This window comes from Myotis daubentonii, chromosome 2 (assembly GCF_963259705.1).
Source record: "Myotis daubentonii chromosome 2, mMyoDau2.1, whole genome shotgun sequence".
Lineage (NCBI taxonomy): Eukaryota > Metazoa > Chordata > Mammalia > Chiroptera > Vespertilionidae > Myotis > Myotis daubentonii.
Window position 1 is genome coordinate 102,202,290 of NC_081841.1, and position 71,733 is coordinate 102,274,022.

The following is a 71,733-nucleotide window of genomic DNA, read 5'->3' on the forward strand; positions in this document are numbered from 1 at the left end:
TTCTTTAAATTCACTTCTTTAAATTTGTATTTTCAGATAAGTGCTTATAACTGCACTATTATATATTTTCTATTATACCATTTAGAATTAAGATATTTTTTAATTGAACCCTGGTAAATTTTAGCACAATTTAATAAATTATGCTAGAAGCAATTAGGAGATTTTTCATGTAATGCAGGTACATTTCAATTAATATTTTATTAATTTTTAATTTTTTAATTTGAAATAATCTCATACATCTAAAAAAACTATAAGATACTACAGCATATTATATGTACCCTTCACCCAATTTCTTAGGTGTTAATAATTTAAACATAACCATTATACAACTAACAGAATTTGGAATATATTTTCTTATAATCTCTTTAATGTTACTTAATCCATTTACTTTGTTTTTGTTAATCTTCACCCAAGGATATTTTTCCATTGAATTTTAGAGAGAGTGAAGGGAAAGGGAGAGACACATTGATTGGTTGCCTCCTGCACATGCTTTGATAGGGACTGGGGATCAAGCTAGCAACTGAGGTACATGCCCTTGACTGGAATCGAACCTGGGACCCTTCAGTCCACGGGCTAATGCTCTATCCACTGAGCAAAACAGGCTGCAGCTTAATTCATTCACTTTTAATCTATATGTGTCTTTCTATTTAAAGTGGGTTTTGTTTTTGATTCACCCTCATAATCTGTCCTTTAATTGGTGCATTTATGCCACTGACTTTCAGAGTGCTTACTGATAGAGTTACTACCATATCAGGCAGCTTCTGGGTCTTCTGGGTCCCGCCCTGACTTGCCTTTTTTTTTTCTTCTTTTTTTCTAAGACATTTCAATTTATTTAAAAGAAGCCAATATACAGGATATAAAGGGTATGATATTTACAACAGTACAGTAAGTAGGTTGGTTTCCTGGTAGGATCAGTAGTCTTTCAGTGAGTATTAACCCCTTTTCCCCTTGATGCTCAACCCAGCTGGCAGACAAACAGCAACAGTGGGGTGGGATGGGACTGCAGGTTAGAAAGTCTCCCTGAAGGGATTAAAAATCACGTAGATGCTAAAATGTCCACGAAGGGGTCTTGGGGGTGAGGGGTGCCTCTGCCTCATTCCTTTGAGGGCTTGGCAGAGGAATGCTGAGGGATTTGCCCCAAACTAACACACGGCCCACCCTGAGCCTGTAATCTTTCACACATGGAATATTCCCTTCCTGAGAGAATCAGCCCTAATCCCTCAGCCAGGGCCTGGAGGAGCCGCCCAGGCCGTGGGCACAGCCAGGACTGTGGACATTTCATGGCCTTTCCACTCCCACTCGAGCTGCCTCACAACTCTGCACTGCTCCCCTCGCCCACCTCCCCCGTCACCCCATCAGGACGCTGTGCACAGGAGGGGACACTGGTTTTCCCATGCACATTGGGAACTGGCTGTTTCTGTTTTCTGGAGTAAAAAGGTTCCTGTGGGTCAGGTAAGGTCTCTGCTTGGCAAGAAGTTCTGAAACAGAGCCACTAACCACCCCCACCTCCTCTGGGCATGGAGCAGCTCCGGCCCTCAGAGCTCATCTCTCCAGCAGAACTGAAGGGAAGACTGTGTGTACCCTTCTGTCCCTCACTCTTCACATGCCCAGCACCATCAGTGTCGCACTTCCTAATTCCTATCACTGTATTTCATTAGTTCCATACTGTTTTACTAATCCTGAATCTAAACAGATTGGTTCAAAGGGAGATCCTTCTATTTTTAAAGTAGCTGGGGCTTCTGGGGGCGGGTCTTGCCTTGCAACCCTGACCAGCTGATGGGCGGATCTCAGGCCCCAAGGCAATCCGATGCTGGGGCTTCTGGGGGAGGACCTTTCCTTGCAGCCCGGACCCACTGATGGGCGGTTCCCAGGCCTCAAGGCAAGACTGGCGGCTGGAGGAGGGCCTTGCCTTGCAACCCCGGACCTGCTGATGGGCGGTTCCTGGGCCTCAAGGCAAGACCCGCTGCTGGGGCTTCTGGGGGCGGGCCTTGCCTTGGAGCCTGGACTGCTGATGGGCGGTTCCCAGAGTGCAAGTCAAGACTGGCTGCTGAGGCTTCTGGGGGCGGGCCTTGCAGGGGGGGGGGTGGGGGGGGGGCGGGGGGAGCGCTTAGCTAAGAAGCCCCCCCCCCATGGCGTGTGGGCCCCCCTCTTTGCTCTTTGCTAGCCTCACCTGCCTTCGCTTGCTGCTCCTGTCCTGGGCCAGCCGGCTTCGCTCCATTGCTTGGTGCCTATGTATGCAAATTAACTGCCATCTTCATTGACGGTTAACCACCATCTTGGTTGGCAGTTAATTTGCATATTGCCCTGATTAGCCAATGGAAAGCGTGTGGGAGGTACGGTTAATTACCCTATTTGTCTATTATTAGATAGGATAGATATGGCCAGAGGGGTGGAATCTCTTGCTCAATCCTGAGGCAAAGTGGAGGGAACTTTTCTTAACTGTGGTCTTCTAGCTCATTTGGGGCTGACCTTGACCAATGTAACAGAGCTCATTCAGCCACTCTTTGTTTGAGCCAATATTTGAGAACTTAGTGTCAGTAACAATTTACAAATAGATGTACAGCACTTCATGACTGACAAGGTGTCTGCACAGATCATAGTAACAATGGTGACAAGAGCTGGCATCCACTGAGCAATTCCTCTGAGTCACCCATTTTGCTACGTGCTTTACATGTTTTCTTTTTTTTTAAGATTTTTTTTTTTTTATTGATTTTTAGACAGAGAGAAAGGGAAAAGTAGAATGAGAAACATTGATGTGAGAACCAAACATCAATTGGCTGCCTCCTGCACACCCCCTACTGGGGATCGAGCCCACAGTGCAGGCATGTACCTTGATTAGATGGGAATCGAACCTGCAACCTTTCAGTGCATGGGGATGAGGCCCAACCAACTGAGCCACACCAGGCAGGGCTACATGTATTTTCTTGTTTAATCCTCACAACCTGTGAGGTAGGTACTGTTGTCTTCAGTTGACTGATGAAGAAACTGAGGCACAGAGAAGTTAACTGCTGAGTTCTTATGTAGCAACTCTGTGAGGGAGGTAGGAAGGTTCTCCTCTGTTTTACAGACGAGGCAAAGCAGGTTGGGAAGAGTTGCCCAAAGTCATACTCAGGTAGTTAGTGGCAATTGGGACCCAATCGAAAGGTCTTCCTACTGCACACCTATAAAAGAAGAGCATGTTGTTCTGCTTAAGTTATGGGTGTGTTTCATGGATGATGCCCAGGTCCTTGCCAAGCACAAGGACAATGGTCTTATATAACCACCTTGGCTGTGCTGGACCCATCTGGGAGAAGTAAACATTAGAAGATTAGAGTAAAATTGGAATTAAAGGAACTATACATTGAGATCTGCCAGAGCAGTCCACATTTGAGCTGTTTGCTAGTATGTGTCCCATTATCACCATAACTACGCTCATTCTGGTCTCACCATGAATCTGGTTTTTTATTAGAAAGAAGCTTGTATAATGGCTGGATGCTGAGTCAGAGGCCCACTCCTGTCAGAACCCTCTTTGTTCAGATGTTCTCTCTTTAGTGTGAATTTAGGACCACCAGGTCAGGCGTTATTTTATGTAATAAAAGACTGACTTTATGTATTGGTTATACTACATAACAAATTACCAAACTTAGTGGCTTAAACCAACATGTATTTAATATCCTATCTAATAATAGATAAACATGGTAATTGACCATACCTTCGCTACTCCTCCCATTGGCTAATCAGCGCAATATGCAAATTAACCGCCAACAAATATGGCGGCTAATTTGCATACTGCAGGCAGGGCGGGACAGTGCCATCCCGCCTGCCCTGCCACCATCCGGGCCTGCTATTTGCGACCTGGGGCGGCGGGCGTTCATGTGCGACCCAACCTGGGGTGGCTGGGTGGTGCAGCAGTGATCAGCCAGCCCGCCGGCCTCCATCCAGGCATCCCGTGTGCAACCCGACCGGGGCTGCCAGGCGGGGCAGCAGCAATCAGCCAGCCCACCCGGGCGTCCCGTGTGCAACCAGACCCGGAGCGGCCGGGTGGGGCAGCAGCAATCGGCTGGCCCACCCAAGCGTCCCGTGTGTGACCCGACCTGGGGCGGCTGGGTGGGGCAGCAGTGATAAGCCGGCCCGCCTGGGGCATCCCGTGTGCGACCCGACCCAGGGCAGCGCCCCAAGCTCCAATTCGGCCCTGCCGTGTGCGCAACCTGGGGAGGTGGGGCAGGCACCGAGCGATCAGGCCTGCCATCTGCTACCCGGGGAGCAGGCCTAGGCCAGCAGGTGGTTATCTCCCGAGGGGTCCCAGACTGTGAGAGGGCACAAGTGGGGCTGAGGGACACCCTCCACCTCCCCTCCCCCACCAGTGCACAAATTTTTGTGCACCGGGCCTCTAGTCTTATAATAATTTCTGTGGGTCAGGAATATGGGCATAGCTTAACTGGGTTCCCTGCTTCAGGGTCTCTCCCAGGCTGTAATGAAGGAGAAGGCCGGCCAGGGCTGGGATCTGATCTGAAGGCTCCACTGAAGAAAAATCTGCTTCTAAGCCACATGGTTGTGGCAGGATTCAGTCCCTATTCAGTCCTGCTGGACGGAGGACCTCAGGTCCTAGGTGGCTGTTGGACTGAGGCCACCCTCAATTCTTTGTCTGGTGGGCTTCACCAACCTGGTAGCTCATTTCATCGAAGTATACAAGCCAAGATGATAACAGAGGAGAGTCTACTAGGAAGATGGAAGTCCCAATACTCCACATTCCAGCACATCCCCTTACCTTGCCACATTCTGTTAGTTAGAAGCAGTTCACAAGGCCCAGTCCATACCCAAGGAAAGGGGTGATCACACAAGGACATGAATAGCAGGAAACAGTGATTACTGGGGGCCGTCCTTGAAGTCTGTCAGTCACAACTCTAGTTTAGGAATGAAAGCCAGAAGCAAGTGGGAGGGGAGTGGGGATAAAGGCCATCATTTTTAATTATTTATTATGTGCTATGCATCTCACATGAATTAATTGTCTCATATAATTCTCACAACAACCCTGTGGCATAGGTATCATTCCCATTACACAGAGAACACTAAGTTTAGAGGGACTAAATATTATTTCCTTGTCAAAAGGAAATGGTAGAGCCAGGATTCAAAGTAGATCTGCCAAATTATAGAGCCCATGCTTCTAACTATTCCATCACTGAATTACCTATTTACCTGTGCAGGTGAATGTCTCCTACCTGCCTCCTCTTTTCTGGTCTCATGGTTATCCTCTCAAACTCAGACCTCCCACTCTACTGACAGTAATGGTCTCTTAGTGTGCCTTCCTGACTCCAGGGCTCTCCCTTCTAATGCTACTATAAACACTTTTTTTCTTTAATACTATATTGGTTATTGTTAGAAGGTCTGGGGGAGAACTGGGGATCTCTGGGACAGTTTGGGGAAGGGTGGCCTCTGAGCAGAATTCTCTACATGGTTGGGGAGTAAACTGATTTGATCCCCAGACACCCCTTTTCTGAGGGGATCACAGACAACATGGAAACTTGAAGGTTCAGGGCCTTGGTTGGGTGTAACTGAAGATGGGGAGATAAAACCAACAGTGATGGGACATTTTATTAATGCAGCAGGTGAGAGAAGAAAAAAGCCATGGGGTCAGTCAGCTGGGTGGACAGTGAACACACTCATTGGAAAAAGAAGACCTTGGTGGAGGAGGAGGGGAAGAGGAGAGCAGTTTCAAATATGCTGAGTTTGAGGGTCTCTAGGTATTAGATGGTTTTAAGGAACGACTGTTTATTTTACTGGGTGTGAGAATAGAAAATGAAGATACTGCCCTGACTGGTTTGGCTCAGTGGATAGAGCGTTGGCCTGTGGACTCAAGGGTCCCAGGTTCGATTCCAGTCAAGGGCATGTACCTTGGTTGAGGGCACATACCCAGTAGGGAGTGTGCAGGAGGTAGCTGATCGATGTTTCTCTCTCATCGATGTTTCTAACTCTCTATCCCTCTCCCTTCCTCTCTGTGAAAAATCAATAAAATATATTTTAAAAAAAGAAAATGAAGATACTATAATACATTATATATATATATATACACTAGGGGCCCGGTGCACGAAATTCATGCACTGGGTGTGTGTGTGGGGAGGGGAGTGTTCCTCAGCCCAGCCTGCCCCCTCTCACATACTGGGAGCCCTCAGGCGTTGACCCCCATCACCCTCCAATCGCAGGATTGGCCCCTTGCCCAGGCCTGATGCCTTGGTCAGAGGCGTAGACCCCCATCACCCTTCGATCGCCTGATCGGCCCCTTGCCCAGGCCTGACGCCTCCGCCAGAGGTGTCAGGCTTGGACAGGGGACCCCCATCTCCCCCTGATCACTGGCTCTGGCCCCAGCCCAGGCCTGAGGCCTCTGGCCCAGGATTCATGCCTGGGCAGGGGACCCCCATCTCCCTCTGATCGCTTGCTCCACCCCCCGCCCAAGCCTGACGCCTCTGACCCAGGCTTCAGGCCTGGGCAAGGGGACCATCATATCCCCCCAGTCCCCGGCTCCGCCCCCCACCCAGGCCTGATGCCTCGGCCAGAGGAGTTGACCCTCATCACCCTCCGATCACCAATCACCGGATGGGCCCCTTGACCAGGCCTGAGGCCTCCGGCAGAGGTGTCAGGCCTGGGCAGGGGACCCCCAGCTCCCCGCGGTTGCAGGCTCCGCCCCTGCCCAGGCCTAACGCCTCTGGCTGAGGCGTCCAGCCTGGGCAGCGGGGACCCGCAGCTGCAGCGGCCCCGCGATCGTGGGCTCCGCTTTAGGCCCAAGCAAGGGACCCCTAGCTCCCGGGACTGCCAGCTTCGACCGTGCCCAGCTCCCATCGCTGGCTCCACCCCTACTTCCTGCTATCACTGGCCAGGGCGGCAAAGGCGCCTGATTCTCCGATCATGGCTGCGGGGCAGGGCAAAGGCGGCCCCAGGGCCGCCTTTGCCCTGCCCCCCAGCTCTTAGCTCCCCGCTGGGTTTCCAATCACTGTCAGTGGCAGGGGGCTTCTTCCTGCTTTCCCTTTCGCCTCCCTGCATTGTGCCTACATATGCAAATTAACCGCCATCTTGTTGGCAGTTAACTGTCAATCTTAGTTGGCAGTTAACTGCCAATCATAGTTGGCAGTTAATTTGCATATAGCCCTGATTAGCCAATGAAAAGGGTATCGTCGTACGCCAATTACCATTTTACTCTTTTATTAGATAGGATATATATAGGGTGGGGCAAAAGTAGGCTTACAGTTGTTCATATGGAAAATAATACAATGACAAATAATACAAGCATAAACTGTTTGCCTGGCCAAAGTAAGTCACACAGTTGAACTTAGAGTTAAGGAGAGAGAAAATATCTCCAGTCTCCTTTATGGGAGGAACAAAGTTACATGGAAAAGAGCAGGTGCAAAGCTGAGGCAAGTGGACACAATCTTCTAGCTGGAACAGGCATACCAGAGTTATGTCCAGGTTCACAAAAACCACAGTCTTATCACTTCCAGGCTGAAGCTGTTTGGGTTGTTTGGGGAAGAGCCTGAGCCCCAGGTGGGCCAAAGACTCTTTCAGGAGTCATTAGCCAGGGCGTGTGAAGGAGCCAGATTATGGAAGGTCCAGGCTGCTTGGGTTGACCCAAACCCTTGGCAAATCACAGTCACAAGGGCAGAAACTCTGTGTCTTATAGAAGAAGCTGATCTGGAGAGAAAGGCAGGGATGATCAGACTGTGAGGGCCTAAAGCCTGAAGGGAGAGGGGAAGGGCGGGCTGGAGAGAGAGAGAGAGAGAGAGAGAGAGAGAGAGAGAGAGAGAGAGAGAGAGAGAGGTGTAGCCAGACGGAGATGGTGAGATTGTTTGACTTACAAATTATGTGGTGTTTGAGGTCACTGCATGATGTTCAAATAAAAATAAAAATCTACTCATCATTTAGAAATGTGGGACACTGGGAAAACACATTGAGGAGTAAAAGAGGAAAGAGGTAGAGCAATGGATCAGTTCACAGGAAAGAAAAAGGAAAAAAAGGCCTGGCCTGGATCCTATAAGCAGCTTTATAAGCAGAGTTGTTGGGAAAACTAAAAGTTAGTGTTAAAAGTGCCAGCCCAGGGGGCAGAGGTTAAATATAATCTCATTCATTCAAAAATGACTGTAACAGGTGGGTATTAACAGTCCAGTATAAAGGTGAGGAAATATTCAACACAAGCGAAACTATGTAAGACTTCCGGAGCCGTAGGAGGAATGTGTGTGGACTTGTACCCTGGAGAGGGCTGGAGGGGCCAGTGAGGAGAGCAACAAGTGGACGCATGTCCCAGACACCCTCTCAGTCCTCATGTGACAGGTGTTATTAGCATCATCTCCACCTTAAAGATGTGAAGACTGAGGCTCAGGACTGAGCATGATGTAAGAGTCTCGGTCAGGGCTGACTGCTGGACACTGACTTGGTCTCTGTTGGAACCTGTTCATCGGACTCAGACAAGGGCTTGCATAATGATTTGGAATGATGCAGGCGGTGAAAAATACAGACCTGGCGGAACATCAGGCCATCCATCATGTTATTCTCACTCAAGGACAATAAACACGTGGTCTCCATAAATCAAGATATACAACATCATTTAAGCCTCTAGTGCAGCGGTTCTCAACCTGTGGGTCGCGACCCTTTGGGGGTGGAACGACCCTTTGGGGGTGGAACGACCCTTTCACAGGGATCGCCTAAGACCATCGGAAAACATATTATTACATATTGTTTTTGTGGTTAATCACTATGCTTTAATTATGTTCAATTTGTACAATGAAATTGGGGGTCACCACCACATGAGAAACTGTATTAAAGGGTCGCGGCATTAGGAAGGTTGAGAACCACTGCAGTCTAGTGCTTTTCAAATGTTAATGTCGTCAAACCACCGGCGATCTCTCTGATTCAAGTAGACGGGAGGTGTTCCTAATGATGCTGAGGGTCCACAGATCCCACGCTGAGCAGCAAGGCCCTAAGGAAGGGGTTCCCAAACCTTTCCGCAGTGGAGTCACCCAGGGAGTTTCTGAAGTGCTGGTGCTGGTTTCCCACCACCAGAAATTGTAATTTAATTGGTCCGGGGTTAGGAGTTTTAAAAGATCTCCATGTGCTTCTAGCCTGCAGCCAAGTTTAGGAGGCACTGTGCTGGGGCTTACCGAGGCAGCATGGTGATGGCAGGCAAGGCAATGAATCCTTAAAGAGGACAAACTGGTCACGTGGTAAGGACAGGATAGTTTACATTTTGCAAGGTTAGTGCTTTGAATAGGGTGGTGGCGGATGGGAAACACGTCGCATTTGATCCGTGCCGCACAGTCGGCTGAGAACAGATGGAGGAGGAAGCCTAGAACAGGAGGGACGCAGCCGGGCTTTCCGGGCGCGAACCTGGCGCCCGCGGGGGCGGAGCCTGCTGCACGCGCCTGCGCCCCGGTCCCGCCCCTCGGGGCTGGGAAGGTGCCGCCCTCCCGGAAGTGCGCCGAGGCCGGCGGAGGTTCTCCGGGAGCCGCGGGCGCTTGGCCGGGCGCGCGCCGCGCCCTCCGTTCCCGCACGTGGCTCGGCACGTGGCTGAGCGCCCGGCCCTGGGCGCCCTGGAGCCGCCGGCGTCGGTGGCCGCGGCCGTTTTATCGCTGACCGTCGCCGACGCGTTCGTCAGGGCCGGCGAGAGCCCCGCCCCGCCGCTCCCCGCGCTCCCTAGGAGGTTCATCTGCTCCTTCCCGGATTGCAGCGCCAGTTACAACAAGGCCTGGAAGTTAGACGCGCACCTGTGCAAGCACACGGGGGAGGTAAAGGTCCGAAGGCGGGGCCCGAGGGACCGGGCGTCAGGCCCGGGGACTGGTGACATGGCCCGCCGGGTGGACCCGCGCGCGTGGGCGCTGCCCTGGCTTTGCCGGACGTGTTCAGCGTTGGCATGTGGGCCGCAGAAGCTAGTCAACCTGCCCTAGGTTAGGGAAGGAGCTGAGGAGGTAGACAAGACGTTCCAGCACCCAGGTATCCTTTTCGTGGGCTCCGGGGTTTGCAGAGCAAACTTTCCCCTTCTTTCACCCTGAGTCTTGGCCAATCACCACCTCCCGGTCATCTGTAAAGACTGCACGACTCATTCCGCAGGCACCTGCTTTAAGCACCTCTCTCCCAGAACTTGTGAGGACGATAATCTGCAAGTACTGGAGGTTTAGCAAGCAGCGTGCAGTCATTCTTTCAAAACACAGTACCAGCCTAGCCTTGGAGAGAGAGGTCAGTGAACAAAACAGGCAAGGCTTCCGTGGTCACCGGCCTTATGCTTTAAGCAGGACAGACAGATAAAGGAATAGGTAGGCGTGAGACGCAGTATGTCGAGGGCTGCTGGAGGGTGCTTAGGAAAGGCCTCTTGTCCTGATTGGGAAGGAAAGGATCCAGCCATGCAGCCAGTTCAGGGGAAAACCGTCTGGGCCAAGAGAACTGCAGGGAGAGCGTGTGGTGCTGCGGGTGGGGGTGGGGAAGGCAGGCCAGTGTTCCTGGGTGGGACGCTACGAGAAGCCCGGAGAACCAGGATCATTTGTAGGCCAGCTACAGATGGGTTTGGAGTGTGGGTTTTACTTGGAGGGCAATGGGACTATTTTGGAGGAAGACAGCTGAAGGAAGTGGGGCTCACGGAGGCCAAGGAATCTGCCCAATTTCCTAGTTTTTGGCAGAGCCTGGCTTCGCACTGCCTCAGCTAAAGGCCCTTAATTTCTTTCTTTCTTTCTTTTTTTAAAATATATATTTTATTGATTTTTTACAGAGTGTAAGGGAGAGAGATAGAGAGTTAGAAACATCGATGAGAGAGAAACATTGATCAGCTGTCTCCTGCACATCTCCCACTGGGGATATGCCCGCAACCCAGGTACATGCCCTTGACCGGAATTGAACCTGGGACGTTTCAGTCCGCAGGCCAACGCTCCATCCACTGAGCCAAACCGGTTTTGGCAAGGCCCTTAATTTCTTAAGTTAGAGGCCTGCAGTCACTGCCTTTGCTTCTAGCACCTACCGAACTTAGGGGCCACTCCCCTAATGACACCCATTCTCCTTACCATCTCCAGCATTTAGAGGCTGACCATTTCCTTCTTGGGACCTTCTCCTCCAGTCCTCTTCCTCGGACCCTTTTCACTGGCTTATCTTCTGCCTCTACTCTTCTCTTGGCAGGCCTACCCAGTGACTGGGTTCACTCGTAACAGTCATGATCCTTTGCCTCCTGATCTTCCTCTTACCCATCCTATCCCTCCTAATCTGAGCTGTACAACCAGTATGTCCAAATTAAACTTTACCTTTAAGACGTGTGTCATATTTTGGCTATTGGGATCACCAGCTTCCTTCATACAGGAAAACTTGAAGTCATCTTTGTTGTCCCAAATCTCACACGTTAATTTGACAAATACTGGTTGAGCCTAATCCATGACAGTTTTGCAAAGTTCTGTGGATCTGTTCCTTAGCACAGACACTGGGCTTGTCCAGAATTAGCCAGAACCTGCACATTCTTCCCTAGCCTGTGGATGGGTATACACATGCTGTGGTGGAGATCTGTGTACATAGGCCATGCTTATAGGCAAGTAATCTTAAGAGGGGGTTGCACTTAAAGCCAGGTGTCAGGTTAGGAGCAGATTAACCAACTGAGGGCTGCCTGCTTATTGCATATGCTATTCATAGAGCAAGGTCTGCTGCAGTGACTTTGTTGAGAAGTGATGACATTGATGTGTAACTTCATGCAGGACAACCTTGTCTGACTTGGTGTAGCAGCTGCTCAATACTTAGTGAAAACCATCTGTGGAGACAGAGCCCATGGCCTTGCCTACTAGACATTTGAGGCTTTTAAATAATACTGGAGTTACTAATGTGGGCAGAATTGACACATTTTTTTTTTTCTTTCCTCCCTGCTAGAGACCATTTGTTTGTGACTATGAAGGGTGTGGCAAAGCCTTCGTCAGGGACTACCACCTGAGCCGCCATGCCCTGCTTCACACTGGAGAAAAGCCTTTTGTGTAAGTAGAGAACTGGGTTGAAGCTCTGAAATGGTTGTATGGTACATTGGCCTGGTAAGAAAACTGATTGTTACCTCAAGATCAAGAGAATGTGAAGCTTCATTTGCATCTCCTGACATAAGAGGAGACCAGGTTTTAAATGTGTGGAATGGAGTAGGGGTTTTGTCGGTAATTTGTGTTAATAACTTCAGGAACAAGTTAATCTGAAGTTCTCTTGCATTTGCATCCTCTCATCTCCTTTAAAGTGTCCACTAAATGGGAAATCAAACATGAAACACACCCAGTTTAGACCAGATGGAAAATGATTGCTTGGCAGGTTACTGACTCTCCATTGTCAGGGTCTTTCTGAATTGAGAAGCTGCTGGGATAAGAGGTAGAAGCATGAAGAAGTCAAGCTTTTAAGAGTTCATCTTGTATTTCTTTGGGTTAAGCCTCTGCACCTCTATCATACCAGTTTTAAATTTTATTCTTCTTGGAGTTGCTATTTATTTATCTGAAAGGATGAAGATACAGTTTTTCTTTTAAATCCATATTTCTTTAAGCAGTGGACCTCAAATTTAGGGTGCATCAGAATCACTTGGAGACTCTTAAAACAGCTTGCTAAACCCCACCCCAGAGCATCTCATTCAGTAGGTCTAGGGTGGGGCCTGAGAATTTGCATTTCTTGCAAGTTCCTGGGTGATATTGATGCTGCTGGTCAGGCAACCACACTTAGAACCATTACACATGTTCCAGGAAAACATTAAATTTTTCTTGGAAACAAAATAAAAAAATAAATCTAATAGCTGTTCAGAACTATGTGTTGGAGACTATATCAGGAAATAGCTATATGGCAGGTTTTGCAGATGTTAGGATTTAAGATCATAATTTTGTTCTATGAGACAGTTCTTGGAGCAGTGGAGTTTTCTAATGACCTGAGTTGATTTCTATTAGTTCTAAGCTGATGAATGCGAAGGGTCCCGTGTCACTAAGGTCCACACAGTCTGAAGAAAGTGAGCTGTGACACAGGACAGCCTTCACTGTTGTGTTCCTTATGGAAGGCCATCTCCTCTCCCTCTGACGGCGCACCAGCCAGAGGGAAAGAGGCAAAGTGCTGAGGACAGCAAATGCTGTTTTAGTCCCTGTTCAAGCACACAATGTCCTCAAAATCAGTGACACTAAGTGAAGCTTATTATTTCAAAATATAGTTCAACTATACCAGCAAAGAATAACTAAGGTGATTTGGAAAATAGGGCTGGAATATAGTCTTTGTCCTAGAAGTTTCACTTTGGGGAATTTATTCTACAAATACACTTGTTCCTATGTTGAAGGCATGTACACGGTCATGTGCAGCATTATTAATAGTAGTAAAGCATTGGAATCAACCCATGTGCCCATTAGGAGGGTTAAAGTGTGTCACCATAGTGGAATACTATACAGCTAGAAAAATTAATGCAGACGTTCTCTATGAAACTAGGGAAATCTCTAAGGCATATTAAGTGAAAAGCCAAGCAAATAAAGGGCTACCTTTTTGTGTATAAAAAGGGAGGGGAGTAGACAGGAAGAACCTATAGTTATATTTGCTTGTATATGTATAAGAAATGCTGAAAGTTACATAAAACTAAAAATGTCACTCGCCTTGGGAGTCCGTGGAGAATACTGGGTGAGTAGGGGCAGGGGTGGAAGGAAACATTATGTATCCGGGTCCCACTGTTACATACAATGAAAGGAAAAAGTGGGTCTGGGTGCAGATGCACAGGAAGAATGAGAAAAGTGAGGATTACTCCTGCTGGAACAATGTATCTCCCAGCTTTCCCTCTAGCCCAGACCACTCTCTCGTTAGCTCCAGGTCCCCATAGCCAGCTGCTGGCTGGACAGTGTTATTTAGCTGTCTTTGTGGTTTCTAAATTCACTAAGTCCATTCTGAGCTTGGCTTTCTCCTTGGCCTTCTCCTCCCTTGTTCTTGATAGGTGGGTGGCATCACTGTCTATCCAGTGATTCACAGCAAAGATAAGGCAACTCCTTTGGACGCCTCGTTCTGCTCTCCTCTCCAGCACATAGGTCATCAGGCCCTGTTCCCGATCCCTCAAGTCCCTCTCTCCTGCTCCAGCTGCCACTATCTTATTTTAGGCCCTACTCCTCACTGGCATCACTGGCCCTCTCCCACATCAGCCTCCAGGTTGCTTTCCTTCTTAAAATAGTGCAGTGGTTTTTAAGCACTGCCTACATAATGAAGTCCAGGTTCTTAGTATGTCATATAAATGGCCTTTGTGATTTGGCCATTTTGGGCTTATCTTGACTCATTTGCTTGAGTTTCAGACATGAAATTATGATCCAGCTATGCTTCACTGACCAGCAGCCTCCTCCTGTTTACCCTGCTAACATTGTCAGTGCCTTCAGTGGCCCTGTGCCTGCTGTTTGGCTCTAGTCAGAACTTTTCCTGGCCCTATCCTGCCCCACACCTGTGTGAGGTTAGATGCCTGGGTCAGGCTTAAAGTCAAGAATGACAGAAAACCCAGCACTATAGAGGCTTAAACAAAATAGTCTCTTTTTCTCTTGCATAACTGAAACACACAGTTAACAGTCCCTGGATGATCTGTAATCATTAGGATCTGAGCCCCTTCTAACTCTCCGCCATCCTCATCTTGTGGCTTCAGCGTCATTGTCCAAGATACCTGTTGGAGCTCCAGCTGTCACATAAGCATTGCCGCCACCAGGATGGAGGGAGGTGCAGAAGAGGTGTGCCCCTTTTTAGACACTTTGTGGGATTTAAACAACATGGACCAGAACTTAGCCTGGTGCCACCCCTAATTGCAAGGGATGCTGGAAAACGCTCTCTTTATGTTGGCCATTTACTCAGCTGAAACTCAGCATTCTGTTCCTGAGGTCAAGAACACTTGTTGGAACTTCAGGTGGTTTCTGCCACAATGCTCCCTCTGTGCGTTTCCAGTGGGCTTCTGGGCGTATCTCTCGTGGTCACTGCACAGTTAGTCTCTGTCCTTCTCCACCTGGCCCTGTGGATAGCACAGTGCTTCATATGAGTGTTAGTCATTGTTTATCAGTGAATGATAGCTATGATTAGGGCTTATAAAGGAAGTCCTGCCTCATCCATCAGGCTGATGAAAACTCATCACAAACAGATCACATATTTTAAAAATAGACTTCACAAAGAATTTAAGTAATTCAGGGCGAAGATACAGAAATGCTCATTAAGAGAACTTGAGCAGCCTGGTGCTATGCCACAGGGCATAACGGTGTATAGTTCTGTGTTATCTCTGAACTACAAGCTGAAATCAGTTTTTTGTTTTGGGGGGAAGTCTTTTTGGAAAGGCAGTTTACAGTGACACTTCAAGCAAAATTTAGGTTATCACACTCTAGACTGAGAACAATTTGACTTAAACATCATTTAAGCCTAAACAGGGTCTAGGCCTTTGGAATTAATGTTTTTCACCTCCCTCTGCCCAGTCTACACAGGAGTCTGATGCCGTGTGCTTAATTTCAGAAGCTTTGCATGAAGTACATCTTGTTACATGATAATCACATCAAAACAGAGAGGTCTACATGGTGTAGTTTACACTTTGGAATTTGTTAAAGACTATTTTATATGATACTTTGGAATAATTAGCTTTTATGAAATCTTAAAATTTTCTTCCCGTGGTTTGTTAATATTTGGGTTTGCAATTTCTCAGTTGTGCAGCTAGTGGCTGTGATCAAAAATTCAACACAAAATCAAACTTGAAGAAACATTTTGAACACAAACACGAAAATCAACAAAAACAATATGTGGTAAGTAAGAATGATATTCTATGCTTAAATTCTCTGAATATTTTTATGTTTATTGTCTGTTTCTAAAAATTTCATCATCCAAATTTTGTCTGTCAAATATCTGGATTTAGCCTGCATATGCTATCATAATAATTGTTTTATTTTGAAAGCAAGCATTGTGCTAATTAAAGTATATTATTGGTAGATTACCCCAAATGAAAAAATGTCTGTCTTTAAAGTTTCTTGACAAAGAATTTTACCGTAACTAAATGGGTGAAAGTAGCAAGTTTATAATCTCCACAATATTTTTATCTTGAATATTGTTATGAACTGTTCTTTGATTTTTTTCAAGACTAACAAACCTTTACTGAACAGTGTACTTTTGAAGGTTGTAAGAAGACCTTTAGGAAACATCAGCAGCTGAAAACCCATCAGTGCCAGCACACCAATGAGCCACTGTTCAAGTAGGTACTCTACCGGGGGAAATCCACATCGCACATTTCAGGTGGGAATAAGCTGAAATGTAAAGGTTGGGTACAAATGTTCTGAAACAGTTTATTAGTCAATATTTTTTGTACCATGTAGAGTGTACGTACGCCCCTTTATATTTTGGGCTATGCCAAAAGTTCAATTTTGCTTTTTTCTCTAAAAGAAATATTTAATATGCTTCAGAATACTTTGTGAGATTAGTACAATTGTGGTTAAGGTTGAAGAGAAGAAAGATTAATAAACGACTTATCTATTCAAATAGAGCCTGTTCAATAATATGACATGTCATTATGAAGACCCTAGCTATTCTTTTCCTAAAAAACAAAAGCAGTGTGGCTTAGCCTGCATTAGAGAGGGTTTCGTGGGGAAGAAGAAAGCGTGACAGGAAACAGTAGAATAGATGTGCCAAGGGCATTGAGGAATCCGCCTGCCTGCACAGATGGTCACTCTTGAAGAGCATGGACTCTGGGCACTGCTGTGCTGGCGGAGCCTTCCTCCGCTCACACAGGGCTGCCTTTTGCCTGGGGGCTGCTGCCGGCACAGTGCTTCAGGTCTGCTTCTTCTGGTGCTGCTGGTGGCAGTAACGCCAAAATGGCATGTCCTTTTCATTGCTCACCAGCGGCTGTGAAGCTACAGCTGTGTTTGCTTTTCACACCAATCCCATGCAGCATTGTTGGAAAAACTAGATAGAAATGATTTGGAATGGTTTAAATGTTGACCTAAACCATCTTTTTTGTAACCATGAAAACACAGAGTATATTTTCAGAAGTATAAAGATAAAAGTGTTTAATTTGAGCCCTAGCTGATTTGGCTTAGTGGATAAAGCATCGACCTGCGGACTGAAGGGTCCTGGGTTCGATTCCGCTCAAGGGCACATGCCCGGGTTGCAGGCTCGATGCCCAGTAAGGGGCGTGCAGGAGGCAGCCAATCAATGATTCTCATCATTGATGTTTCTAGCTCTCTCTCTTTCCCTTCCTCACTGAAATAAATAAAAAAGCATATTTTTTAAAAAGTGTTTAATTTGATCATATAAGCTAAAAAATGTAATGTAACGTTTTTCTCCGTTTTGCTCCAAGTTTGGTCAGGTAATTTGAATTTTAACTATGAGAGGGTCTCATTTATATGACTGGTTTGGTTGTGGGAAGAGGAGACTTTGGTTGGAGAAATAGGACAAAATACTATTTACCCTAGGTGGAGTTCTCTATGAAAACGGACTGGCTGATGCTTGCTGTCTTGTTAACCCAGGTGCACCCATGAAGGCTGCGGGAAACACTTTGCTTCACCCAGCAGGCTGAAGAGACACGGGAAGGTCCATGAGGGTGCGTACGTGGTCCTTTATAGTATTCACTTTACTAACACACCAACCATAGCGTGTATGTGTGTAAGTCTTTGAGTACTTGCTGCTTTCTACTCTATTCCATGATCCTACTGAGGAACTTAGAACTAGGCGGGGCACCATTCTGCTTGTTCAGGTTTTATACTCTTGACCAAAGAGGTGCTGTGTGCTGTGTCCATTCTTCCACTCCGCTGTCACTGTTCTAAGTCCATATTGTATTGTTCAGAACAAGTGCCTGGTTGTGCTGTCTTGTGATAGGCAGGTGCTCCAGCCAAGATGTTGCTTCTTCATAGTAGTTTTTAACCCCATCTACTTACTTCCTGTGTCACTCTTCTCCTAGGAGCGCTCAAAAGGTTTAGAAAATGGTTTGGAGTTTTCAGAGCAATCAGATTGGAACTTTTTTGAAAAAGACTTGATTAAACTGACTACTTGTCTCTATTATGTTTCCATATAGGATTTTTGATATCTATATTCCAACTTCCCAAGCCCTAGACTTTATGGGATTTTTTTTTTTTTTTTTTTTTAACAAGAGAGTGATAGCCCCATTCGTTTCTGTTATTTAGTTGGGTAAAATTCAGGGTGGCTGTTACATTGACTGATTAATCCAATTCTAGTGCTTTACAAAATGTCAGTTTTTGTTCATAGTCTTTTTCTCTGGTTATTCTAGTTTATTTTCTTCCTTAGCTGTACCCTGCTTCTTTTTTGCCATATGAAACTTACAAGATGGTAAGACTAGAGGAAGCAGGGGTGGGCATATAACTGCTGAGATCTAGTGTTGGTGTTTTGCCAAGGACAAAGGACCACCTTTTTTGCTGAGGAAAAAGAGAGGCTAGCATAAGGCAGGGAGGGTGGAAGGGCCATGAGCCATGGAGGTGGGGGAACTAAAGCAGTTGGGCATCCATGTGCAGTAGAGTCCGCCTACTGCAAACATCAGGAAAGGGAAAGAAGTCTGCTAAGCTCGTATCCTACATGAAGTACCCTGATGAAGTCTGCTAAGCTCATATGTCCATTCTTCCTTATGATAGTCTGCTAAGCTCATATCCTACATGAAGTACCCTGATATGCAACTGTTTGGTTTCACTGTAAAATACAACATCAGTTTTTACTGTCACCTCGTGAGACTAACAGAATAGAATACTATTGGGAGGTAGAAGAAACATTACTATACATGTAGGTTTCCTTTTTAATTTTGATTGATGTTTACACTGAATATTCATAAAAGGTAACACACCTATCTTTTTTTAATAGGCTATAAATGTCAAAAAGATTGTTCCTTTGTGGCAAAAACATGGACAGAGCTCCTGAAACATGTGAGAGAAACCCATAAAGGTAAGGCAGCCTGTCTGGTGTGGTTCAGCAGTTGAGCATCAGCCTATGCACCAGGAGGTCACTGGTTCCATTCCTGGTCAGGGCACATGCCCGGTTTCGAAGCAAGCTCAATCCCCAGTAGGGGGCATGCAGGAGGCATCCGATTGATGATGTTTCTCTCTTGTTGATGTTTCTATCTCTTTATCCCTCTTCCTTCCTCTCTTTAAAAATCAATAAAGGAAAAGAAAAAAAGGGGGGGGGGTAAGGTACACATGAATGGCTTGGTATAACCATTTACCCCTTTAGAACTGATTTAGTGCTTTTAAAGAGAGAAATATTAAATATGCACTTAAAATAATAGATGTTTTGTGAGGAGCTATGCCAGCCGTGGGCAAACTACGGCCCACGGGCCGGATCCGGCCCATTTGAAATGAATAAAACTAAAAAAAAAAAGACCGTATCCTTTTATGTAATGATGTTTACTTTGAATTTATATTAGTTCACACAAACACTCCATCCATGCTTTTGTTCCGACCCTCCGGTCCAGTTTAAGAACCCATTGTGGCCCTCCAGTCAAAAAGTTTGCCCACCCCTGAGCTATGCACTTCAGCTGTTTGACAAATGAGAATAGAGACCTATGGTCCCGGGTTAGGAAGAGCTATTCTGGGTCTCTCTGAGCTACTCTGCATATATAGCATTTTAAAGGCTATGGCAAGTAAAGAATCTGGGGATGTACCGGTGTTCTGTGGGACAGTTTGGGAACGAATGCCCAGTGTACTGAGGATAAGGAAGGAAACTGGTCTATTTAATTTTCTCCCTTTGCCCACAGTTACCTTGCAGAGACCCCTGCTCCTTGGCAAGAGTGACTTTATGTAATATAAGAACTTGGGAGACTTGAGACAAATATTTAAGCAATAAAAATGAGTTAGTTTCCTCTGAAATTTATGACTTACGTAAAATCATAAGGTTTTTAGGTATTGAATATGTTATATAATTGGATATTAATGTTTTCTATGTGATAATATCTGGGAAAATTGATTAAAATTTTTTGTTTACTTTGTCAGAGAAAATAATATGTGAAGTATGCCAGAAAACATTTAAACGCAAAGATTATCTGAAGCAACATATGAAAACACATAACCCAGAAAGGGATGTGTGTCGATGTCCAAGAGAAGGCTGTGGTAGAACCTATACAACTGTGTTCAATCTCCAGAGCCATATTCTCTCCTTTCATGAGGAAAGGCGTCCGTTTGTGTGTGAACATGCTGGCTGCGGCAAAACTTTTGCCATGAAAGTAAGTACTCACTCTCACAGGTGCAGTCCTTCCAGGGTGAGGCTTCTCGCCGGGTTCCTAGGAGCCCTGGGTTCCAGGATGGTGCCCCAGGGCCTGCAGTGGGAAGGCGGGTGAAGAGGCCTCTAAGACCTTCCATTCTTGCTTAACCGGAGTGGCTCTGAGCTAAAGTCTGCTGTACAGCCAGATATGCCTATGCCACGTGGTTCTCATAGTGTGGCCCTGGCCTGGGAGTACTAACGTCACCTGGAAACTTGCAAAAAATACCTATCCACATGCCCTACTCTAGACCTGCTGAATCAGAAACTTGGGGGTCAGGGGCCCAGGAATGCTTTTTCACAAACCCTCTAGGTCAGCAGTCGCCAACTGATGGTCCACAAACCACTGGTGGTCTTTGAGGTCCGAAAGGTTGGCGACTGCTGGTTTAAGGAAACCTTTGGAGCAGTGGTTGCCATCTGGTGATCTGTGGACCGCTGGTGGTTGGTGAGGTCTGAAAGGTTGGCGACCGCTGATCTAGGTGATTCTCATGTGGGCTATGTTTGTGAACCAGTGGCTTATGGTACCAAATGCTTATTCAAAAGAGTATGCTGATATTTTAGGTATCCTTTTAGGCTGCTAACACCTAGGAGCCACCCTTTTAGACCACAATCATGCAGGGATTGAGAAGGGAAGTGAGGGACTATAGAACTTGGGAATCTATCTAGTGTACATCATGGTATGATTCTAGTAGGTTGGGAACATGACACTAAATGGAGGGGCCTGTGTGGTTTTGCAGACTCTCACTCTGGTTGGTGCACTTACAAGCACTTAAACCATGAATTACAATGAAGACTGAAGTGAGAAATGAGGCTGGTTCAGCATAGCTCTGAACCGTTACAACACAACTTGGAGCTGCTGGTGGTTGGCATTATCATCAAGAACAGCAAGACTTTGGCCAGATATTCCATTGGTTTGGGGATGCTGTGGACATAGCTTCAGTTAAACCAACTTCCTTTAGTTTGGAACTGGTTTTCCCCAACCTCTTACTTATGAAGAGCTAAGAAGCTACAGGAGATCGAGATTATCAATTCCTAACCTGGGTTGTTAGAAGAGGCGGTGATCTCAGTCTAGGACTTGAGGAAGAAATCCTCTTGTGGCCTCCTTGTAGGTAGAGGCCACACCCCTCAACAGAACATAACAGAAAGAAGCTGTTTATTTAAATAATTCAGGAGTTTTTATGTTAATAGGTACCAAATGGCAATGTTTTAAAAATAGAACATTTTCTTTCTTTCATTGCAGCAGAGTCTCACTAGGCATGCTGTTGTGCATGACCCTGACAAAAAGAAAATGAAGCTCAAAGTAAGTTGAGACGACTTAGGCAAGCTGTTTTTAAAACATGAATTGCTGATTGAAGCCAGATGCAATCTATTTAGAATATTTTTGACTCTCATTACTGTGTGAGTCTGCACCACTATTGAAAGCAATTGGATGGATTTATTTTCTTATAAAGGAGTGTGTGTACCTATCAGGGTGTACAACTATTGTAAAATTCAGGTAATTTTTATTTTGAATTCTAATTGTTTTCCTTGTTTCCAAAGGTAAAACAAGCTCGTGGAAAACGGAGTTTGTCCTCCCGTCTCAGTGGATACATTCCTCCTAAAGGGAAACAAGAGCATGGCTTATCTTTGCCTAAAACTGGAGAGTTGCTGAATTGCACTGAGGACAAAGTGCTCTCAACAGTTGCGGTACTTACCCTCAGCTAAACATCCAATTCTTTTTCCACAGACCAGCCAGCTCAGTTACAGGCAGACCTTATTGGTGGTTCCAGACCACTGCAATAAAACATGTAGTGCAATAAAGCAAGTTGAAATGCCTTTACTTGTGGAGGAGGCTCTTGCCTTTGATTTTGGGGGGAAAATGCAACATCTGTAAAACACCGTAAAGTGAAGCACAATAAAACGAGGTATTCCTGTATTTTCTCTCAGAAGCACATTTTTCTTTAATCACTGATGCAGAATATCTGATTTTTTGTCGTTTCCATTTTCTTTGTTTAAAGGGTTTCTTTCCTGGGTCTCTTGACTTTGTCTATATGCAATTTCTTCCTTTTCGCTCAAATGACGAAGAACACATATTACAGCTTTTCCTCCTTTAACAGGTTGTGGCCTGGATGAGAATGTTGCTATTCCAGGCATAGTCTGGAGGATTTGATTAAATAGCTCCTCCTAAGAAGGGAAAACAGCCAAAGTTTAACTTAAAACCAGTGTTTTGATTTTCTAATACCCAATTCTTGAATTGCTATTCAAGTGATTAGTTAAATCATGTCCAGTTAAGCTGATTGAAACCTACCTGTACAGTAACCAGGAAGTTATACAAACTCCATGTAACTAAACTAAGGCACTAAAGAAATCCCTACTCTGTCAATGCTCTGAGGGGCTATGTTTGGCCCCAAGCTCTCTCTTCTTGCAAAACCAAGTATAAAGCAGTGGGTTTGGGTATTGGCAGAGTATCAACCTATCCCCCAGATTGTTAGCCCAGTGCAGTTTCCAACACTCACTCACAGTCACTTGGGGCATTAGAAAAATACACTGGTTCTAGAGATTCTGGGTCAGTTGGTCGGGGACCTAGCTTAAGTGATTCTAACGTGGAACTAGGGCTGACCACCACTGGGCTGATGCTGCCTTTTAGCTGATAACTAACTCTAACAGCGAAATAGAGCCCTAGCCGATTTTGCTTAGTGGCTAGAGCATCAGCCTGCAGACCAAAGGGTCCCGGGTTTGATTCCAGGTTCGTGCAGGAGGCAACCAATCAATGTGTTTCTCTCACGTCGATGTTTCTCTCCCACTCTCCCTAAAAATCAATGGAAAATTATCCTTGGGTGAGGATTAACTAAAAAAGAAAGCAAAATAGATATGCCATAAACTTATCCTGGATTGTAAACAGATACACACTTTCTTGAAGACAATTTGCCTTTAAATATGATGCTTCTTATAGGCATTTATAAAGAGGAAACAAACTTTAAAAAATGAATATAAAGTTTCTAGTTTTCCTATTTAAATGTTAGATATTCTACAATTCATAAAATAAGGTAATAAAGCCTTTAAATTATGATGCAGAATGTTTTCACATGGCAAAATATGCTACAATGGAAAATGTAATGTATATACAGTATGCTTGCATTTTGAAAAACAAACTGGAAAGCTATTATCACTAATAGAATTACTGTTACTTTGTTTTTACATTTAGATCAGCAAACAAAAAACAGTTACTACTGTTTTTACTTACCATTTTATTTTCTGGCTCTTCTGCATTCTTTGCTTTCTTTATAGTAACTTGAACTTTATACTTTTTCTCAATCCACTGCTGAATCTGTTTACTCTTTGTGTCCAAATCATGTTGTCCGATATTTGAAGAAAAAATTAATTCCTTTGTCAGAGTAGGTCCTAGTTTGAAACAGTGAGACTTGGTGCTAGGACCATTTATTACCCCGTTATTAGACTAACCTCACCACATATACTTCAGAAAATCTTAGGTTGCCACAGCGGCCCTAACAGTCCTCTCACCTGACTAGTTTCACAGACCATTAAACACTTTTTAAAAATAGGAGACCGACATACAGGTACCATTTTTTTTGCCTGTCAAGGGCATTTAAGTATAAAATGTCTCCATTTATTGTCATCATTTGATGAAAGAACATGAAAAGAATGGTCCTTTAAAGGGAACAAGCTTAACTTTATAGTAAACTTAATTATTGTTTTTCTTTTGGGTGTGGATCCGTCTGGGAAATACTATTCTCATCTTATTCTTCTGTGATACCCTCCTAGCTACAGTGGAATCATCCAGACTGTATCCTGCATTCATTCATTCAATCTACTTTGGAAATCGCAATTATTAGAAAACTAGAGGCCCAGTGCATGAAATTCATGCATGGGTAGGGTCCCTAGGCCTGGCTGGCAATTAGGGCTGATTGGGGCCTTCTGGCTGCCGGCTGGGGCCTCCCTTCCCCAGCAGCCAGCCGGGGCTTTCCTTCATTCTGCGCCGTCCCCTGGTGGTCAGCACCCATCATAGCGAGCGATCAAATTCCCGGTCTCCCAGTCGAACTCCCAAGGGGACCAATTTGCATATAAGGCATATATATATATATATATATATATATATATATATATATATATGTAGATCGTTTTACAGGGAAGGAACAGACTACTCATTAAAGGCATTCGGACAATTGAGAGTTTTCATATGGGAGGAAAAGTTAGGTTTTAACCCATACAAAAATCTTCCCATATGTACTATCTTAATGTAGGAAAAAAACACTTTAATACAAATAGGAGAAAAGAATGGATATGTTTATGAGCTCGATAAGGGGTGAAAAATCTAGGATAAAGTTTTTGCTTCATATGGAACAGAGGTTCCTATAAATCAGGAAGAAAAATAAACCATCAAAGAAAGAAAAAAGGAATATGAATAGGCAATTTGTAGAAGAGGAAACTCAAATGGTGAAAGGAACTACAAATTAAAACAGGATATGGCTTCTCACCCATAAGCATGACAAAAATTAGAGTCTGACAGTACCGAGTGTGGGTGAGAATGGACAGAAATGTTCACATACTTCATGCTGATTTGCCCCATAGGAATTGAGCATGCACAAGGAGATACTGATACATGCATAGAATCATTGTTTGTAATAATGAAAACTAGAAGCAAGCCCAATGGCCAGGGAAATGGACTAACAAAGCTATAGTACATGCTTATGATGAAATGTCACTTGGTAACTATATTTAGCTATAGCTATTATATAAACATCTTGAAAACAATAGTGTGCCCTTTATAATTTTATGCATATAAAATTATTCTATAGACTGTGACTGTATCTGTAATGAGTTTAACAACATGGACTGGATCTACACCCTGAGTCCATGCGAGTGAGTGGGGGCCTTTGGAGAAGAAGGATGGAACAGGAGAAGGGAGCACAGGACTTCAACTTTTCTGTAATGTTTTGTTTAAGAAATCTGAAGTATGACAATGTTAATGCTTGTTTATTTTGTATGATAAGAGTTGTTTATTTTTCTGCTTCTAATTTCCAAAATAAAGGTAATTCTAAAAAAGAGTTCTTTTATTAACACCTTCTTGCTTCCTTAAAGCTATAATCAGTTGGTCCTAGTTTCCTATCAGGACAAAGTCATGGCTTTGACAATCTCTGAACACAGAGAGGTGTCTTCTCCAGCTTGTCAATTTTTTTTCATAGACATAGTTTGATGACCTTATGCTCCTCGTTGGCCTCTTTTGAAAATTTGTTTTCCAGTCAGCATCCTTGTTAAACATTGCGGACAGATCACGAGAATTCTCGTGTTTTCTGTTCTAAGGCTTGTGGCCAACCACGAGAATTCTTTAAAAAGATATTAGCTTGTAAGAACATGTAATAACTTCAAAATGCAATGGGTATTTAATTTTAAAGCGTGCCTTTAACATTTATGTAAAACATTTTTTGTACCCGTTCAATAGAAACTTATCTGGCCTCTGGGTATAGCTAACAATAAAACTACAGGTCCGCAACATGTTAAGTGTGGTGTTACAAACTGAGCCACAGACTATGTGTGACTTTCGTAAGACACACAACCTCACTGGGACTTAGTCTTCTGACCCCTACTCCAGTGCCTTTTCCATTGAACAACCTTTCATAATGATCAGTAATAATTAAAAGTCATGAAAAACCAACATTAATGCCTTGTAAGGTGATTGGCAAAATATGTAAACGATTGTTACTACCAGTATTGTAACAAAATACTCAGGCATAGATGCTCTATGAATCACTTCTGAGTTTAAAAAGTGCCTCTGGGGAATTAGCCAAACACCTCCACTTTGAGATGAAATTTTTTTTTTAAAGGAGGGTAAATGAGTGGCTCAGGAGAGGAATAGGAACTTGAAAACCATCTCTTCTGAGTCTCATTATATTACACCCATCAGTTACTCTGCCTGCCTGGGCATTAGGAGACAAAGCTAAGAGCAAAGGGAAAAGATTTCCTATTATTTTGGTGGTGTTTACCTGTTTTTCCTCATTTAACATAGGTTATAAAAAGGTGATCGACACAGGATACAAGGAAAATTTAAAAAGGAACAGAAATGAGGGATGAAAAAGGCATTGGAAACAGTGGTGAAACTGAATTTTCGTTTTTCAACCCATTGTCACAGGCATCGTAGCAAATGCCCAATTTAAACTGCTGATTATAGTCTTAAGGAATTCAAGGGGCAAAGAGCAAACTACCTACCAGTCTTAGGTCTGGCCTTTTCCCTCTCTCTCAGTCTCAGCCGCTCGTGGTGAATCTGTGTGCCTGTCATGAGCTGGTACTCGGGAGGGTCTGTGCTGGGCTTCTTTTTCACAAGTCGCAGATCTCGCTCGTCCATAAGTCGAATCACGTCTGCTCGGTGCATGTTCCCCAAATCATTGCCCTTCTCATCAAACACATGAATGATTCGCTCACTAATTTTTCTTCCAATGTTACTAAAATCAGTTTCATTATTTTTTCTCTTTTTTCTTTCATGCTGGGAGTCTTCAACAGTACTAAAAGCTTTTGCATGAATTAGGTAGGACAGTCTTGGGACAGAAGCAGTAAGGGGCAATTGTGCTAGTGCCATCTTTTGCACGATGTATTTACCCAAACATCTTCTAAGACAGTTATTTTCAGTCTTTATGGTTTGTAATATTATTGACCTTAGAAAAACAGCAGCCATCCTAAAAAGTAGGGAGAACAGTTGATTAAAATTAAACCATTTGTTCTTGTGGTTTGGTATTGTGGTACAAGGAGGGTGTGTGTGTGTGAGGCTGTGGAAACTATGTCATCTGTGAATATTTTGGATCTGTGTATAGAACATTTACACAAATAATACGGACCATCAAGTGACCATGTTCACACTCATGGTAGTACTGTCCCCAATATGTTATTGTTAGAATAAATCATATTTGCACAGTGCATTTTTCTTCACTAAATAGTATTTCATTTGATTCTATTTCCCATGGATCTTGTAGTGCCAACTTCAAAAGCAAAATCTGAATGATTTATTTGGGAGGAAGCAGTATATAAAATATTTGGTGATTCATAAACACCAAGTCATAAACATTTTTCTTTGTGTGTTTTTTTTTAAATATTTTTATTGATTTCAGAGAGGGAGAGAATGAGATAGAAACATTAATGATGAGAGAGAATCATTAGCCAGCTGGAATCACATGCGCAGTACTGGAGATGGAGCCTATAACCTGGGCATGTGCCCTGACCAGGAATTGAACCGTGACCTCTTGATTCATAGGTCGATGCTCAACCACTGAGTCACAACAGCCAGGCCAATTCATAAACGTTTAATACATTTAACAATTTGTCAATATATTTGATGGTACACAAAATATAAGAGGACTATTATGGGAAAGTGGACTCTTCATGAGGAAAGCTGACCCACTAGAACAGTGGTTCTCAACCTTGGCTGCACATTAGAATCACCTGGGAATCTTTTTAAAATCCTGATTTCTGGGCCTCATCCTCCGGAAATTCTGTTTCTTTGTTACTAATGTTGTGGCCCCACCCCATAACAAATATTTATTTCCATTTAATAAATTAATTGCTGTATAAGTTTCAATACTAGTTAATTTTTGGCTTTAGATCAGCAAAGTTGAAGATGTACACACTCCTTCAAAATAAGCTATTAATAGATAAAATTATAAATACAAAGTAAAGAAAAATGTGTTATTAAATTTGAACTGCAAATATCCACAGAAACTCAAATAATTACAAAAGCTTTTATTAGGAAATTTTTGAAACATTCACAGAAAGAACAGTATAATGAGACCTAATCACCCATCATTACCACTATGTGGCCAAGCTTGTTTCATCTCTACCCTCAACTATTCCTGTCCCCACCCATCCATGAACTATTTCAAAGTAAATCTTACCTCATCAGTACATACTTTAGTTTGTCATCTCTAAGAAGTAAGGTCTTTTGTACTTTTAAAAATAACTACAATAACATTATCCCAACTAATAAACATCCCTTTATATCATTAGACATCCAGTTTTCAGATTTCCCTGATAGTATTATAATTCTGCTTGTATACATTTCATTTACAGTTTGGCCACAGGTGTTATAACTTAAACAATGACTAAAATTCATTTCAACAAATTAAATATGCAAAAATCTACTTTTTAAAAAAAGATAATTTGCCATAACCATATGTGACTATTACCCTAACTTCCTACTTTGAAAATGGTAAAGAACTAAGCATGTATCCTACCTTTTTAGGAAAAACTAGAAATATCTCCAGCTGATGAAGAAAAGCTCTTCTTCAGAAGAGAATGCCATCTAATAAATGGAGAAGTAAAAATAATTTGAAAACCACCATTTTGCCACTGCCAATCAAATCTCTGATTCAGAGAAGGATGGATACAAAAATTATCAGGTAAAAGGCTGGTGAGGAAATAAAGGTATTCAAGTGGTGCCAAAGGGTGACCCTAAGATGACTTCTAAATTGAAATGGGAAAAAAACACTCTGGTTGTCACCTGATAACCAAAGGTCAAACTCAGCATCCTGACAGTGGGACGACGTGATATCCTAGCACACAGCTCCAGGGTGACTTGGCTTCTGTAGGCACCGTCTGTGAAGCAGTCCTGCCAAAGGTTAACCTGAATCCAGCCCAACCTCCAGACTTAGTTTTCAGTTTCCAAGTAATACCAGGGCCAGACTCAGAGCAGAACAAATTAAACCACAGGAAGCAATCAGACAAATCTAGAGTGTGAGACAAGACAGCTGGCATGGTGTCTTAAAAAAAGTTAGTGTCTTTGGGAGAGAAAGGGTTGGGGGAGGCTATTCTTGAATGAAAGGACTAAGGAGACATAATTGTAAAATGCAGTGTGTTTAACAAAAGCAACTAAAAAGACAATGGAATAATAAAAACTGTTTGAATAATTTAAAAAAAAGACATTGGAATAAAGGGAAAATCCGAATATAGCCTAGATTCATGATGGATTATACTCTCAGGAAAGTACTGTTACTACTTAGGTGTGAAAACGTCAGTCTTAGGAAATGAATGCTGGAGTATTTAGGGTAGAGTCTCATGACTTCAGTTGCTGAATCTAGTTTATGGGTGTTTAGTTATTAGTTTTTTCACTTTCTGTATGTTTTTCATAATTAAAAAGTTTCTTTAACAAAAAGAATCAACAGCCTATGGAGTGGAAAAAATTCACTAGTTGTGCCAACAGTTAAAAGTTAACATGTCTATTTTAGAGCAGAAACAGGAAGTCTACCAGCATCGTCAGGGGATGCTTTTTCACAACACAAGGTGTTTCCTCCCTCCTCTACTGTTAAGAACTACTGGGTTAGGCTGCCCTCTAAAAAAAGATGACAAAAGAAAAAGAAAGTAAGTAATAAATATTGTGAGTTCAAGTATTTTAAGCTACAATGTCTGGGATTACCCTTAACTTTTTTTTTTTAATTAAATCTTTATTGTTCAGATTATTACAGTTGTTCCTCTTTTTCCCCCCCATAGCTCCCCTCCACCCAGTTCCCACCCCACCCTCTGCCCTTACCCACCCACCCCACCGTCCTCATCCACAGGTGTACGATTTTTGTCCAGTCCCTTCCTGCATCCCCCACACCCCCTCCCCGCCCCGAGAATAGTCAGTCCACTCCCTTTCTATGCCCCTGATTCTATTATAATCCCCAGTTTATTCGGTTCATCGGATTATTTATTCATTGATTTTTAGACTCACTTGTTGATAACTGTGTATTTGTTGTTCATAATTTGTATCTGTACCTTTTTCTTCTTCTTCCTCTTCTTAAAGGATACCTTTCAGCATTTCATATAATACTGGTTTGGTGGTGATGAACTCCTTTAGCTTTTCCTATTCTGTGAAGCTCTTTATCTGACCTTCAATTCTGAATGATAGCTTTGCTGGATAAAGTAATCTTGGTTGTAGGTTCTTGGTATTCATCACTTTGAATATTTCTTGCCACTCCCTTCTGGCCTGCAAAGTTTCTGTTGAGAAATCCGCTGACAGTCGTATGGGTACTCCCTTGTAGGTAACTGACTGTCTTTCTCTTGCTGCTTTTAAGATTCTCTCTTTGTCTTTTGCTCTTGGCATTTTAATTATGATATGTCTTGGTGTGGTCCTCTTTGGATTCCTTTTGTTTGGGGTTCTCTGTGCTTCCTGGACTTGTAAGTTATTTCTTTCACCAGGTAGGGGAAGTTTTCTGTCATTATTTCTTCAATATCTTGCTCTCTCTCTTCTTCTGGTACCCCTATAATTCGGATGTTGGTACGCTTAAAGTTGTCCCAGAGGCTCCTTACACTATCTTCATATTTTTGGATTCTCTTTTCTTTTTGCTTTTCCGGTTGGGTGTTTTTTGGTTCTTCGTATTTCATGGTTTGTTGAAGGGTGATGTCCCTTGGCTCTGGTTTTGCTCTTCCATGAGGAGCACAAAGTACTCTTCATATCTAGGTTGACTGATTAAGAGCTAAAATGATGATTTACAACACTGGCAAAAAGCTATCGTATACCTTTGGCCAATTTCTCAACTCTTTGTTTTGTTAATCCTCTCCTGGAAATATTTTCTCCACTACTTTCCAGAGAAAGTAGAAGGTAGGGAGGGAGGAGGAAGGGGAGAGAGAGAGATACTGGTGTGAGAATACCTGTGTGAGAGAGAGACACTGACTGACTGGTTGCCTTCCGCACACGCTCCGTGCGCACCCCACCCGGGGCAGGGGATGAACCAGCAACCCAGGTACCTGCCCTTGTCCAGGAATCAAACCAGAGACCCTTAGATCCACTGGCCGATGTTCCAACCACTTTGCCACACCAGCCAGAATCAATTTCTTAACTTTTTAGCTATAAAAAAAATATTACTTTATTGAAAAAATCTAATGACCAACCAAGAAATGTTTTCTAAAAAGCTTTTAAATCCAGAACTAAAGACTCAATTTTACCAGTTGGATTTACTCTCATAAATCTTCTAAATAATCATCTCATCTTCCAGGACTCCATATCCAGAAACAAGCATCCTGGTCCATCCAGGGCCACATGTCATCTTTTCCACTCTGCTCTCCCACTTTCATAGCTAACCCAACACAAAGTCTCATCAGTTTTACAACCTAATACCACTCAAATCCATCCACTTCTCTCCATATCCAGGGCTACCGCCGTAGTTTAAGATACCATCCACCTCTTGTTTGGATTCCCATCAGTCTTCTAGACTCTTACACCACATTTGAATTCTGCAATTAGCACTCCCCTCTGCATTGCTGTCACCACACCTAGTGCCCTCCCCACCTTAAAACTGCCCCTTGTGAGGCCAAAAGGCTCTTCCCACCTCTCCAATCTCATTTCATACCAAACATCCTTTTTGTCTAAACCACACTGACCTTTCAGATTCTTTAAATCAAGCATGTCAAACTCAAAGGCTAAAACGGGCCAAATAAACAAGGTTTAAGTTTATGTGGGCCCCCAAAAAACAAAAGCTTCAATTTTCATAGAAGCATAGGTTTATTTTGATAGAGACATGCTGAATACAAAGGGCTGAAATAAATGAGTAATCGTTAACATAAAATAATAGAACATTTTAATAAAAATCAATACATTTTCTTGAACAGTAACTTACCAGACACTGAATGACTGCACAAATAAGCATAACATAAATAAACCTATTTTTCTCGTTCTCCGAAAGCGAAATATTTCCTGTTGTGCACACTAAACAAGTCAGTCCAAGACTAATGACGTTGCAATCGCTGCTAGTATTAGTGGAGAGAAATGGTGCGCCTGTGCATAAGGCACGTAAGGGAAATGAATGCAACATGATTATAGTAATGTCATTAGCGAACGTTGTAGTTTGTTACTTATAATATTATGTATTGTTATGGGTTGGCTCAACGAGATAGACCACCGACTCAGAATTTAAATTTAAGAGCCTTTATTAAGCTGGCCAGCTGATCACAGCGCCTATCTCCCCCTCTGGGAGATTCGGAGCATGTGGCAGAGATCAAGGGTGCAGTATGATCCTTTATAGCAAAACAGTGTTACCTTAGAAGTTCATGGAAAGTTCATAAGAACAAAGGGGGGGTAAACAGAGTCACACCTGGCTGGAGCGTATCATAATATATTGTTTTTCTAAGACAATTTAGCAATTTTTCTTCTATGGTTCCTAACCCTGACACAATCCTCCATACGTCAGTCCCCCCCTCCCAGCACATTCTGTAACATTCTGTAACCCTTCCATGCCGCAGTCCCTCACCCTAGCACAGTATAACAGGATATTGTAAAAATTAAGTTATGAAACTTTTATTAAAACATTTCTTACAGAGTTATATTGGCTGGGCCCCAAAAATACTCATTGCGGGCGGCGAGTTTGACATGCTTGCTTTAAATGTCCTTCCCATCCCCTGGCTCAGGAAACCTCAGATGTTGCTTAGTGCCATTTTCTCAGCATTCTTCTGCTTGCGCCCCAGGCCTACCCAGACCTCCCCTACTCCGCCTCCCCCCACCCTCATTCGTTTGTTGAGCTCAACATGAATGCCGAACATGAAATGCTTCCAGTATAGTTTATCTTTCCCAAACAGCATCTATCACAATTATAATTTTGTTATTATCGTATTACTTTTTCCTTCACTAGAAGGTGAGTTCCATGAAGCGGGGAAAGAATCTGATTTATCCTTCGCTGTATTGCGCTGGCACAATAAGTAGTAGTTGATTTCCCGCCACTTAGTCCTTTCTTATGCTGAGGCCTTTCCTAACATGCACTGGGAACCGCGGCTTTTCTGCAAGAAAACTTACTTACTTCTTTCACAAGTCATGCCATTGAGCCTGCTAAATGACAAGTGGGAGGAAAAGGAAATTCCACTATCACTTTGACCCGCCCCAGCGGCTTCTGCGTGGCCAGCCCTTCCGGCCAGCCGCAGAGCGCAGGTACGAACGCGGGAGTAGCGCTTCCAGGGGCGCGCACTGGGTCACGAGCGTCAGAGACGACCACGCCCACCCCGGAGGGGCGTAGGGACGCACGCAGACGTGCACGTACGTGCGCCGAGATGGCGGGGCTGAATGTCTGAGGGACTGCAGGCCCGGCGCAGGGATGCACGGGCAGCAGCCAGGGCCCCAAGACGGCGTTACCCAACCCCGCCCTCGCGGCGGAGCCTGCGAGGCCTCTCCGCGCTCCGCCGGCAGCCTGGGTGCACTGACCTTCCGGGGACACGCCGAGCGCAGTGCCGCCGCCGCAGGGGTGGCCCTGAGACCGTCCTTCCGCCTCAGGTTCTCTGGGCCACTCCGCGCCTACGCCCCTGGCTTTCCCTGCCGGCGGACCAAGGTCCGGCCAAAGCACACGGGCCCCGTGGGGAGGCACCGTCGCCTTCCGTAGTGGGCGGGGCTTCGGGGCGGGGCTTTTAAAGGAAAGGTGACCGGGGGAGGAGCGCTTTTCTGGCTCCCCTGATGGATCCCTCCGACAAAAATAATGCAGAGGGCGTGGTTTCTGCGGGCAATTGCTACCCACCTGCCCTGTGTCTCCAGAGCTTGGGAGGAAACTCGTGTGCCGCGTTTGTGTGGCGATCAGAGAAGTCCTCCTCTGGTTGCATCACGTTGCGCCGGCCTCGGAGAACTTTCATAAACGTCTTTTGTGTTAGGTCTGATCAAAGAGCCGATACCCCTCCCCTGGGAGCTGACCTTTAGGCCACTTCACCATGGACACTCCACTTGCTAAGAGCCTCTCCCCTCTGGAGTTTCCTGGAATCCAGACCTGCACAGAGAATTCTCCGCCCAGAAAAAGCCCTTTAAAACCTCTGACTCCCCATCTTTGGGTGCTGGCGCCATTTGGGGGCTCAGCCATCTTCCCCCTCAGGACCCGCCCCGAGAATTCTGCATCTGGAAAAGGCCGCCCAGAGTCCTTTAAAATCTCACTCTCTGTCCTTGGGTGCCGGCGCCATTCGGGGGCTCAGCCCGTTTGGGTTTCCAGATGGCCTAATAAATTCATAGTTCTTTACCCCTCTTCCGCGACCCTAACATTTTGTATTTAATGAAGTATTTCAGAAACCTCTCTAATTATTTTGAGTCCGGGAGCACTGCTGCCATCTGGCAGGTGAGCCAACAGGCTGGGAAGTGAAAGGCTTCCCCGAGCTCGCTGGTGACACACAGTAGGCCCGCCGGATCCGAGCAGGTGGTCGCTGGAGACGGGCTGGGGCGTGTGTGGTTCCGGGAAGTGTAGCCGGGAGAGCTGCCAACCAGCCCACCAAGGGGAGAACTCGGCAGAGCGGTTCTCGGCCTCTGGTTTCTCACCTGCCTGTCTCGGGACCCACCCCTGGGCCCTGGGCCCTGGGCCCGGCCCTTGGCCTGTTGGTGTCCACCCCCTGCCCCTCCCGTCTCTTCAGTAGGAAATTCCCCGATGGCAGAAGGAGAATACAGTTGTGATTTAGTGGAGCACATAGGTAAAGAATACTTTCATTTATCATATGAGAGGACATTACATTTAACGAATACTTGTAGTCCAGCGGAACACATTGCTGTATTCTCATTAAATAATTGCTTGATTCGGGTATTACCTCTTATTACAGATGAAGAAACTAGTTCGACCTTACATAACTGTGAGCACAGAGACCACTCTCAGGGTCCTCCTCAAGTCCCAAGTCTGGCACTGTAAGCACTGATATTTGTTGAAATAGTAGTGGGAAACCCAGAAACTCATGTTAGTGACACAAAGTTCAAGGTTAATATTTTCATGTTGGCCATTTCCAAGTTAAACAAGAGAAGTAGAGATTTCATTTTATTCTATAAAATTAATACCAAGATAGAAGTTTGGTTAGTGGCGATACGGAGACAGAGTGACTAGCACATACCTTGAGAAATGGTGGGTGCTCAGCAATATGTGCCCACACTTGGCATTTACCTGTGTGTATGCCAGCCACTGTCCTGGGTGCTTTATTTCTATCAAGTCATTTCGTCCTCAGGACAACCTCATCACCCCTTGCACAGAGGAGGGAACTGGAAATAAGTAATTTGCCCAAGGTCACACAGCGAATGGAACCGAGAATAAAAAATGCAGGCAGCCTGGTGCGAGAGTTGGTGCTCCTGTTGCTGACTGTCCCCTGTGCTGGTGAGTGAAGCAGTGGGCTTACAAATCTGTGAAGATAGTAAGTGGAAAGTATAACATCGATAGAAGAGTTTAGTACCCAAAGCAAGGACTTGACATTTGATAGGATTATCGTTTGAATGATCCTTGGTACCTGAGCTACCTGCCAGCATCCCTTTTGTGGCCCCTCTTTGAAGGGATATTGTCTACAGGAGATAAAATGGGACGTTTTCTAGACTGCCATTGTCCGATGTCGCAAGAAGGAGGTGAGCAGAAAAGGGGGAGAGGGGTTTTGCAGACGTGTCCTCAGAAGCTGTTTTTCTTTTTTTAATCTCTTGAACTCTGCTTTGACCTCCAACTGAAATAAGACCTGACAGCTTTTATAGAGTCATTGAGAGTCTCACTTTGCAGTCCCTTGAATAAAGATAATAAAGCAGGCAACTGGCTATTCCAGGACTTGCTAAGGCACATTTCTGGGTTTGGGGAAGTAAGATTACTATGTCACAAATCTTCTGTAAACTCTCTGATTCCATATGTGCACAGAAGGGGATTCTCAGAAGGGTATAGAGCTTCCCCAAATGTTATTGTTTGTACCCATAAAAGTTACTAAAACACCAGGCTGTTAGCCTGATGCCTCAATAACCAACAATTACTTGAAGGAGCTAAGCTGACACTAGTAAATCCTGTGTTTATTTTGAAGTTAAATAGATGTGACGAAGTGTGTGTAGGTTCAAATATTCAGCATATTCCTAGACAGTTATTAACGAAGTGTAGTTAGTTTGTATGCACCTCCTCCATTAGATCGTAAGCTCTTATCAGGGCAGTTTTTTTAAAACTGGGGAATTGAAGTCTGTTGTGTGAAATCTAATCACCACTAAACAAACTTGTATTTTGGTACTAGGGAATAATTTTGGTAGAATAAAATGAATGTCTGATTCTTGTTTAACTTGGAAATGGCCAACATGCAAATATTAACCTTGGACTCTGGGTCACAGACACATGAGTTGTTTCTGGGCTTCCCACTTCACTATTTCAACAGGTATTCATGCCTAAAGTGCCAGCCTTGGGACTTGCTGCGGAGACAGAGTGGGCTTGACGAGGACACTTAGACTTGGTCCTTGCTCTCATGGAGCTATTAAAGGCTGAACTAGTTTCCTTATCTGTATTGCCAACCAGATCTAACTGAGGGCATTTGTCTTAAATGGCAGTAACTTTCTCATTTTGTTTTTAAAAAATATATATATTATTGATTTCAGGGAGAAAGGGAGAGGGCGAGAGAGATAGAAACATCAATGATGAGGGAATCATTGATGGGCTGCCTCCTGCACATCCCACTCTGGGGATCAAGTTTGCAACCCAGGCATGTGCCCTTGACTGGAATCAAACTTGGGACCCTTCAGTCTGCAGGCCGACACTCTATCCACTGAGCAAAACCCGCTAGGGCAACTTTCTCATTTTATAAGTGCCAGTTTAATAATTGAGAGGACCCATGCTCTCCTGAGCATATGTTTACAAATGTGTCAAAAGGGACATAGAAAGCAAGGTGTGGGATAACTCATCAAATTTCCTGAAGATACTGTCTGTCCTCATAATATCTGAAAGCTGGAAGCCTTCTTACGGACTCTCCACTATTTACCCTCAGGCAGAATTGTGATGAATCCACTCTAAACATGTAAACATCCCTACACTTAAAAAGAAAAACAGAAAACTCCATCAAGGTGATTTGACTTCCATCAGTAACTCATTCACTATTTGTAAGGACTTAGGGGATCTTTTCCTTTAAATAACCTAGATTCATCCTTCGGCTATTTATGCTGCTTCCCCAGAAGAGCTGAGAACATGTGGTGACCACATCTGTGTTAAAACCCCTCATGCACTCTTAAACTATCCTTAGATTCAAAATAAATTTCTTCATCATGTGTAACATTTCCCATAACATTAGACTCCTGATTAGGCTCTTGACACACTGATGGCACCAATCATTAAAGTATGATAGTGGCCCTAGCTGTTTGGGCTCAGTGGTTAGAGCATTGGCTCTTGGACTGAAAGGTCTCGAGTTCGATTTGGATCAAGGGCATATACCTTGGTTGCAGGCTTCATCCCCGGCCTCAAGGACACATGCTTGAGGAAACCAATCAATGTGCCTCTCTCCTGTCAATGTTTCTCTCGGTGTCTCCTGCCCACCCCCCCCCCCCACACACACACCCCACCTCCCACTCTCTCTAAAATTCAATAGGAAAAAAAAATATCCTCGGGTGAGGATTAATAAAATAAATAGATAAATAAAGCATGATTGATGCTGGCTGTGAATGAGCAAAATAAATTTGCCCAAAATAAATGACATACTTTTTTTGTTCTTTTTTTTTTTCAGAGGCAGGAAGGGAGGGGGTTGAGGGGGAGAGAGAGAGAGAGAGAGAGAGAGAGAGAGAGAGAGAGAGACCGACCTTGATCTGCTACCTCCCACATGCCCATTACTGGGGATAGAGCCCAAACCTCAAGCATGTGCCCTGGCCGGGAAGCAAACCAGTGACCCCCTGGTGCACACACGGGACAACACCCAACCAACTGAGCTACGCCAGCCAGGGCTTTTTAAAAAATTTTTTTTAAAAAGCTTTCATGTCTGCTGAATAAAAGAATATTTATATATGGAAGACCCATTTATCTTATGTGAAGAGTCTCTTGTGCAACTGAATGAAGCAGAAAATAGGTTCAAAAGTCTCCTTTGGAAAAACAATAGAGCCATGTGTTTCCATTTCAAGAGTATTGAGTTTTGGGGGGATTCAGGTAACTTTGGTCATTTTTAAACTCTTAATGCAAATAATTTCCTTTACCATCATAGGATCTCATGCAGAAACAAAGAGCTACTATAGGAAACCTTACAAAATGTACAAGGTTTACTACTGTGTAAATCAAAGCAAAACTAAGTTATTAGTCAGCATTTTACATTTAAAATATAACTAGAGAGTTTTAAACACCCATATGAGATATTTTAGTCACAGGGATATTTAAGGAAGGCAGACGGACAGCAAATTTAATGTTAGTGGTAAAGCAAATTTGTACTTTCACTGTTTTTCACCTTTGAGGGAAATGGAATTAAAGGCAAATTATTCCATTTTGAAAAGTTCATCAAAAGTGGAGTGTTACATGCTTACTGTATAGGGAAGACTTTCCACTGTACGTTTCAGTCATTGTTGGACTGCTTCTCCCCCACCCCCACCGCCAAAGTTGCTGCAAAGATTTTAAAGGCTGTTTTGTTGGCAGCCTAGGATGCATCCATGACCTTACCAAAGTGGAAGTGAAAGCTCTCAGTTTTCCTTCTTTCTTTTTTTTTGCAACAGTAAACCTACTAATTTTACAGTCAGTTGAACAGCAATGGATCAATTTGTTTAAAGTCTGCATTCACAAAGAAAACCTGAACTTCAGTGGCTTGAATGCCTGACCGGCAGTGTGATGGCTGAAGGCTAGACACTTACAAGTTGCTCTGGAAGGAGGCCGGCAGCGCACTGTCACCTGCTCCTCCGCACAGGTGCTGACCCCCGGTCGATTCCGGCCTCCTGACGGGGTAGAAGGAAGGCTGGGCCTTTGTGTGCCACAGAGAAGGCTTTTCCAAGGACGGGGCGGGTTGTCTCCAGCAGCCACAGGAAACAGAAGAAAGAAGAGGTTAAGGGCCACGATGAGGGTCAGAATGGGTTAAATTTAGTTAACATCAGAGGTTATAGCTTTTAACAAGAGCTTCACGAAAACTTCAATTTGTTTCTTCTTTGTCAGCCATTATTATTTTTTTACCCTATTGATAGTGACAGCTTAACAAAGTTTTTATATGCTAGTGGTTTTCATCCTTTAGAGAATAAAAGATCGTGCTCCTAAAAAGATGTGCAGGTGGAGGACTTTATAAAGCTTCCAAGATTTTTAAATTGGGAGCTTTAAAAGAGACTCCATGCTTGGCTAAGTCAAAAATAATCTGTGAGGGATGTCGAAAAAAAATCCCCATGCTGAGGTTCAAATTTCTAGAAGCTTCTTTGTATAGTTCACTTTCAACCATTCTAGCAAAGTTTTCTCATTCATTATTCAAAATTACGAAAGAGGCCTCCTCTTAGTTTCCCTGCATGCATTTCTTTACATTTAGAGTATAATACTGGTCAGAACCAGTTGTTTATTACATTTGTATGTAAGCAAAAGAAATGGCCCCCGGTTTCTGTATGTCTTTCATGCTCTTATCATGGTGTTCAAGGACTAACCTACTACAGAAATTGTTCTTTCAAGAATCATGTAAACTCTAGCCTTTCAGTTGGAAACGCACACCTTTTAGTAGGTATAATTACCTGGGACTGATGTCAAGTGTTGTGCATCATATGAAGCCCTCAGTATTATTTAGTTGCATTTCTATGATAAATAAGAGGCTTGCCTTTTTTTGTGAATGAGTTTTATACATTCTTTTAGCTGAGGTATTAGGTTTCCAGAGCTGTGTTTTTATCTGATGGTCAGCGAGATGAATGTAATCTACACATTTCAGTGCTGTACTATAATGTGCCTTTAACAACAAGTTTGCTTCAGGGGCAGTGAGGACTCATCATTATTTAGAAAACAAGATATTTTTTGTATAAGAGACTCTTCCAGATACCTAAGTTTATCTTTCAAATGAACACAAAATGTCTTACCATTTTTAATAAAAGCATTTTTATAGTGTGTGAAAAACTTTATTGCTTTCTGAAATATAGTATAATGAATATTTTTTAAAAGGAAGGGAGTATCATTATGAGTACACATTATAATATAGTGGTATATAGTACAGTTGTATCTGTAGTAACTGCCACTATACTGCGTGGCCCAAACTGCTGTGGATTTTGTATTTGTAATTCTATTGTTTGCAGGTTTTCTTACTCTTCTCTTGCTATTATACTATCAGCTACCTCTTCTTGCTGCTATAATTGCCTACCTAGCTTAAGAAATTTCCCCACTTTGAAAGTTCTGCTCAACGTCTAGTTCAATCTCACCTGGCCTAATACAGGCCTTGAAGGGGACTTTTAGCTTTTCTTTTTTTTCTTCTTCTTCTTTTTTCTTCTTTAATTAAATCTTTATTGTTCAGATTATTACATTTGTTCCTCTTTTTTCCCCCCATAGCTTCCCTCCACCCGGTTCCCACCCCACCCTCCACCTTCACCCCCCTGCCACATTCCTCATCCATAGGTGCACGATATTTGTCCAGTCTCTTCCCGCATCTCCCACACCCCTTTCCCCCCCAAGAATAGTCAGTCCATTCCCTTTCTATGTCCCTGATTCTATTATGATCACCAGATTATTTATTCACTTGATTCTTAGATTCACTTGTTGATAGATACATGTTTGTTGTTCATAATTTGTATCTTTACCTTTTTCTTCTTCTTCCTCTTCTTAAAGGATACCTTTCAGCATTTCATATAATACTGGTTTGGTGGTGATGAACTCCTTTAGCTTTTCCTTATCTGTGAAGCTCTTTATCTGACCTTCAGTTCTGAATGATAGCTTTGCTGGATAAAGTAATCTTGGTTGTAGGTTCTTGGTATTCATCACTTTGAATATTTCTTGCCATTCCCTTCTGGCCTGCAAAGTTTCTGTTGAGAAATCAGCTGACAGTCGTATGGGTATTCCCTTGTAGGTAACTGACTGTCTTTCTCTTGCTGCTTTTAAGATTCTCTCTTTGTCTTTTGCTCTTGGCATTTTAATTATGATGTGTCTTGGTGTGGTCCTCTTTGGATTCCTTTTGTTTGGGGTTCTCTGCACTTCCTGGACCTGTAAGTCTATTTCTTTCACCAGGTGGGGGAAGTTTTCTGTCATTATTTATTCAAATAGGTTTTCAATATTTTGGTCTCTCTCATCTTCTGGCACCCCTGTAATTCTGATGTTGGTACGCTTGAAGCTGTCCCAGAGGCTCCTTACACTATCTTCATATTTTTGGATTCTTTTTTCATTTTGCTTTTCCGGTTGGGTGTTTTTTGCTTCTTCGCATTTCAAATCTTTGCCTTGATTCTTGCGCTCCTCTGGTCTGCTTTTGGGAGTCTGTATAGTATTCGTTATTTCAGCCCATGTATGCTTAATTTCTAGTTGGTTCTTTATCATAACATCGAGGGTCTCATTAGATTTCTTGAGGATCTCACTACATTTATCGGTGGCTTCTAGATAGTTCTTAAAGAGACCTTAAAAGTGTGGTTCTGAACTCAGTATCCTCCATTGACAGTTTTGTCCTGTTTCTTTGTCTCTGCATATTTTATGCTTTCTTGGTGCACCCCCTAGTGGTCTTTGTGCACAGTCTTGTTGTAGTTAAGCCTTGATTGTTGTCTGCAATACCGGGGGTGATTTGACCTCCAGGCTAACTGGCTATGAGGGTCCGCTGTGTCTGTAGTGGGAGAGCTTCTGTGCTGGATCTCTAGGGCAGTGCTAATCCAGCATTTGCCTGAGGTTATCCGGCAAATGGCTCTGTCCAGGGCTTGGGCGGGGCGGGTCCCCGGGGATCTACAGGGCAGGCGGAGCGAGCAGTTATGGTTGCTCTCAGTTCCGTCCCTAGGGGCTCTGCCTCACAGAGTCCCAGCAACTGCTGCAAACCTCGGAGAGAAAGCTGCCTTCGAGTTTCGACTGAAGCTAGACAGTCCCGCTTCTCCCATTTGAGTCTGGGTCCCTAGAGACTCGCCCGGATCTGGAGCTCAGATTCTGAAACTCCCTCCTGATTGAAAACAACAACCGTGCCCTCCGCCTCCAGCCCGCTCCGCGTGCACTCCGCACCTTAGTATTTCACTTCAGCACTGCGCCTCCTCTGAGTCTGGGTATGATATTCTCTTTCCTCCTAGTTGTAGAATTTCCACTCAGCCAGCCTTCCTGTGGTTCTGGATGATGTCCGTTCCATCTTCTAGTTGTTTTTTGAAGTGGTTGTTCGAGGCAGCAATCTCTGGTGTTAACCTATGCCGCCATCTTGGTTTTCCGCGATATCGGGACTTTTAGCTTTTCATCTCACCTTATTCCAAATCAGCCTACATGCACAGGCAAGATAACCTTGTTTAACTGGACGTCCGTTCACACCATTTCCTTGCTAAAAAACTTCTGGTGACTTCCATGGCCTGCCCGCTGCATTGGTTGTAATTTTCCACTCTAGTGATTATCGCCCTCTGTAGCTGTCTATAGCCTATTGTATTTGACAAGTCAGTCCATTTGCCTGCTCTACCCAGGCCCCTTTCTCAGTCTCTGCTCCTGTCCGTGGGTCCTGAAAGGGGAGCTCTACAATCCCAAAGTCCTGCCCCCATACACTCCTCCTGTTCACAGCTGATTGGAACGGGGTAGAAGCCTGACCCACAGGAAACCAGTCCACAGGCTGTAACAAGTTGCAAATTCAAACTAGGAGATTGGCTGGTTGTCAAAGGGTACTGTGGCAGAGATACTAATTGGCTATCCATTCTTCTCTTTGCCAGGTTTTAGCTGGGCACATAGCTGCCCAGAATACAGATAATATGTGCAGCCTCCCTTACAGATAAGTGTGGCCATATGACCAAGTTCTGGCCAATGGAATATATGTCTATACTCTATAGACATATATAACTTATTCCAGGTAAGTCTGGGAAAATCCTAGTTTATACCTATTATTCTGGTATAATTATCAATAGCATCCTCTTTCACTCTCACAGGGGTTACAGTTTAGGTGGCATATTACAATCACCCTAAATAAGCAGATATATGCAACTTGCAAAAAATTCTCTTAGAATGAAAGTGTGCTCTTCTCCCCTTCCTCTACTCATCTGGCTAAAAGGTAGACATGATAGCTGGAGCTGGGGTGGTGACCTGGAGCATGAGGAGATCATGGAATGGAAACCATGCATGTAGAACAATTAGATAGAAGGAGCCTGGCTCCTGCCTAGCACCATGGCCCAGCATGCCTGGATTTCTTGACTGTGAGAGAAAAAAGTTTTTATTTTGCAGCTGAACCTACTCGTAACCAATACAGTAAAAAGCCTTATAAAGTTGTTTATTTCACTATGTAAACCAATGCTATGTGCACGCTGGAGTTTACTTCATGCAGGTGAATTGGTCTACAGAGAGGAAAATGAAATAGATATGCAGAAAGAACCATGTAGAAAGATAAGAGACTGCGGGGCCCTGTGAGAAATGGTGTAGGAGCCTTCATTTCTGATTTTCTGTTCTAGTCCCCAGGGGTCCACTGGTCTTCATTTCCTGTCTTCAGATCACTCTTGGGAAGTTTTTCTTATGGTTACTTTCTGTCATTGCAACCACCAATTTTTACAGCTTCAACACTCTTTCCACCCACCACTGCTAAGCAGACAAATGACTACTTGCTGATCCCTAAGCATATTTTGTGCTTCTCTGCCTTTCTGTCTATTTGTGCCTAAGTTCTTCCTAGAATCCAGACCCATCTTTCAAGCCCAACCTCAAGTACCACCTCTATCATGAAGCCTTCCCTTTGTCTAACTCAGTGGTTCTCAACCTTCCTAATGCCACGACCCTTTAATACAGTTCCTCATGTTGTGGTGACCCCCAATTTCATTGTTACAAATTGAACATAATTAAAGCATAGTGATTAATCACAAAAACAATATGTAATTATATATGTGTTTTCCGATGGTCTTAGGCGACCCCTGTGAAAGGGTCATTCGATCCCCAAAGGGGTCGCGACCCACAGGTTGAGAACCGCGGGTCTAACTGGATGAATTTTTCTCTTCTTTGGACCCCTGTCGTCTTACATATGCTTATTCTGTGGCATTTCTTTTTCTCTGTCCCTAATATAAAGTTACTTAAATATTTGGCATACCCTGCTGTCTCCACCGTCAGCTCCTTAAAGGCAGGACTGCACCTTTGCTGTTTTTGTGTCTTGTGTCATTGGCTATAGCAGCCAACCTAAAGCGGCATTTCTAGTGTGCTTTAAGTATTTGTTGGAACAGTTGTGGGCTGTAAAATGCACAACTAATCCTTTGAAGAATGGTCAGTGAAATAAGGGAAGGCAGCCTTTCTTTGAATAAAGTGTATGAGCTTTGGTGTAGGACTTCATGTCTTTTAGAGGCTTTCCTTTCCTAGCTTTGAGCTGAGAGACCACTAGGTATGTTGTTACAGTTTTGGGAGAAACCTTTCCAAGTCACTGGGAAGCACTGCTGACATTGGCGTCCTTTGTTGAAACAAACTTCTATGCTAAGAAGCATGTTTACTACTATAGTAATTTATAATTACTGAATTAGAAGCACAGAAAGTCTAAATGATTTATGAAAAAAATCACAGGGAAGGTCTGTGTTTCATAAAGGAGTAATGATGAAGTCTTGAATTTCCTTGTATTAATTACTACATATGGAATCTCTAATTGCAAACTGCATTCCCTGTAATCATCATCATTGTCAAAAGGATTAGTAAGTGAGCACATGTGTAACATTGGGTTGACCTTGCTGCCTCTAAGACAGAAAACTCTCACACAACACAATAGAAGCCCAGTCTAACCACTTCTTTCATTTTCTGTACATAATTGATGGGTTTTTATTACTGATCTGGTCAACTATTTTGCTAATAATACTTACTGTAAAAAACAGTCATCATAAAATGTAAACTGGATATCTGCATATAGTTGAAGTTATATCTACAATTATAACTGCAACTTTAAATTATTACTATGAGAGCATGTAACAGAATAGTGTGAGCTAATGGTGGAAAAGTATGTGTGCCTTATGCTATGATGCATTACTTATAGACTACAATTGGTAGTCTTTGGAAATTTATAGTGCCCTCTTTCATACTCAGTCATCATATGATACATTAGTATGGATAAGTTTTTATATTAATAGTTTAAGTCATAAAAGTTGCCACTGATTTTACTTATTTAATTTTTTTGTTACAAATTAGAATGGATTTGAAGTTATTATTATTATTTTTTATATAATCGGCCTCTACCTCACTGGCTTTCTTGAATGGGGGGCAAGCTGCTGAGTTATAACTAGTATAACAGGAGCTGCATTTTACCCCAAATCTGGTTAGGCCAGGCCATTGCCTGCTTCCTGGGTACCACAAGTGTGACCGGAGGCTGTTGGAGTCCCATGCAACTCCTCTTAAAGGGCCTGAGCATGAACTTACACAGTTCCATTCCTCTAAGCTCCAGCACTGGGCTGTGGCTTTGAGTGAGGAACTGGATTGTCTGGCATGAGGGCAAGACTCAGGGGCTACTTTCTGCAAGATAGGGGTCCTCACAGGGATCATTGTTCCTGTGCTGGTACCTCCCTCATCACAGAACTGATTGGCAGCCATGTCTGAGTTTCCATTAGCATGGCCCACACTGTTGACGACGCCCTGATGATTCCCTGAGACCTGTCTCATCCAATTTTCAGCCCAACCAAGCCATTTGCAGCAGCTTTTCCACATGAATGGCCTGTCCTGTCACAGGCTTCAGACTTAGATAAACCCTCTCAAACAAGCAGCACCTGGTGTCAGTGTGCCCCAAACCTATCAATAAAAGGCCCACAAACTGGCACTAGCACCAGCCTACTTTGCTTCACAGTTGGGCCTTGCCTGGGCATTTCCAAGCCCAATACAAGTAGCAGCCATCTGCAGATCTCTCTGTAACTACTGCTGGGTAGCCCCAGGAAGTGGCTGACTTTGTTTCTCCCAAGTGGCCCTAGAGTCAGTGCACCCAGTGGACAGCTTCAGACTATACCAGATTACAACTCTACGCATCCACAAGCAACACACTCAAGGGGCAGACTTAGTGAGCACCAAAGCTCCACTGAAGCAAGTCCTGCTTCATAGGGGTGTCTCCTGCATAGCAGTTCTTCTACTGCAGTTACAGCTGGTCCTCACAGTCAATTGGCCTGCAGGTCAGTTCCTCTCAGTGATGCCAACAGCAATCAAGGTTCAACTACAACAAAACAATGCACACAACCTACACAGGGGTGCACCTAGAGTGCCCAGCTTAGGTGGCTGGGGAGGCTGAGCCACAGGGCCCTCCATGACACATACTACACAAGGCTACTCTGCCAATTCCAGGAGACATAGTATCTCTACCTAATACATAGAAACAAACATGGAGAAATAGCAAAAATGTGCAGACAAAGAAACATGTCAAAAATGAAAGAAATGGAAGCCAGTAAACTATTAAATACAAAGTTCAAAACACTGGTTATAAGGTTGCTCAAAGATCTTAATGAGAGCTTCAAGGGACTTAGTGAGACTTTCAAGAATCTGAGCGAGAATTTCAAAGACATGGAAAAAGACCAATTAGAAATTAAGCATGCACTAACGAAATAAAGAATAATTTACAGGGGTTCAGCAGTAGAGTAGAGGATTCTGAGAATCAAATCAATGATTTGAAATATGTTGAAGCAAAAAACACCCAACCAGAAGAGCAAAAAGAAAAAAGAATAAAAAATGTGAAGATAGTGTAAGAAGTGTCTGGGACAACTTCAAGCATACCAACATTCCCATTATGGAGGTGCCAGAGGAGAAGAGAGAGAGCAAGATATTAAAAACCTATTTGAAGAAATAATAACAAAAAACTTTCCCTACCTGGTGAAAGAAATAGACTTACAGGTCCAGAAAGCACAGAGAGTCCCAGGCAAGAGGAACCCAAAGAGGCCCACACCAAGACATATCATAATTAAAATGATTAAAGACAAAGAGAGACTCTTAAGCAAGAAGAAAGTAGTTAGTTACCTACAAGGGAGCCCCTACAAGGGAACAATTGAATCTAAAAATCAAAATAAACAAACAAGGAATCTAATGAACAAGATAAACTGATGAATAAAATAGAACCAGAGATATGGAAACATGGGACAGAATGATGAATCTCAAAGGGAAGAGAGAGAGGAAGGGGCAGGGAGAGATTTATCAAAGATCTTATATGTATATATGCATTTTCTATGCACACAGACAATAGGGTGGTAAAGGTCTGGGGCAGGGCAGGAACCAGTGAAGGGAGGCAATAGGGAGACATCTGTAATACTCTCAACAATAAAGATTTTTTTTAAAAAAGGAAAAAAAATGTCGTTTGCAGCCACTCAACGTGGGCTCCAGCATAGGTAGAGCAGAGACACATGAGGAGAGTCTGGGGATTGTGGCTCTGGGGAGAGAGAGAAGAGGACAGCCACCAGATCCCTGTACTGAGTCACTCTGTACATGCCATACTGCAGATGCCATCTTTCTTGGGTGGGGCAATCCCCTCCAAGTTGCATGAGCCTGGGGGAAAGCAATAGTCCCACCCTATGGATTCCTTCTCACCCTACCCTGCAGAGCTTAGGCCCTGCTGAGGAGTCAGCTGGCTTGGACAATGTGTAGAGGTCTGGAAAGACTCAGGGGTTGTCAGTGACTAAGTTGTGTGTCTTTGAGGTAGGGGCCATTCCCCCCCTCACCTTCCCTGAAGCCTGACCAGCACCTTCCCCTCACAGGAAATCACTAGCCCCATCCTCCTAACTCATGGGGGCTTCATGCTGCTGGGCAGCAGAAGCTGGAACAGATTGAATTCTGTGCCTCTATGACAGGGACCATTTTTCCCTTCCACACCCAACTAGCAGAGTCCTTCCTTCACATGGCCAAACCTTGGTCTGTTTGGGCCTGATAAACACTACCTGTCTCACCCTGACAACTCCCTGATATCCCATCCCACACAAAATTGTGTAAGCTCCCATCAGGTGGCAGAGGACTTGGTATTCCCTGGGACTTTTGCTGAGTGGCTTCAGACCAAGCACTGGCACTGAGTTGGAATTTGTACCAATCTGGTGAACAACATTCTACTTGGTGACTCAATGAGAACTTATCTTGTGCAACTCCAGTAATGTCAGAGGCTCTTTCAGTAACTGAGCTATAGGTAGCTGTCAGGCAGAGGCAGATCTTAGGGTGCATTGGGACTTTAACTAACCTGTACGCAGGCCTAGTGCTGATAAAAATCAGCCTTAGTGCACAACTTGGTCCTCACTGTGTGCACCAGAAACAGCAGAAGCCACAAACTATGGATCACTTATAGCTGTAAACAGGTTGGCCAGGGCCAGTCATAGGCATCATCAGACATTAGCCAGAACCAGATTCCCTTGCAAGAGGCCCAGAACAAACACACCCAATGACCAGCTGCAGACATCAGAGCAAGATCCAATAAGCTTCAAAAGTGTCATATCCAAAGGGAGATTTCAGCAGGCACCAGAACCTGTGGGGCAAATTCTGCTTCATGTGGTCAACACTTGTACAGCAGCTCACAGTCCATTGTCGGGGTTGAGACTCACAGTCAGCCAGCTTGAGAGTCAATCTCATGCATGAATAGGCCAATAGAAATCAAGATTCCATTACAACAGGAAGGCCCACATAACTCATACAAGGGACAATCGTAGAACACCTAGCTCAGGTGATTAAGGAAACTGTACCACTGGACCCCACAGGATACTTAGTAATAAGACCACCCCAAAAGGACTGGGAGTCATAGCAAATATATCCAATACACAGAAACACACACACACACACACACACACACACACACACACACACACACACACACACAGGCAGCCAAATGAGAAGACAAAAAAAAAAAAAAAAAACCTACCCCAAATGAAAGAATAGGAGAAATCTCCAGAAAAGAGCTAAGTGAAATGGAGGCAAGCAATTTATCAGATATAGAGTTCAAAGTAATGGTTGTAAGGATGCTTAACAGCATGAAAAAGAACATAGAAACCATAAAACATAAACCGTAAAACCATAAAAAATGAATACAGTATCTGAAATGAAGAATACACTGGAATAAATAAACAATAGACTGGATGAAACAGAGAATGGAATCAGCGATTTGGAAGACAAGGTAGAAAATAACACCAAATCAGAGCAGCAAAACAACAACAAAAACAGAATTTTAAAAAAATGAGGATAGTTTAAGAAACCTTTGGGACAATAGAAAGTAAAACATCTACATCAGAGAGTTACCAGAAGAAGAAGAGAGAGAGCAAGGGAGTGAGAACTTATTTGAAGAAAGAATGACCAAAAACTCCCCTAACCTGTTGAAGAAAAAAGGCACACAAGTCCAGGAAGTACAGAGAGTCCCAAACAAGATGAACCCAAAGAGGCCCACACCAACACACATCATAATTAAAATGACAAAGGCTAAAGACAAAGAGAAAAATCATAAAAGCTGCAATAGAAAAACGGTTAGTTACCTATAAGGGAATCTCCCATAAAACTTTTAGCTGATTTCTCAATAGAAGCATTTCAGGCCAGAAAGGATTGGCATGAAATATTCAAAGTGATGAAAAGCAAGGGCCTACAACCAAGACTAGTTTACCCAGCAATGCTATCATTCAAAAACTGAAGGAGAAATAAAGAGCTTTCAAGACAAGAAGCAGCTAAAGGAGTTTGTTGCCACCAAATAAGTACTAAAGAAATGTTAAAGGGCCTACCACAAGAAGGAAGAAGAAGAAGGAGGAGGAGGAGGAGGAGGAGGAGGAGGAGGAGGAGGAGGAGGAAGGGGAGGAGGAACACAGTTAAAATAATAAAATGGCAATCAATACATATCTATCAAAAATCACTTTAAATGGAATCAAAAGACATAGACTAGCTGAATAGATCAGAAAACAAGGCTCATATTTATGCTGTCTACCAGAGATCCACCTTAGAATGAAAGTTACACACAAACTATAAGTAAAAGTAAAAGGATAGAAAAAGATAATCCATGCAAATGGAAAGGAAAAAAAGCTGGAGTAGCAATACTTATATCTGACAACATAGACTTTAAAACAAAGGCTATAGTAAGAGATAAAGAATGATACTACATAATGATAAAGGAACAAATCCAACAAGAGGATATAACCCTTGTAAACATTTATGCAACCAATATAGGGGCACCTAAATATGTAAAGCAAGTCTGGATGGACATATAGGGAGAGATTAACAGTCATATAGCCATAAAAGGAGATTTTAACACCCCACTGACATCAATGGCTAGATCTTCCATACATAAAATCAATAAGAAAACAGCAGCTTTAAAAGACACACAGATAGATTTAATTGATATCATCTGAGCATTTCACCCCAAAGCAGCAGAATATACATTATTTTCAAGTGCACATGAAATATTTTCTAGGGTAGACCACATGTTAGGACCCAAAACAAGTCCCAATAAATTTGAGAAGAATGAAATCATATCAAGCATCTTTTCTGACCATATGGTATGAAGCTGGAAATAAATCACAAGAAAAAAAAATCACTGAAAAATACACAAGAGCATGGAGGCTGAATAACATGTTACAAAACAATTAATCAGTTAACAATGAGATCAAGAAAGAAATAAAAAATACACTGAAACAAATGAAAACGAGAACATAACAACCCAAAATCTATGGCACACAGCAGCAGCAGTCCTAAGAGGGAAATTCATGGCACTACCCACCTACCTCAAGAAACAAGAAAAGTCTTGAATAAACAATCTAACTTTATACTTAAAGGAACTAGAAAAGGAACAACAAACAAAGCCCAAAGCAAATAGAACAGCGGTTCTCAACCTGTGGGTCGCGACCCCTTTGGGGGTCGAATGACCCTTTCACAGGGGTCGCCTAAGACCATCAAAAAACACATATATAATTACATATTGTTTTTGTGATTCATCACTATGCTTTAATTACGTTCAATTTGTAACAATGAAAATACATCCTGCATATCAGACATTTACATTACGGTTCATAACAGTAGCAAAATTACAGTTATGAAGTAGCAATGAAAATAATTTTATGGTTGGGGGTCACCACAACATGAGGAACTGTATTAAAGGGTCGCGGCATTAGGAAGGTTGAGAACCACTGAAGTAGAAGAAAGAAAATAATAAAGATCAGAGCAGAAATAAATGAAATAAAATCTAAAAAAAAATACAAAAGATCAATGAAGCCAAGAGCTGGTTCCTTGAAAAGATAAACAAGATTGTCAAGCCTTTAATCAGTCTCATCAAGAAAAAAAGAGAGAACCATAATAAATAAAATCAGAAATGAAAAAGGTGAAGTAACAACTAGCACCAAAGAAATACAAATGATTGTAAGAAAATATTACATACAATTATATGCCAAAAAATTGGACAATCTGGACGAAATGGATAAATTCCTAGAAATATACAGTCATCCAAAGCTGAATCAGGAAGAATCACAGAGTCTGAATAGAGAGATTGTAACTAGTGAAAATGAAGCATTAATAGAAAAACTTCCAACAAACAAAAGCTCTGGACTGGATGGCTAAACAGATGAATTTTACCAAACATTCAAAGAGAACAAACACCCATACTTCTCAAACTATTCCAAAAAATTCAAGAGGAGGAAAGACTCCCAAGCTCATTTTAGGAGGCCAGCATTATCCTAATTGCAAAACCAGATGAAGACACTACAAAGAATAAAAATTATAGGCCAATATAATTGGATGATCATAGATGCTAAAATCCTCAACGCCCCCCCCCCCCAACATTAGCAAACTGAACCAAATAATACATTAAAAAATCATACACCAGGATCAAGTGGTATTTATTCTGGGAATGCAAAGTTAGTACAATATCTGCAAATCCATGAACATGATACACCACATAAACAAAATGAAGAATAAAAATCACATGATCATATCAATACATGCAAAAAAAAATTTTTTTTCTAAAATCCAGCATCCATTTTTGATAAAACCCTCAGCAAAGTGGGACTAAAGGGAACATATCTCAACATAATAAAGGTCATATATGACAAACCCATAACCAAAATTATACTCAATGAGCAAAAACTACAAGCATTTCCCTTAAGATAAGAAACAGGACAGGGATATCTGCTTTCACCACTCTTAGTCAATATAGTACTGAAAGTCCTAGCCATAGCAATCAGACAAAAAGAAGAAATAAAAAGCATCCAAATTGGAAAGGAAGAGTAATAATTATTTGCATATGACATGATACTGTATATAGAGAACCCTAAAGATTCCACCAAAAATCTACTAGAATTGATAAATGGATTCAGTAAAGTAGCAAAATACAAAATAAATATCTAGAAATCAGTTGCATTTTTATATATCAACTAGAGGCCCGGTGCATGAAATTCGTGCACGGGGGGTGGGGGGAAGGGGGTCCCTCAGCCTGGCCTGTACCCTCTCCAATCTGGGATCCCTCTCGCAATCCAGAACCACTGGCTCCTAAGCGCTCACCTGCCTGCCTGCCTGATGGCCCTAACTGCTCTCCCCTCCTGGCCTGATCCCCCTAACTGCCTATCTGCACTCTCCTCCTGGCCTGATCCCCCTAACTGCCTATCTACACTCCCCTCCTGGCCTGACTCCCCTAACCACCTATCTGCTCTCCCCTCCTGGCCTAAACTCCCTAACTGCCCATCTGCTCTCCCTTCCTCTCCGCGACTTCAGATCCCAGTGCAGGAGTGCTGAGATCTCTCCGTTGAGGCCCCGGTCACGTTCTGATGCCCCCCTCTGGGCCAGGCAGCACAGCGGGCCTGCATGCACCTCTGCTGGGAGGGCTGCCCCGGGTGGCAACCTCATGTCCTGGTGGCACAAGTCCCTGCCCCCACCCACCAGCTCCTGTGTGTGCACAGCCTGTTGAATGGTTGTGACACTGTTAGGACCAACTAGAATATTACCTCTTTATATATATAGATAATGAACTATCAGAAAGGGAAAGTAAGAAAATAATTCCATAAAACACCTAGGAATAAATTTAACCAAGTATGTAAAATACTTGTACTTAGGAAATTATAAGACGCTGAAGAAAGAAATTGAAAAAAAATACAAATAAGTGGAAGCATATACCATGTTCATAGATAGAGGAATTAACAAAATTAAAATATCTACACTACCAAAAAAAATCTATAAATTCAAAACAATTCCTGTCAAGATACCAATGGTGTATTTCACAGAACTAGAACAAATATTCCAAAAATGTGTATGGAACCACAATAGACCCAAATAGCCACAGCAATCTTGAGAAAGATGAACAAAGTTGATATCATGCTACCTGACATCAAACAATACTACAAGGCAATAGTATTCAAAACAACATGGTACTGGCATAAAGCCAGACATATAGATCAATGGAACAGAAAAGAGAGTTCAGATATAAACCTATACCATTATGATCAATTAATATTTGACAAAGGAGGCAAAAACAAACAGTTGGGTATATGTAATCTATTCAATAGATGGTACTGGGAAAATTGGATATATAGTTGCAAAAAAGTGAAACTAGATCACCTTCTTACACCATACACAAGAATAAACTCAAAATAGATTAAAGACTTAAATATTAGACTTGAGACCATAAAACTCCTAGTAGAAAACATAGGCAGTAAAATCACTGTCATTCTTGCAGCAATATTTTTCATATATGTTGCCTCAGGCAAGGGAAACAAAAGAAAAATAAACACATGGAACTACATCAAACAAAAAAGTTTTTGCACAGCAAAGGAAACAATCAACAAAATGAAAAGACAGCCTACTGAATGGGAGAACATATCCTATATAATAAAAGCCTAATATGCAAATTGTCCCCTCAACCAGAAGTTCAACAGGCAGTTTGACCAGGGGGTGGGGCTGGCCGGCCAACCACCTGCGGCCCTTCCCCCTGGCTGGCCATGCCCCCAATCAGCCCCTCCCACCCCAACTGGGGGCAGGGCCGGCCTACCAACCATCTGCAGCCCCTTCCCCCTGCTGGTCCCACCCATGATTGACCCCCCCCCCCACCCTAATCAGGGGCGGGACCAGCCAGCCAACTGCCCACAGCCCCTCCCAACCCCTGCACGATTTTGTGCACCGGGCCTCTAGTTCATCCATAATACATCTGATAAGGGTTAATGTTCAAAATTTATAAAGAACTTATAAAATTCAATACCAAAACCCCCAAACAATCCAATTGAAAAAGAGGCAAAGGACCTGAATAGACACTTCTCTAAGAGGGCATACAGATGGCCAACAGACATAAGAAAAGGTGCTCAGTGTCACTAATCAGAGAAATGCAAATTAAACCCACAATGAGCTATCACTGCACACCTGTCAGAATGACTATCCTCAATAAGTCAACAAACAACAAGTGTTAGCAAGGATTTTTTGAAATTGGTTCCCAACTAAATTGCTGATGGGATATAAAATGGCTCAATTATTTTGGAAAACACTTTGGCAGTTTCTTTTGAATTAAACATACACTTACCATATGACCCAGAAATTTCATTCTCAGCTATCTAAGCAAAAGAAATGAAAACACATATATACACAAAACTTGTACATGGATACTCATAGTAGCTTAATTTGTAATAGCCCCAAAATTCAAGTAACCAAACATCCATGAACTGATGAACAGATAAACATAATGTGGCCTATCCCTACAATGGAACACTGTTGGGCCATTCAAAGGAATGAAGCACTGGTATACATGTACCTCAGAAACATGGTCGTGAAAGAAGTCAGTCACAAAAGAACATTTACTGTTTTTCCATTTATATATGAAATACTCAAAAGTGGCAAATATATAGAGAAAAACTGTGGATGCATGTTTGCCTAGAACAGAGAGTGGGAATGGGGAATGATTATAAATTGCAGAGTTTTTTTCAGGATAATGCAAGTGTTCTAAAATTAGATTGTAGTGATGACTGCACAGCTCTATAAATTTACAAAAGCATCAAATTGTACACTTAAAATAAGTTGATTTCATGGCATATAATTTTGAAAGTATGTATTGATATTACATATCAATAGGCTTTTTAAAAACAAAACAAAGGAAACATGATTTTAATAAGAAAGCAAAACATTGCCCTAACCAGTTTGGCTCAGTGGATAGATCATCGGCCTGGGGACTGAAGGGTCCCAGGTTCGATTCCGGTCAAGGGCATGTACCTTGGTTGCGGGCACATCCCTAGTGGGAGGCGTGCAGGAGGCAGCTGATTGATGTTTCTCGCTCATCGATGTTTCTAACTCTCTATCCCTCTCCCTTCCTTTCTGTAAAAAATCAATAAAATATATTTTTTTAAAAAAGAAAGCAAAACATTTCTGGGAAAATCTTATTGTATAATAAGATCGTCATTTTACCAAATTTCTATTTTTAGCATTGTGTCTGTTTTTTTATTTTAATGACCTGTAAAATGGTCATTGGAATGTTAAATATAAATAGCCTTTTTATTTTCCTAAAATTATTATTATGCATAAAAGCAATTGGTATTTATTTCAATTTGTGAGCTATTAGATTAGAATATATTTATTTCCTCAGAGAGTCAGTATCTTGTGGAATTGAAGGTGCCTAGATCTTATATGTTTGCCTTAGAAATTTAAAAATATAGCTATAGCAAAATTTTCATGGAGTTTATGCTTGAAACTTTTCATAATTTTTAAAATATGTTTTTATTGACATCAGAGAGAGGAAGGGAGAGGGAGAGAGAGATAGAAACTTCCATCTTGAGAGAGAATCATTGACTGTCTGCCCCGGCATGTGTCCTGACCAGGAATGAAACTGTGACCTCCTGGTTTATGGGTTGACGCTCAACCACCGAGCCACACCAGCTGGGCAAAAATTGTCATAATTTTAAAGTATCACTTGGTTGCTATTGTTAGGATATTATATAAAATTAAAACACAGCTAAATTTTGCATTAGGTTGTATGGAATAACTAGAGGCCTGTTGCACGAAAAGATTCGTGCAATAGGCCTTCCCTTCCCCTGGCTGCCGGCACCGTTTTTCCCCCGGCACCAGGGACCCAGGCTTTCGCTCCGGCCGGAGGCGCCTCCAAGCCTCTCGCGGCTCCAGAGGCTGGAGCCCCCTTCAGTCTTTGCTCCGCTGCTTTGCGCCTAAGTATGCGAATTAACCGCCATCTTTCTTGGCGGCTAATTTGCATATCTTGCTGATTAGCCAATGGGAGGCGTAGCGAAGGTATGGTCAATTTCAAGCTTTGTCTATTTTAGATAGGATAAACAAAGTAGTTTATTATTCCACAAGAGTACATATTTCTTCTTTTGTTCAATAATTGTCTAAAATATTTTCATGAGAGGAGGCTGGATTAGAGCTGACCCTTCATATTCAAAGTGTTTGTGTGTCTTGTGCTGGATCAAGAAATTATTCCTACAGATTCCATGAGAACACTGATTCTGTCATTAGACTCTTTAGTGAAGAAAGTCTTGTCTCCCGGTTTAAGGGCTGCCATGACAATGTTACCACTGAATCATTCTTACATGCCCTGGAAATACTTTACTGAACAGGAGTCAGGCTTCAGAGGAAAGGAACTCAGTGGTTTGATGACTTTTGTCCCTAATTCCATGACAAAGGACCCACGAGTTTCCTGAGGGGGGCAGCACACACAGCCGTTAGGAAAGCTACAGCCCTGTGCAGGAGACGCATTGACAACAGAAGGGATTTATGAGCCAAGCACCAGCAGGTAGACAACAACAACAACAACAACCACCCCAGGACCAGGTGACACACAGGAGTCACACAGCCCTGGGAAGGAACTTCCCAAAGCCCAGCCCCCTGGAGTTGCTGCCAGCCTGACTCAGACCTGGGATGCCCTGGGTGGCAGCATTGGGCACTGTGCTGCATTTACCTGCTGTCTAATTTTTAGCTTTAGTACCTGTTTGGAAATGATACTTTTCTTTAGCCACAAACCTGAATGATCCAGCCATGTGTACATATCAGGGAAGGGCATGAATGGCAGCAAATGGTGGTGCTCTGCCAGCAAGAACTGCTTGCCATTCCCCAGCCTGGCTGTCCCTTCTTTCTGGCTGTCCCAGAGCTGCTCCCCTCACCAGCCCTTAGGCTTTGTCTGCCCTCAAGACAAGTGCTGTGTCCAAGTTGCTCTGTGAATTCAACCCTGACCTTCCTTTTCAAGGATACCTATGCTCTGGTCTCTCTGATAGAGGGATATTTAAATATATATATATTTTTTTATTGATTTCAAAGAGGAAGGGAGAGGGAGAGAAACATAAATGATGAGTGAGAATTACCGGTTGGCTGCCTCCTGCACACCTCCTACTGGGGATCAAGTCTGCAACCCGGACATGTGCCGTTGACTGGAATCGAACCCGGGACCCTTCAGTCCATGCTCTGCCCACTGAGCCAAACTGGCTAGGGCTGAGGGAGGGATTTTATCTTGTGTTTGAGAAAGAGAATTCTGGGTCAGAAAACTGAGTCTCTACACTCAGGAATCCTGGTCTGAATTCAGACCTCCTACAGATCCCACTGACAGCAGCACGGCTCCAGGGCACACATCCTATCTAATAAAAGAGAAACATGGTAATTAGCGTATGACCGCTACCCTTCCCATTGGCTAATCAGGGCAATATGCAAATTAACTGCCAGCCAAGATGGCGGCCGGCAGTCAGGCAGCTTGAAACTAACATGAGGCTTGCTTGCTTCAGTGACGGAGGACCCCAACATTCCCCGCCTGCCGCTGTAGGCCTCTGAGCTGCAACTCTAAGCAACTATGTAACAAATATAGAAGCTAAACAAAACCCCAGAAACCTGCTTTAGTCCGCTGGGCTTCAGCCAGCTGGATCGCAACATTGTAAGCAAAGGCCAAAAACCTGCTTTCAGCAGTGGAGGCCTAAGAGCTGGAGCCAAGCCTCAAAGCTAAAACTGGCCCAGAATAAAAAAGAAAAAAAAAAGAAAAAAAGGAGCGGTTGGGAGCTTCAGTCACCCCCAGCCTGAAAACAGCCCTCAGCCCCTCACCCAGACTTGCCAGACACCCCAGTGGGGACCCCCACCCTGAAGGGTGTGTGACCAGCTGCAAACAGCCATCATCCCCTCACCCAGGCTGGCCAGGCACCCCAGTGGGGACCTCCACCCTGATCCAGGACACCCTTCAAGGCAAACCAGCCGGCACCCACCCATGCACCAGGCCTCTACCCTATAGAGTAAAAGGGTAATATGCCTCCCAGCACCGGGATCAGCGGAGCCGCGACGCCTCCCGGCACCGGGATCAGCGTGACAGGGGGCAGCGCCCAAAACCCCCTGATCGCCCTGCGGCTCTGTGTGTGACAGGGGCCGGGGCCACAACCTCCCTATCTGCCCTGCTCTGTGCCTGATGGGGGGAGCTCCCCAACCCCCTGATCAGCCCTGCTCTGTGTGTGACAGGGTGTGGCGCCACAACCCCCCCCCCCCCATGGACCCTGCTCTGTGTGTGAGAGTGGTGGCGCCCCAACCCCTGATCAGCCCTGCTCTGTGGGTAATAGAGGGCGGTGCCCCAACCCCCTGATGGGCCCTGCTCTGTGCATGACAGGGGGCAGTGCCCCAAACCCCTGATTGGCCCTGCTCTGTGCGTGACAGGGTACAGAGCCCCAACCCCCCTGATGGGCCCTGCTCTGTGAGTGACAGGGGGAAGTGCCCCAACCCCCTGATTGGCCCTGCTCTGTGCATGACAGGGGGTGGCGCTATAACCTCCCCATCGACCCTGCCTTGAGTGTGACAGGGGACGGTGCCCCAACCCCCCAATCGGCCCTACCCTGAGCGTGACTGAGGGTGGCATTGCAACCTCCTGATCGCCCTGCTCTGTGCATGACAGGGGGCGGCACCCCAACTCCCCAATCAGCCCTGCTCTGAGCCCAACCAGGGGCTGCACCTAGGGATTGGGCCTGCCCTCTGCCACCCGGGAGCAGGCCTAAGCCAGCAGGTCGTTATCTCCCGAGGGGTCCCAGACTGCGAGAGGGCACAGGCCGGGCTGAGGGACCCCCCTCCCCCCCGAGTGCACAAATTTTTGTGCACCGGGCCTCTAGTCCTATATAATAAAAGCCTAATATGCAAATCAACTGAACGGCAGAATGACAGGTCACTATGATGCACACTGACCACTCATCTGCTGATGGGCACTTAGGCTGTTTCCAAATCTTAGCTATTGTAAATTGTGCTGCTATGAACATAGGGGTGCATATAAACACCCTTTTTGATTGGTGTTTCTGATATCTTGGGATATATTCCTAGAAGTAAGGTTACTGGGTCAAACGGGATATCCGTTTTTAATTTTTTGAGGAAACTCCATACTATTTTCCACAGTGGCTGCACCAGTCTACATTCCCACCAGCAGTGCACGAGGGTTCCTTTTTCTCTGCATCCTTGCCAGCACTTGTTATTTGTTGATTTGTTGAAGATAGCCATTCTGATAGGTGTGAAATCATTGTCCTTTTGATTTGCATCTCTCGGATGATTAGTGACTTTGAGCATGTTTTCATATGTCTCTTGGCCTTCTGTTTGTCCTCTTTTGAAAAGTGTCTATGTAGGTCCTTTGCCCATTTTTTGATTGGATTCTTTATCTTCCTTTTCTTAAGTTGTATGAGTTCCCTATAAATTTTGAAGGTTAAACTCTTATCGGATATAACATTGGCAAATATGTTCTCCCATGCAGTGGGCTCTCTTGTTGTTTTTTTGATGGTTTCTTTTGCTGTGCAGAGCTTTTTTTTTTTTATGTACTCCCATTTGTTCATTTTCTCCTTGTCCTAGGAGCTATATCGGTAAAGATATTGCTGCAACATGTCTGATATTTTGCTGCCTATGGATTCTTCTAAGATTTTTCCCATCTTACGTTTAAGTCCTTTATCCATTTTAAGTTTATTTTTGTGTATGGTGTAAGTTGGTGGTCTAGTTTCATTTTTTTTCTGTCCAATTTTCCCAACACCATTTATTGAAGAGACTATCTTGACTCCATTGTATGCTCTTGCCTCCTATGCCAAATATTGAGTATAATGGCTTGGGTTGATCTCTGGGTTCTCTAATCTGTTCCATTGGTCTGCGTGTCTGTTCTTGTGTCAGTACCAGGAAGTTTTGAGAACAGTGGCTTTGTAGTATAGCTTGATTTCTGGTATTGTGGTCCCTTTAACTTTGTTCTTCTGAAAATATATCTTTCTTAATGAACTCCTTTTAATTCTTCAAGATTCTGTTGAAATGCTTCCTGGAGGAGCCCACTGCCTATGGAATGTAGTCTAACTCCTATGACACACAGGTGCCCACCTACATTTTCAGCTACATTCCCAATCTTTCCTCCCACCTATAGTCCATTCCCCTGAACTGCTTTCTCTGGCCTTCATGCCTTTGTATCCACTGGGCTCTCTGCCTGTGAGTCTTTCTTCTCCTTTTCCATTCATCCTCCAAGAGGACTCAGATGACACCTTTGCCCACCCCCTCCACAAGGGTAAGTCACTTATTGATTTCCTCGGTATCTTGCATACATCTACCATGCACCTGTCAGGTTGTGAGGTAAAATGTTTTATGTCTGGTTTCCCCCTTAAACTAGAAGCCTATATTTTTTATTTCTATATCTTTAGCACTTGCTATTCAGCAGGGGCTCCTGAACATTCATTGATGGAAGACAGGAACAAAGTGAGGGAGAGAGGGAAGGAGGGCAGGTAAATAAATTCTCATAAAATGTAGCAGTGGTCTAACATTTGACATTTTTTTCTTTGCAAGGTATCAGCTCTAGTCGTCTGTTGTGCAAACAGGATGATTTTGTCTTTGGGGTGGAAGGGACTTTTCAAAGCATGACTATTGAAATCATCTGTATTAACTAGTTTGTACCTTCCTACATGTGTTAGAGGCAGTAAACTGCCCCACCATCAGGCAACTCCAAATCTAGCAGAGAGAAAGACACCAACCCTTAGCTACTCTAAATGATGGTGACCTCTGCTCTACCAGAGTGGCAAGACTCCAGGAGACACTGTGCAATAGAGGGGTGGGGGCAGGGAGAGCAGTGGCCCAGAAGAGGGTAGCAGAGCTTGGTGGTGAAGGAAAGGGCCCAGAGAAGGGCAGTTCCTCTTTATTCCTGGTCACAAAGGATTTCCACCCAGCTCTCCTGAGAAGAGGAATAAAAGGGAAAGCAAAGCTCCTGCCCCTGTGGTTTGTTGTGTATAGTTATATTGGAGCAGACAGTACAATAAAGAGTATAAACTTCTCGTCCATAGTGTAGATTCAGTCATGCTCAACCAGTCCTTTTGTTAACCTAGTAACTGTGAGGGCCAAGGCCCCTGCAGAGAGAGTATCAGTAATGGTTGATCATTGAAATTGATGTCCTGACTCTGGTGATGGCTGTCCAGAATCTGGGGCACAGCGTCAGGAAAATAAGGTAAGCAACACTCCTTTTGGAATATTATATTCAAGAGAGCTAAGGTTCGACAATGGGCTCCGTGTGACACCTACTTGCACTGTCTACTAACTTGTCTGCCACTGTTCCCTGGGGACATGGAGAGGGAACAATCATGGCATTCTTAGAAGGGGGGCACTGAGAAGTTCTCCTTGATTGGCCTTCCGTTGGCAAGTTTCCCACACAGAGGCCACTGGCAAAGTGAAAAAGGTCTTTCTAGGGAATGAAACTGGGCTTAAACCCTGACCTTGCCATTTGTTAGCTGTGACAGACTGTTAAACTTCTCTGTTTTTGCTTACTCCTCTAAAAAATGAGGATAATTTTAATATGTGGCTGGAATATCTCATAAATATTAGACAACAAGATTATACAGATCCAATGTAATCCCTATTAAAATTGCAGTGACATTTAAAAATAATAGTAAAACAAAGTAATACACACACACACACGCACACACACAAACACACACAATAGCAAAAGCAATCCTGAGAAGGCAGGACAACAAAACTGGAGGCATCATGTTCCCTGATTTCAAATTATATTACAAAGCCATAGTAATTAAAAATTGTATGGTGTTGGCATAAGAATGAACAGATCAATGGAATAGAATAGATAGTGCAGAAATAAACCCACACATATATGGTTAATTAACTTATGGTAAAGGAGCCAAGACTATATAGTGGGGAAAGGACAGTCTCTTCAATAAATGGTTTTTTGAAAACTGCACAGCCACATGCAAAAGAATGCAACTGGACCACTATCTTATACCATACACAAACATCAACTCAAAGTGGGTTAAAGACTTGAACATAAGACCTGAAATCATAAATTCTAGAAGAAAATGCAGGCATTGACCTCCTTGACATAGGTCTTGGCAATTATTTTTTAAATCTGACACCAAAAACAAAAGCAACAAAAACAAAAACAAGTAGTTGGGACTACATCAAACTAAAAAGCTCTGCATAGCAAAGGAAGCCACCACCAAAATGAAAAGACAGCCTACTAAATGGAAGAAATATTTACAAATCATATACCTGATAAGGAACTAGTATTCAAAATATATAAGAAACTCATACAATTCAATAGCAAAAACCAAAAAAAAAAAAATACTTAAAATGGGCAGAAGATCTGAATAAACATTTTCCCAAAAATACATACAGATGACCAACAGGTACATGAAAAGATGCTCACCATCACTAATTATCAGGTAAATGCAAATCAGCACCATGAGATACCACCTCACACCTGTTAGAATGGCTACTATAAAAAAAACACACAAGAAATTGGAGAAGATGTGGAAGAAAGGGAACCCTTGGTGCACTGATGGTGGGAGTGTAAATTGGTGTACCCACTATTAAAAAAAGGATAGAGGTTTTCCAGGGCTGACCAGCAGACCCTGAGCGACAGATGAATGCTTACTCTGACACATGCTTGCTGTGAAAGAGAGGGCTAAGGGACTGCTTGGTTATAGGAAACAAATAGCCCCTCTTGCCTGCCTCCTCAGGCTTTTATTGTAACAATAGCTTGAACTAAAATTAACTACTAGGTACTATCAGTAAGGTAAGCATCCTTGAGAAGACACATGCATCTGCAGTGTCCTTTAAGCAAAGATACGTAAAGACTAAGCATAAAGCTTCCAGTAAACACCTGGGGGCTCAGACTTATTTGGAAAAGTAAAGGCAGGGGTGGTCACTTTTGGCCAACTCTCCCTGGAGGTTCCATCCTTTCAGAGTTTCCTCCTTACAAACTTTCCAACCAAGTCCTGTGCTTCCCCACAGAGGTTCCTCAAAAAATTAAAAATAGAACTATTATATGATCTGTCAATTCTACTTCTAGGTATTTATCCAGCAGGTCCAGGGGTCCCCAAAGGTGTAGACGGAGTCGGTGAAGAAGGAATGACACGGAGACAGCGTTCAGTTGATCAGCAGCCTAGCCAGGATCTCCAGCCAGGATCTCCAGCCAAGTTCTGGTCTGGATCTCCAGAGAGGTTCTGCTTAGGATCTCCAGCCAGGTTCTGTGTCCATGTTCTCTTGCTAGGTTCTCCAGGTTCTCCAGCCAGGTTCTGTAGCCATGTTCCCTTGCTAGGTGCTCCAGCCATGTTCAGTCCAGGTTCTCCAGCCAGGTTCAGTCACCAGGTTCTAGTCAGGTTCTCTTGCCAATTTCTGTAGTCAGGTTCAGTCCAGGATCTTTTGCCATGTTCTCTCCAGCGAAGTTCTTCTGTCGGTAGGTTCTGTGTAGGTTCTGTCTTCTTGGCTCTCTTCTAAGTTCTGTGTTCTAAGTTCTGTCTCTTTCTGTCTTGTTACATCTGTATTTATACCAGTTGATTCAATCCTATCAATCTCTATTACAAAGGTTAGGGCGTTTCTTATCTCCATTCCAGGGAGTAAAGATTATGTAGCTTAAGCATGATTGTTCGTAGTTAAAGTGATTAATTACCCGCCTGGCACTTAGTTGAGGGGTTTTATTCCCTCCCTAACTTCAGGGGAAAATCCCTACCTGGGGAAACAACCTTTCTCAGAGACCTTGGTTAAGACACATAGTGCCAAGAAGGTGAGCAAACATATTAAGAACAGTATGCCATATATGCCAGGTCCCTTGAAACAGCAAGCATGGACCGGCTCCCGGCACTTTAAGCAAAGATACGTAAAGACTAAGCATAAAGCTTTCAGTAAACACCTGGGGGCTCAGACTTATTTGGAAAAGTAAAGGCAGGGGTGGTCACTTTTGGCCAACTCTCCCTGGAGGTTCCGTCCTTTCAGAGTTTCCTCCTTACAAACTTTCCAACCAAGTCCTGTGCTTCCCCACAGAGGTTCCTCAAAAAATTAAAAATAGAACTATTATATGATCTGTCAATTCTACTTCTAGGTATTTATCTGAAGAAAACAAAAATACTAACTCCAAAGACATATGTATCCCCATTTTCATTGCAGCATTATTTACAATAGTCAAGATGTGAGAACAACTGATGTGTCCATCTACGGATGGATGGATGAAGAAATTGTGGTATACATGTAAAAAGGAATATTATTCAGCCATAAGAAAATGAAATCCTGCCATTTGTGACATGGATGGACCTTGAGGGCATCATGCTAAGTAAAATAAGTCAGAGAAAGACACATACCATATGACCTTTTTTTTTTTTAATATGTGGAAACTTAAAACAAAAACAAGCTCATAAATACAGAGAACAAATTTGTGGTTGCCAGAGGTGGGGAGTGCGAGAAATGGGTGATGGGGGTCAAAGGTAAAAAGAAAAAATAAATAATGAATTGTACTGAGCAACAACAAAGAAACATTTTTTTATGCACAAACCTAAAAGTGGGATGGAAGTTACCAAATTATCAATTTCAGTTCAAGTTATTTTCTCCTTTAACCAAACCCTTACAAGAAAGCTTACATTGAAAAATATACCATAATTAAGAGATGTTCATGCTCACCTTTTTTACTTTAGTCAGAAACTTATATTTACCTGTTTTCTGCATTTGCACCTGGGAATAAAATATTTCTTTCCAAGACCAGGTCTGAGACAAGTTCAGTCCTCGACACTGTGCTCCTGGTGAGACCTCGTCTGTGTGCAGGAAGGCCCAGAATGACCTGGGTTAGACCTAAGCTGGTACAGAAGAAAGTCATTTGGAAAAGTACCTTGGATAGAAAGCAAACCTGGCCCCAGAATAGCCACGCTTGGGAAAAGCATGATAACACAAGTTTGCAGTCTCAACATAAACACTGTTTATCCATGTTGACAAAATCCCACTTCTTGAGACCCCACAAATCTTTGGGATTTGAGTTTGTAGGAGGGAGGTGCAGAGGAAGACAGGATTATAGGGGTGGGGCTCTGGCTGAAGAACAAAGCAGCCTTTCTGGCAATAGTCTAGAACAGCCATGGGCAAACTACGGCCCGCGGGCCGGATCCAGCCCGTTTGAAATGAATAAAACTATTGAAAAAAAGACCGTACCCTTTTATGTAATGATGTTTACTTTGAATTGATATTACTTCACACAAACACTCCATCCATGCTTTTGTTCCGGCCCTCCAGTCCAGTTTAAGAACCCATTGTGGCCCTCGAGTCAAAAAGTTTGCCCACCCCTGGTCTAGAAACTCAAGATTGCCAGTCATGTGGGGGTGGGCCAGAAGGAGTCAATGGGGGGGGGGGTGAAAGAGGGGCAAATGTAGTACTTTCAACAATAAATATATTTTTTAAAAGATTGTCCATCATTTAGTCAACCTGCACCTTCCCCAGAACAGGAGGGGCCTGTGGGGAAGGTGGTTGGCAGGAGCCATGTGTCTATCAGTCTGTAATGCCCCCAGGCTTTCTCCTCTACTTTCACTCTGGGGTTCTGGACTTCTGGGCACACTAGGGGGAAACAGACATAAGCGGGTAATGCCTGGTGTTGGTGGAATGAAGGGGTGTTTGCTGGTGCAAATGGGCATATCCATTTTCTGAGACCTCTGTTATTACGTCTTAATCATTTGAATGGCCTTGGTCCAGAAGTCCTATTTCAAGTGAGGGTTTAGAAAGGATACCCAAGTTGATTGTGACCTATATCCAGGTTAAGGAGCTATGGCTGAGGGGGTGGAGTTCCCTGCTCCAGGGAGGAAAGCCCAGCTCCGCATTCTTCACTTAGACAGAGGCTGGACTTGGTCCTCAGGACAACCCTGGCGATGAGGCACTGCCAGCCTGGGTTGATGGATGGGTGCCACTACAAAGCACGAGGTCCTGAGCACACACGTGGATAGCAAAGAGGTTGCTCCCTTGCCCAGTGCAGAGCCAGGGATGGAAACTGGCAGCCTGGGCACCTTTAACCGCTGGTGGCAGAGCTTTAGCAAAGGTATCAGAACACATGCTGTTGAGGTGGTTAAGTTAAAATAATTAGATATGACGATATTTTTGCCATTATTGTTTTAGGATAAAATATTACATGAAGTGCTATAGGATTGGCAGGTTCGGGTTTCCATAAACTGGTGATGTGGGAACCACTACAAAAGAATAATATTGGGTCTGCCCAACAAGAAAGCCTTCAGCTGGCCAGGCAGGGCTGGCCCCTGACATCAGCATCACCTCATCACTCCCTGATCTCACCTCACCACAAGGGCTATCAGTCCTCTCCCTGCCTTAGTGCGGTCTTCTCACCTGTGACCTGTCTCCACCTTCTTCTCCTCCGTCAACTCCCCTGGAGAATTTCCGGTCTGCAGGGAGGAGATGGTTTTTGATTGGCAGATCATTTGGAACTCTTCCAATTTAATTCTTCAGCCATTGTCAACTTCCTAAACATAGGGCTGATGCCACAGCCCTCTGCTAAGTCCCACATTCATTCCAGAAGTTCTCAGCTGAGAGCCCAGCTGCTGCTGGAGACTGTATGCAATTATATTTGAGCTTTTCCTACTGCTCCTTTGTTTGGAGGTGGGAAGTGGGAGAAAGCTGGTGAAGAGAAGGCGTGGAATGTGGAGGAGACAGGGCTGGGGGGGTGGGTGTGATAAGATAGACTATGTTTTCAGAAGCACTGAGGCCTGTTTGAAATACTGATTCCTCCATGAAGGTCACAGCCACCCTCTGTTGTGCTTTCAGAGGGGCTATTTATACACTTTGGTCTCCGTTTAAGAGTTGCCTCCTATGCTGGTGACACTCCAGCTTTGCAGAAGTAGTGTTTAAAAAAGAAAGTAGTAATTATTGTCTGTACACCCAGATGTGGGGAGCAGAAAGAATGCAGAACAAAAGTTCACATAAGCATTCTATTCCTGCTGCTTCAGGGGTAGGCTGCGACCCTCTTTATTTCTAGCTAACGCAAGGTTCTTGGAATAAATTAAATAAAGACTTTTATGGCCCTGACCAGCTTGGCTCAGTGGATAGAGCATCAGCCTGCGGACTCAAGGGTCCCAGGTTCGATTCCAGTCAGGGGCATGTACGTTGGTTGCGGGCATATCCCCAGTGGGGAGTGTGCAGGAGGCAGCTGATCGATGTTTCTCTCTCATCGATGTTTCTAACTCTTTATCCCTCTCCCTTCTTCTCTGTAAAAAATCAATAAAATATATTTAAAAAAATAAAATAAAATAAATTAAAAAAAATAAATAAAGACTTTTATGCTCTTGAAGCCCACCCATATCTTGGGGTTTGGATCCCTATTCTGACTTTGCCCTGTGATGCTTCTTTTATCCCTCATTCTTCATATGTAACTGGGATGGGGAAGGTGAGGGAGAAGTTGTAAACTGAAATATTGGATCTTATAAGCACTTCTGAATTCTCTGCCTTCCTCCTCATGTCTAGCTCAGCAGTTAATTTGCCAGAAGCCTGGCAATTTAATACTAAGTTCTGAGGTCATGTCCAGTTGCTCTCTGACTGTAGCTGAATGAGAAACCCCAAAGTGAGACCAGCATACGAACTGTCCGGCTGAGCCCTGCTCAAAGCCATGAGAAAGAATGAAATGCTGGCCATTTTAAGCCACTAAGTTATGGAATGGTGTGCTATGTAGTAATAGATAACCAAAACATAATCCATTAGATTAATATGAAGGAAGTGGAAACATTACTCTTTTGGAAACTGTAAAGGTAACACCAAAATCTAGAAAGGTATTCATATTCTTTGAAGCAGAAATCCTATCCCTTTAATATTATATAAAAAAATTCAACAAGCCCTAGCCGGTTTGGCTCAGTGAGTAGAGCGTCGGCCTGCGGACTGAAGGGTCCCGGGTTCGATTGTGGCCAAGGGCAAATGCCTGGGTTGCGGGCTCGATCCCCAGTGTGGGGCATGCCAGGAGGCAGCCAATCAATGATTCTCTCTCATCATTGATGTTTCTATCTCTCTCTCCCTCTCCCTTCCTCTCTGAAATCAATAAAAAATATATATATTTTTGAAAAAAAATTCAACAAGCAAAAAACTGTATGTATGCCTGAAAAGTGTTAATTGTAACATTATTTTTTAAAAACCTTATAAATAATATAATGGGGCAAAAATTCATGACAGGTTTACTAAATTATGATACACCCATATTTGGGACTATTAATCTGCTCTTTGAAATGACACAATTGAGTTCCTCTCATGCAACTCAACCGCTCAACCTCAGGAGCGGGCCGCACAGCGTGCTCCACGGTGTTCACCTCACCTTCCTGGGCACCTGTCTCTGTAGGGCCGCTGCCCAGATGGCATCAGGCGTCTCTGGAGCAGCCCCAGCCCCCGTGGCCTCAGATTTTAACAGCACCTTGTTTACTAGAAACAATATACTCCTGAAGGAGCCGCTGTGAGGCTTAGCCTGGAGCCTGGCTTTGTGGGCGTGGGAAATAATCTTGTCACTAAAGAAGACACTGAGGTTATTGGGTGAAGGGAGTTTTTGATCATATCTGAGGAAGGCTTGTCTGTGTAAAACTGACACCAGTAGAGGTATCTGCTCCTGCAGATTAAGGTTCCTGTGTCCTATTTTTGCCACTCGGAGCTCTGTTGTGCATTGTGGTTTATGACTATTGTCCTCAAAACCCACTTATAAACAAGAAGCCCCTTTTAGTCTGTACACACAGCTATAATCCTTCCCCCAATAACTACTACCACTAATAACTTATGTAATGCTTGCCAGTGAGCGGGCAGCTGGAGGTGATGGAAGTAGATTGAAATCCAAGTCTGTCTGATCTTTTAACCATCACCCTGCAATGCTACTGGGTATGTGTACCTGGCACTGTGTTAGCACCTGCCATACTATTTCTCATTCTTACCCTGGCCTGAAAAGATATTCCGTGTCCCCATTTTCCAGATGAGAAATTGGGGCTCAGAGAGCCTGGTGTCACAAAGCTAAAAGCGATGGACTCAGAATTCGCTGGTTCCCAAGCCAGCTCTTTCCCACTGCGCTGGCGTGGCCCTTCTGGCAAAGTCAGCATCTAGGTGGAGGCAGGCACCCGCCCCACAGGAGTCAGAAGTGAAGTCATTTTGGAGACAAACTCAGGATGTCACAGCTGGGTGAAATGATTCAACCGCAGGTTTCCAATGCCAGGGTCCACAGACAACCAGGAGGCTTGGGGTGGATTTGGGGGTGCTGTGTGACCCCGTAGACTTGTATACAAATGAAGAAACTGAGGCCAAGATGGTGACTTGACCTGCCCATTGTCACAGAATCAGGTGGTGAAGGACTCAAGCCCTCAGACACTCCTCTCTTCTCAGCACAATAATTTGTTCTGTCCTCAGAGCCTGGAAACTCTGACTGCTTACTTTTCTTCCAAACCTGGTGCCAAGCCCTTCGCTCTTCACAACCTTGGTGTCTGATACATGTGCTCTGGCTTCGGGAATGGAAAGCAGGTACAGGCTCCTGACTTCTGTGCTTTTCTTCTGGTTCATCCATCCCGGAAACAGAGAGCTGAGTGGTTTTGTGTGAATGAGGAGGGGTGCAGGGCTAAAAGGGACCAAGATATAATGCCTGTTCATGAGTCAGAACATTCTCCTTCTATGAAAACAAGCCTAATGGATGTATTTACTCTTAATTCCGTAACGTCTCACTGCCAGGAGGCCCCTGGGATGATCCCCAGGGAAGACATCTAGGGAGAATACAGCTGCCAGGGCCCCCACACCTGATCTGGTGAGGTAAAGAGCTCAGAGGAGGGAAAAGTCAGGTTTCCTGGCGGGGGGGGGAGGGGTGTGGGGTGTGGGGGGGAGGTGTCTTCCTCCTGGAATTAGACCTGAGAAGGCCTGATGACCCATGGGGAGCCAAGTCTCCCACCTACCCACCGTGTGTGGGGGCAAGACCACAACTAGTATCATTTACTCCAGTGGTTCCCAACCTTTATTTGGCCATGCCCCACCTAAGCATCTCTAAATCTTGATGCCTCCCCTGTGACATATCATTCTTATTATTCAAAGAGTGAACTCCTATTCATGTGGAAGAACCCTAAAAGGCCATTAACTTGGTCTAAACAAGCTTCCAAAGAACATGGCATCCATGAAAAATAAAAATAAAAGAACAAAAGGATATTTGAAGTACTGAGGAAGAAATCACTAAGAAATTGTTTAAAATCTATCTACACTAATAAAAGAGAAACATGGTAATTAGCGTACGACCGCTACCCTTCCCATTGGCTAATCAGGGCAATATGCAAATTAACTGTCAGCCAAGATGGCGGCCGGCAGCCAGGCAGCTTGAAACTAACATGAGGCTTGCTTGCTTCAGTGACGGGGGACTCCAACGTTCCCCGCCAGCCGCTGCAGGCCTCTGAGCCTGCAGTTTCAAACACTGTAACAAATATAGACGGTAAACAAAACCCCAGAAACCAGCTTTCAGCCAGCTGGGATCTCAGAGCTGGAGTTGAAACAGTGTTTTGATTATAGAACCCAAACAAACCAGATACCTGCTTTCAGGAGCGGAGGCCTAAGAGCTGGAGCCTCAGAGCTAAAGCTGGCCCAGAATAAAAAAAAAAAAGAAAAAAGAAAAAAAGGAGCAGTTGGGGAGCTTCAGTCCCAGCCTGAAAACAGCCCTCAGCCCCTCACCCAGACTGGCCAGGCACCCCAGTGGGGACCCCCACCCTGAAAGGTGTGTGACCAGCTGCAAACAGCCATCATCCCCTCATCCAGGCTGGCCAGGCACCCCACTGGGGTCCCCCACCCTGATCCAGGACACCCTTCAGGGCAAACCAGCCGGCCCCCACCTGTGCACCAGGCCTCTATTCTATATAGTAAAAGGGTAATATGCCTCCCAGCACTGGGATCAGCGGAGCTGAGAGGCCTCCCGGCACCAGGATCAGTGTGACAGGGGGCAGCACCCAAACCCCCTGATCGCCCTGCGGCTCTGTGTGTGACAGGGGGCGGGGCCACAACCTCCCTATCGGCCCTGCTCTGTTCATGACAGGTGAAGGCGCCCCATCGCCCTGATCGGCCCTGCTCTGTGGGTGATAGAGGGCGGCACCCCAACTCCCCCCCCCACCATGGGCCCTGCTCTGTGTGTGATGGGGTAGAGCCAAAACCTCCCCATCGGCCCTGCCCTGAGTGTGACAATGGCGGCGCCCCAACCCCCTGATCGGCCCTGCTCTGTGTGTGATAGAGGGCGGTGCCCCAACCCCCTGATCCGCCCTGCTCTGTGTGTGACAGGGGGCGGTGTGCCAACTCCCCTATTGGCCCTACTCTGTGAGTGACAGGGGGGAGCTCCTCAACCCCCTGATGTGCCCTGCTCTGTGCGTGACAGGGGGGAGCTCCTCAACCCCCTGATGGGCCCTGCTCTGTGCGTGATGGGGGAGAGCTCCCCAACCCCCTGATCAGCCCTGCTCTGTGCGTGATAGGGGGCAGCGCCCCAACCCCCTGACTGGCCCTGCTCTGTGCGTGACAGGGGGTGGCGCCACAACCTCCCCATCGACTCTGCCTTGAGCGTGACAGGGGGCGGTGCCCCAACCCCCCAATCAGCCCTACCCTGAGCATGACTGAGGGTGCCATTGCAACCTCCCAATCCGCCCTGCTCTGTGCATGACAGGGGGTGGCACCCCAACTCCCCAATCGGTCCTGCTCTGAGCCCGACCAGGGGCTGCACCTAGGGATTGGGCCTGCCCTCTGC

The 71,733-nt window shown here is 43.9% G+C and overlaps 2 protein-coding genes across 3 annotated transcripts; one reads left to right on the forward strand and one right to left on the reverse strand.

Moving 5' to 3' along the window:
- The first annotated feature begins 8,352 nt into the window (after window positions 1-8,352).
- On the forward strand, window positions 8,353-22,075 carry GTF3A (general transcription factor IIIA). Its single transcript, XM_059681186.1, has 10 exons — window positions 8,353-8,357; window positions 9,317-9,746; window positions 11,854-11,954; window positions 15,623-15,719; window positions 16,074-16,162; window positions 17,433-17,506; window positions 18,772-18,852; window positions 19,896-20,125; window positions 21,401-21,460; window positions 21,700-22,075. Exons 1-10 carry the CDS (start codon window positions 8,353-8,355, stop codon window positions 21,862-21,864), a joined length of 1,332 nt encoding a protein of 443 aa, XP_059537169.1. The 3' UTR covers window positions 21,865-22,075.
- On the reverse strand, window positions 20,839-33,662 carry MTIF3 (mitochondrial translational initiation factor 3). 2 transcript variants are annotated; one of them, XM_059684067.1, is made up of 4 exons: window positions 33,308-33,662; window positions 26,365-26,828; window positions 23,384-23,541; window positions 20,839-22,323 (listed from the first exon to the last, which is right to left on the reverse strand). In XM_059684067.1, the coding sequence occupies exons 2-4, from the start codon at window positions 26,825-26,827 to the stop codon at window positions 22,105-22,107; spliced, it is 840 nt and encodes a 279-aa protein (XP_059540050.1). In that variant the 5' UTR covers window position 26,828; window positions 33,308-33,662; the 3' UTR covers window positions 20,839-22,104. The 2 variants fall into 2 exon arrangements, with proteins under 2 accessions (XP_059540050.1, XP_059540051.1); XM_059684068.1 differs by lacking the exon at window positions 33,308-33,662 and adding an exon at window positions 28,377-28,432.
- Between the last annotated feature and the right edge of the window lie 38,071 nt (window positions 33,663-71,733).

What these genes read in the sequence shown, in the direction of transcription:
- MTIF3 (XM_059684067.1), bottom strand. Translation starts at nt 26,827, where the DNA reads ATGGCTGCTGTTTTTCTAAGGTCAATAATATTACAAACCATAAAGACT. An exon ending in AAAGGCCAGACCTAAGACTG is followed by an intron (nt 23,542 to 26,364) that starts GTAGGTAGTTTG and finishes GTTTCAAACTAG; the next exon opens with GACCTACTCTGACAAAGGAA. An exon ending in AAGAGCCAGAAAATAAAATG is followed by an intron (nt 22,324 to 23,383) that starts GTAAGTAAAAAC and finishes TTCCCTTCTTAG; the next exon opens with GAGGAGCTATTTAATCAAAT.
- GTF3A (XM_059681186.1), top strand. An exon ending in TGTGCAAGCACACGGGGGAG is followed by an intron (nt 9,747 to 11,853) that starts GTAAAGGTCCGA and finishes CCTCCCTGCTAG; the next exon opens with AGACCATTTGTTTGTGACTA. An exon ending in TGTGAGAGAAACCCATAAAG is followed by an intron (nt 18,853 to 19,895) that starts GTAAGGCAGCCT and finishes TTACTTTGTCAG; the next exon opens with AGAAAATAATATGTGAAGTA.